This window comes from Pisolithus orientalis (assembly GCF_024613125.1).
Source record: "Pisolithus orientalis strain OTSU chromosome Unknown F5J12scaffold_15, whole genome shotgun sequence".
In the NCBI taxonomy this organism is placed as follows: domain Eukaryota; kingdom Fungi; phylum Basidiomycota; class Agaricomycetes; order Boletales; family Pisolithaceae; genus Pisolithus; species Pisolithus orientalis.
In genome coordinates, this window is record NW_026260796.1 from 674,227 (window position 1) to 731,869 (window position 57,643).

Genomic DNA, 57,643 nt, shown 5'->3' on the forward strand with positions numbered 1-57,643 from the left:
ACTCCTTCTGGTGAGTTCTTCTGAGATCACACAGAGGAGGGAATGAGGATGAAAGCAGATGGATAAAGCTGAGTTGCAAGAAATCAAAAAACTGAGGATACAGGATGAAGTACTCAAGATTATATACCAGTAAATGATGAGTACCATACCAGTCATGACAGACACATCACAATGCATATCCACAGTAATCAACAAAGCAATCAGACAAATAAATAAGTCAAAGGGAGTCATACAGTGTCATATGATGGGGATAGGCAAGGGAATGAAGGCTATACTGGCTGCACAATCAATGTGCAGTGAGGAGCCTGACACTGGAGCATGGGAGTAACATATAAGTAACATATATGAGTCAGAAAGAGGGAACATAACATGTTGTCCATCAGAGAGGGTGGTGGAACACTGGATCTTCCCAGGCATAACACTTGATGGGGACCAGTAAGTCTTCGACAGCCAGAGATCCGAGTTCACCATGTAGCATATGAACCCCTAGGACAGTGACAATTATGAGGGATGTGATGAGGCACATGATGCATGTGACCACAAGAAGTCAAAAAAGGAAAGACCCCTGATGCAGGCATAACAGGAGGAGTTATCTCCTCCTTCTTTGCTGCTGCCCTGGTATCTGGGCTACTAGCCCTGCTAGTTTGGTCCTTGAGATTCTTGACTGATACACTCTATCATATTGTCATGATGTTTGCCTTGGTCTATCCTGTGGTTATGGAAGCTTTTGGGTCCATACCTGTAGTCCCTCCATTGTTGCTGGATATTCTCCAGAAATTTGTTCATATCTGCGAGGGCTACCCAAGGATCAAGGGGAATATCCTCATCAAGTTCTCTCATTGAATGGATTTCACCTTCAACATATACTCAATTCAGGGGACTCTCATTCTCTCAAGGGGTATTTGGGTTATTAAGGACCCATGAGTTTTCTAGCTCAGAAGGTTGAGGGGCCAAAGAACTCATCACTTTGATGAACACCTCTGCCAAGCTCACTTCCCTCATACCTCTCTTGGTACTTTCTTCCATCATCACTGATGCTTGGAATTCTCTGGGCATGGGTGCTTTTTTCTCAGGCCACTTAGCACCTGATTCTTGGTTAGCACCTTGTGCTGTGATCTGTGAGGTTGAATCCCCTTTCTGTTTCTGTTTCTTATCCTTTTGACCTCAGGTCCTTTTTCCATTTGATGATTATTTTTGTCTGGCAGGGGATTTCCCCCTCCATTGGGTGGTTTAGCCACCATTGCTTGTGCATACAAGCAGGTTGTGTGTGTCATTGTGAATACTCAATAGTGCACTTCAAAAAATTGTAAGATTGTGGTTGGACTTTTCTCAAGCTCACCCATGTGAAGTGAACCATATGGTATTTGCACAGTAAGATGTAGAAAAAAGAATTAATTTTCATGAGGTCAAGACATGTTTTATATATGAGCAGGGCATGTGATACCAAGTATCAAATGCCAGTAATAACAATCACTGTTTTAGGGCAGACCCCTAACAAACATGTTGTGAATCTTCCATTGTGCAGGAATGGCAAGGTGATACATTATTGGTGACAGGACATTGGAGATGGTAAAGGCTCCTTCTCATTTTGGTGCAAGTTTCCTGTTTTCATAGGAACATTTTAAGTTCCAGGCCACCAGCCAACCCTTATCTCCTTTTTGGAATGGAGTGAAGGGTTAGGAGGATGTGCTTTTCATGTTTTTTTGGGCTAGATCATGGGCCACAAGGGCATTCTTTCTAGCTTTTTGGAGTTCCTTGGGTCTAGACTTGGCAGCAGGAAGGTGGGTTTTGGCAATCTGGGAGGGCAGGGTTTCAGATCATATCCATACCTGAGGTAGAATGGCAATTGGTGAGTCACAGAGTGGGGTTGGTTGTGCATGAATTCAGCCATTAGAAGGTTATCCACCCATGAGAAGGTGGGATTGTTTTGGCAGAAGATGTGAAGATAGGTCTCCACTTCCTGGTTGACACATTCTGTTTCTCCATCTGTTTGATGGTGATAGGCAGTGGAGAGGGCAAGGGAGTATTCCAAAAGGGAAGCAAGTTCTTTCACAAAGGCAGAGGCAAACTGAGGGCCTTGGTCTGAGATGACTTTGTCATATAACCCAAAGTAGGAGTAGACCTTTTTGAAAGAGAGCTGTGATGTCAGCAGCAGAGGTGGTTTTCTTCATGGGTGATAAAATTACCCCCTTTGTAAGCCCATGGTCTACCATGACCAAAAGGGAATTATAGCCTTGTGAATGGGGAAGGTCAGTGACCAGATTACAGGAGATCTGTTGGAAGGGGCAGGTTGAGGTTGAGGGGATGGTTGTGAGGGGAGAGGTCATCAAGTGAGTGTTCACTTTATATTGCTGGAAAGTAGTACAGCCCTCAACATATTTTCAGATGAAGGACACAAGTCTGGGCCACCAAAACTCAGAGGAGATGAGTTGTTGGGTTTTTAGGACACTAGGGTGTCCAGCTGAGGGATGGTCATGGTGGTTGGACATGACAGTCCTTCAGAGGGAGGGGTCATCTGGGATGTACATCTAGTCCTTGTAAAGAAGTATCCCATTATCAAAGCTCCAATCAGAGGGATGAGATTCAAATGGAAGGGGCATATCAACATTTTTGATGGCTCAGAGAGCCATTGGGACCACAGGGTCAGTCATGGAGGAGGAAGCCACCTTTTGAGAAAGGTTGGTGTCAATGAGGTTGACAAACATGGTTTGTGGTAGGAGAGTGACTCCTTTGTTGTCTTCATTGTCATCAGGTACATGATCAGGGCAGTGGGAGAGTGTGTCAGGGGAAGTCAGGTCTTTCCTGGTACATGTTTGAGTTGCAGATCAAAATCTGTGAGGTCAAGAAGTGAGTGAACTTGGCAGCAGTTTATGTTCTGCAGTGCTTTGAAGTAGGTCATGGTTGGTGAAGACCTTGACTGGAAATGGGGAACCATGGAGGTAATGCCTCCAGGTTTTCAACCCTCTGATGATCCCAAACAACTCCCTGTCATAGATGTCATAGGTTCATTCTGCAGGGTTGCCATTGACCATTTGAATCTTCCTGGAGGAGCACTCCTCCAGTGGCATATTTGGATGCATCTGTGGTAATGGCAAATGGCTGAGAGGTTTCAGGCTTTTAAAGTGTTGGTTGGGCCATGAAGATCCTTTTCAGGAGCTCAAAGGCATTCTGGCATCTAGTTGACCATTCCCAAGAGATGGTTTTCTTGGTCAAGTCAATTAGCAGTCTGGCAATGTCCAAGTAGTAAGGGATGAATCTTCAATAGAAGTTTGTGAATCCTAAGAAGGATCATATGTCTTTGACCTCTTTAGGGACTGGCCATTCAGCAATGCCTTGGACTTTGACTGGGTCTATGATGACAGTGTTTTCCTTGATGATCTTACTGAGGTAGAATACCTCAGTAAGATCAAAGTGACATGTTTCTAGCTTGAGGGGGAGGGAGAGTTCCCTGATTCATTCTAAGATGGGATGAGTTCTTTGTTTGTGTTCTTCAGGGTTGGTGGAGAAGATGGGGAGGTCATCCATATAGACAACCAGTCATCCCTCAGCAATCATGTCTCAGAAAGAGTCATTCATGAATCACTGGAATGTGGTAGGGAAGTTACACAACCTGAAGAACATTACCATGGGGTTCAAAGAAGCCTTTGTATGTGATGAATGCTGCCTTCCATTGGTCTCCATCTTTAATGTAGACATTATTGTATCCTGAACAGATGTTCATCTTGGTGAAAATGGATGCTCCTTTCAGCTTGTTGACCAAATTGGAGATTAGGGGAAGGGGATAAGCATCTTTTACTATATTCTTGTTCAGGTACCTATAGTCCTGGCATGGTCAGAGAGAGCCATCTTTCTTTCCTACAAAGAAGAAGGGTGCTGCTTGAGGAGACTTTGAAGGGCAAATCTTTCCCTCTTGTAGGTTTTCTTTGATAAATTTTTCTGCAGACTCTCTTTCAGAGGGAGAGAGTGGGTAATCTTTTGCCACTTTGGGGATGAAGTCCTCTAAAAGGTTGATGGCATGGTCATAAGGTCATGATGGGGGAAGTGTTCCACCAGAGGGTTTCTTGAAAACTGATGCAAACTCTTGGTAGTCTGAGGGAAGGGTTGGTTTTGGCTTCTTCCTTTCTTCTGCCCAAGCTAGTTCCATGGTGGTAGTGATTTTTTTGACATAGTGGTTGTTAGGGTTTAGTTTCTTGGCCACTTTGATCAATCAGGTGACTGCCATGGTGAAATAGGCATGTTTGGTCTCCTCTTCTGGTTCTTTGTGGTCCAAGAAGCAGTTTACTCCTTTTTTCATCAATGGAGAGGAGGTTTACTGTTGATGGTTCATCAATGGTGGCCAGGGAGGTCATTCAGGAGAACTCTTTGGATTGATCAGTTTTTTTGTCAATGGAGAGAGTTCCCATTCTCCAGTTGATGGAAAGGTTATTTTCCTGTAGCCATGGAAGGTCTAGGACCACATTTTCTGCTCCACAGTCTATCACATGGAAGAAAGACTTGTTGGTGATTTTTTTTATCTTGAAGACAAGTTTAACAGAGAATATGATCTTTCCTTTTGAGTTCAAGGATCCTTCCACATTTCTGGCAACAAGGGGTTGGGCAAGTCACTGAATGGGGATTTTATTCTTTCAAACAAAGCCCCAGTCCATACAGGATATCTCAGCTCCAGAGTCAACCAGTGCAGTGGTGTTGATGACTTTCCTAGTTTTTTCTGATGCACAGATGGAAATGGGAATCTGCATGGTACATTTCAGAGTGGAGGATACTAATGCAGGTGCAACAGAAAAGGTACTATCCTTGTTATCAGGAACTTCTGGCACCAACTCAGAGTTCTGTTTTAAAAATCTTTCCCAAGGAGTCTGGCAATGTTTACCAGAGCAACCAATGGTCCAAAAGTTTCTTCTTCATCACTTTCTTCAACTTCTACTATCTTCCTGACCCTCTTTTCTTTCTTTTGTGGAGTCTTTCCCTTATTTGGACATTCTCAAGAGAGATGTCCTTTTTCTCCAATCTGAAACATCTTCCTTCTTTATTGTGTCAGTCTCTTTCTTCTTTGGAGAGTCTCACTCAATCCACATCCATAGCATTTGGGTCTTTTTCTTCTGAGAGGTTATTTTGGGGGTAGATGGTCCTCTTATCCTTCTTTCCAAACAGTTCATTCACTTTTCTCCATTTGGCATTGAACTTCTGCACATGTTTGTACCACTCATCAATCTTAGTAGGAGTGGTATCCATCATGCAGATGTGGTTTGTAATAAATGGTTTGAGGCCCTGAGAGAAGAACTCAATCAGGGTAATATCATCTGTGATGGTCAAGTCAGCAGTGGCAGTGTGGGATTCAGTGATGTATTGCTCAACAGAGTCTTTTTGTTTCAAGGTCCAGAGCTTGGAGATAGCTGCTCCAGCAGAGTCAGCAGGGGTGAATGAGGCTTTGAATGCAGTTTTGAAGTCCATAAATGACCCAAAGCTAGGCAGGTTTTTCTCAAGGAATGTCTTCTGGAAGGTAGCTGCCCAGGAGTGGGCAACTCCCATCTTCATATATGACAGGGCATAGACAACCTGCTTGGTGTCTGTGTTGTAGATTTCATTGTTGACCATTAAGTCTGGACTGCAAACAGCCAGCTCATCATTATCTTCTGATCTCCATCAAAATCAGGTGGAGCACTGATCTTCAATTCAGCTGCCTTAGTGGCAATGTTGGCCAAGGCCTTTGACAATGATCTGGACATCATATTCTGGGGTGAGAGCAGATGTACAGGAGTAGGGGCAGGTACTGGTGGGATGGGAGTACTGAGTGAAGCAAGAGATTGGGAAAGGAGGTTCAAGAGGATACCAGAGGTAAAGCCTCTATCCAGATGTTCAGGTTCATTCAAGGAGGTGTCAGTGACAGTGCTCTCTTGTTTGTCCTCAGAAGAGGTTTCTTCTCATGTGGGTCATGTCAGCACCCAATGACAGTTATTTTAGGGGGTTTTGGTGGTTCACTAAACAGTGACCTTTGCCCAAAGGCTGTGGAGACTTGTTACACTAAAACTGAAGTTGAAGCATAGGTTGAGCTCAGTCACAGACTAAGGTTTCTACTGAGCAAATGGCATCAGTAACCCCTGTAAACAACAGAGGATTTTTCAATGCTAGTAAGAGTGGTCCTTGCAAGGGACACTGAGGGTGAAGTTCTGAGGAATGCTGCATATGATTGAGCAGCTCAAGTGTGGGGTTCTAAGACTTGAGCTGACAGTCTAAAGCCTGCCTTCATGTTGTGGCAGGGTGAATCATGCCATGGACAGGCCTGTCCATATGTTGTTTCATCATCCAAGATAGGAGGGATGGGCCTGTTTTTATGTCATGGCAGGGTAGATTATGCCAGGGACAGGCCCACCTTTATGTTGTGGAAGGGCAGATCATGCTATGGACAGGCCAATCCATTCATTGCATCATTATCCATGATAGGTAGGACAGGCCTGTCTATGTGTTGTGATATCCTTAACTCACAAGCCCCACCCATATATTGTTATCACCCACTCACAGGCCTGTTCATATGTTACTGTCACTCTGGGCCCACAGGCCCATTTATGTGCTGTGGCTAAATTATTTTGATGGTCCTGCACCAGGCTCTACATGAGTAATGGTGTTTTGGTGTGCAGGCTACCCATATGTTGTGACTAAGTTTGACTACACTATATGCTTTGTGATGCATTGTGCCAAAGTCAGCTACAGGCTTGTCATCCTTGTTCACCTTATAATATGTCTTGAAGGTGTTTGGGATGTTGTCAATATCTGATTTCTCCATATCCTTGGGGTTAACACCCACATTTTCCTCATATACTTGTACCAATTCTTCCTTGTCAGGCTCACCCAATTTTTCTTCTTCTAGCTTATCCTCCTTGCAAGTATGCTCATACTGTGTGTCCTCTTGGACAATGACTGTGAACAGTTACAACTTTGCTGCACTTTTGCCTTTATCCTTTGAGGAAGGAGGAAATCAGGAGCCAAAACACCCTCCTTGTTGCAATTGAAGCAGGTGATCCCTGCTAGGAACTTCTGGGGTTGTTTCCCCTTACCATACAGGTGATCCTGTTCTCATTGACAAGATTGATGGTCTGCACCATCCTTCCTCAGGTATCTGTTGCTCTTCATTGGAAGATCTATCTTTCTTCAATAAATTGTATCCCCTTTCTTTATGTATATGAAGTTTTCATTAGATGAAGAGTGTTGATCACTCCTCTTTCTGTGTGGGTGTGAACCACTTCATCCCTTGGAGGTTTCCTTCCAAAGCCAGCATGGCTCATTCTCATATGCATGCTTATGGCCTTCTGCACCATTTTCATGCAGCATACCTCTTCAAGGATTTCCTTGATTGTTGAGTGCTCAGCTGATATTCAGCAAGCTTGAAAGATACTCATAATTATTGAGTGGTAGTCCCTGCTATAATTTCCTCCTGAACAAGTAGTCATCTTGGGGTTGTGGCATTCAGTGCAAACAATGTTTCATGTATACAAAGCTTGGAAAATATTGTAAATAAGTTTTATCCATGTGTCTTACAACAGTGGGAATACCATATAGTATGCTTCACACATGGAAGCTTGAGATAAACCCTCACAACCTCACACTAGGCATGTTGTGGTGTAGATTGGATATTGAACATGCCATACAAATTGACAATAAGCAATGATCCCATACCCCAGCATACTACTCTTCTTTGTAACCATACATAGACTTTGTTGGCCTTCTGGCTTTATCAACAGTTGGTTTGCTGAGAACATCTCAAAAAAATCACTCCATAAATGGTGAGCATATCCACTAACAACATTATGCACATGGATGTTTTGGGATTCAAAGGATAATACCACTGGACACATTTGTGAGAAATGTAAAATTGTGGTGGCAGTTTGGATGTATATGGGACTTTGGAGATTGTTGTATAGATTACCAGATTCCAGCAATCTATATGGGGTTATATAAAGGCAGCACAAATTCCCAACTTCTGATGGCAAGAAATCAGGTCTCAAATTTGAAGGTTGCACAGGACTATACGAGAGGACATGAATGTATACAAATAACAAGCAGATTCCATATTTCACAGGATTTTCCCAAGCAATAGGAGATTGAGATTTCAAAAAAGACTCTGGTAGGAATCAAGATGCTGTAAATCTGATCTTCATACTGGTTGGCAGATGGGAACCAAGGGACTTACCAAGAATAGTGAAGTGCATAAGAGTTGAAATTATCTTTTTTTTCATTTTAGGAATTTCTTTGCTGTGGACAGTTTAAATAGGACTTCCATCATTGGGGTAAAAATATGTCTTACACATCTGGTTTGCCTGTGCTATACCCACAAGCATGGCACATAAATCATCCACACTTTCACCATGCTGCTGGAAGGCTTCTGCAATGCATGCAATAACAGTATTTTGGACACCTGATTTTTGATATGTTCTGACAATCACTGTCAGATCCTGCTGCACATCCTGCCTTGTAGTACCTCCATCCGTGACCTGCAACTGGAAAAATAAGTATTCAAAAACAATTACACAACCTGTAATCATGAGCTTCAGAATGAAGCAGGATCAAGAGCAATAATTTACCAATGCCATGTTCTGCAAGTGCCATCAGGGAAGGCTGCCTTGACATGGACAATGTAGGGATGGAAATGAAACTGCTTCCATGTTCGATGGGTTGCTATAACCAACCAATTCAACACATCATAGACTGTTAGGAAAAGAAAAAGGAATTGGAACATACCACCTGACCAGATATCAAGGGTAAAACAGGAACCAATGTTAAAGTAGGAAAAAGAGTGACAAACCAACTGAAAACACATGGGTAATGAATGATTGTGGGATGTGGAACAAAACCATACATTCTGGTAATAGGCTAAACTTTGTCAGGATTTTAGAGGAATTATGAGAACTGACATGCTGAGAAATATTCAAGAGGAGAAATAAGAAAAAGGCAAAAAAGGCATACTCCATGGGAAGATTGCACCTGCATCCTAACACAATGTCTCAGCAATATTTTAGAGATATATGCAGTGATCAAGCTCACCATCTATTGGATGAGAAGAGCTTGTGAAAAGAATGCTAAATGGGCAATGTCCACAACACTCACTCTCTAAGACCCAAAGGCCAAAATTGAAGGGATGATGATTGTGAGTATATATATTTTCCTCCACCAAATGCTGCCACAACATCACTCACATCCTATGAATGTAAATGCAATGGGGTGGGAGAAAAAACCACATTCAGCAACCATCCATGGCCACCATTTTTCATCCATTAACTCACATTCTATGCATGCAAGTCAGGCAAAGCAGTGGTGAATATAATCAGGTTGCATGCACCACCATCTGCCATGACTCCACTCACAAGCTATGAACCCCCAGGCCAACAGGGTAGGAGTGAATATGTCAGCATGCATCCACCACCATGTGCCATGACTCCACTCACCTCCTGTGAACCCCAGTCCAACAGGGTGGGAGTGAACATGTCAGTATGCATGCACCACCATCTGCCATGACTCCACTCACCTCCTATGAACCCCAGTTCACCAGGGTGGGAGTGGACATGTCAGCATGCATCCACCACCATCTACCAGGACTCCACTCACAAACTATGAACCCCAGTCCAACAGGGTGGGAGTGAACATGTTAGCATGCATCCACCATGATCTTCAAGGTGTAAACTTACATTCTGTGAATCACAGTCAAACCCAACAGCAACAATCACCTTCAGCATCAGTTATACTTGCACTCACAGATTCTCACACACCTCCTATAACCTAATTAGCCTCTCATTCCTCCAAACCACTGATTGCTTACAAATGGGAACCATGCTGCAAGCCTCCATGCTAACTCCTTCTGATCAACCCCCCTGTTCATATACCCTTTCAATGTCCTTTCTGTACTCAGCACCCTGTAGAACTCAATTTTTGCCACTCACTTCATTATGGCAAATTCCATGCATAGTCCTAAGTTTGACTGCTGAGATGATATAAGCAGTCCTTGCAGCCCTTCCTCTGTTAAAGCATTTGCTATGCATTTCAATAGCTCTTCACAATTTGCACTCTCTTGTTCCATGCCTGAAGAGACATATGTTAATATGCTATTTTTGTATTCATAACTTACTCACCAGTGAGCATAAGGTAGTTTTGAGGTGGAAACTTCATCTCATTCAGCCACCCTTTGATCTTTTCCAGACAGCCCTTTTGCAACTGTTTTTCTACCTCTGGCACCTCTTTCATTGCAGTTAATCCCCTTTCCATAAGCTCCTGCACTGCATCAAGATCTAAGGTGTCTGCATTTGTTAGTAGCACAATCACAGGAACTGTGCACATCCTAAATCCTTGCACCAAGTATGATGTGACATTTGTGTACACATACCATGTCCTGAATTACACTCATTAAAGAACTTCCTTTCAGCAGCCATGACCATCCTATGGCTTTCATTCAAAGGAATGCAATACCTAAATCAATCACAAAGGCCAGGTCAGTGGACTCCTGGTGCCATTAGTCAGACATCATCCTACCAAATTGCATGTATTTTGTTCTCCAGTTTGGTCGACTTTGCTTGATCTGTAACAAATTTCTTCATCTTATCAAACCTCTACCTCGCTCCCCGCCTCAAATCCACATGAGTCATGGAACACATAGCGCAGGTTACTTTTAAACACTAGTTCATCCTCAATGTTATGGTAGCCACGCTGCATAAGTTTGACGTGAGCACCATGTAATTTCACGTGGTGGCCTCACCGCCAGTGAACCCTGCACGTCCCCAGTATCAACCTGGCAGAATGACATGTTGACAAATACGAAGCACATAACACACCCACATACCTTCTCTCCTTTTCCATTGAAGATCTCTGGCTGATCCGTAGTGTTACAGACCCGCTATAAAACAGTTGTTTTACCCGCATTTGCTCTGCCCATGACAAGAATGCGAAAACGAGGAATGCGATCAATCTGCTTTTTGGCCTCGGCAGGATCTAAGTGATATTCTGAAACCCGCGTAAAGACGATTGTGTGCAGGGCAATATGAAGAAATGGCTTCAGTGGGAATGGAAACTAGTAACACACCAGCATCGTCACTCGAACGTTGAGAACGCCGCAGCGAATGCCACGAGGAACGAAGAGAGCTCGGTGCCATGGCGATGTGAAAACGAGAAAACAACTCTTAGGATGTCTTGAACAGTAAGTGTGCTACGACTATAGGGGAGGATGGTGGTGAAGTGCGAAGGGCAAACGACTGCGGATTCGGGTGGTATTGAATCAACGTGCCTATCTGTGGTGCACAGCCTGGCCCATGTGTGAACTACGACCATCAAGTTCCTGTTAGACCGTCCCATTCTTCTCGTCGTCTGACCGAGTCCCGGTGATGCATCGGCGAGGGAAAGACTCGACCAACGGTCCTTCCTTGCTATCTTCGATTGCTCATAGCAATGCCAGGGGACCTCTTCCCATACTCTCCGCGGTACCAAGCCAGCTCGATAGGTTCACTAGTTATGTCTGGTGAAACGTACTACCGATCTTCTCGGCGGCTTTGTATTTCCGTACTCGCCCCGTCCTTCACACCGGACACCGCAGCACAGTGGGGCTTCCCCAGCTCCTCCCTCGAGGATCTGGTTTCCAAAAACATTCTTCCACAATACTCTGCCGTGCAGTTAGGAAATCCGCAAGTAACAAGTCTAACCCATCCTAGTATTGGCATGAGGGGCACAAGTTACCTAACCAAGCCGCCCACACAATCACAGGGTCAAGATCTGAACCACGTACCGACGTGCTATGATTACATCCGCTGGTGGTGTCGACAACGATCATCATTGAGCCTACCAACTTTATTGTCACCCCTCCACAGTACATGACCCAAGCTTTGTCTCCTAAATGCATCCCCATAGAGTTCTGCGTTCTGGCTACCGTCTTATCCCCCCCTTACCTCCACCCAGATGAGATCTTCTCCTTCACGCTGTGGGCGACTCCAACCGATAGCCGTAGAAGTGGCAGGCCCTCTGGTATAAAATTTGCATGACCATCTAACGGGACACCTATCAATCTCCATGCTATAGTCATTCACATGCCACTACGTAGTTTTCCGGCTAAACATCAATAGAATAACCATTCCTTCCTGCATTTCTCTATGGTTTAGGTACTTCGGCAAGGTTATTACATTGATAGAGTTTGTACGTAGATTAATGTCACCCAGTAAGAGAGGCTGGTGGCATTATGTCAGCAATACAACTTTGTGCGGTGATCCACCTCCAGCATTTACTATTACTGACACTGTCAGGCAGTCGGTCATGCAGCGTGTCTATGGCCGGAAAGGACGAAGAACAACACGAGAACCCCGACTACCTGAAACTGAAACCCCAACCGACACCGATGACAACGACTCACCGTCACCGGGTCGACGGAAGCGACGCAAGATTACTGTGGAAGCCAGTCCGCTCACGGCCACACCAGATGGTAGTCCCAGTAAACGCCCGCAGAGTGAGTATTTCAGGGTTTTCCGTGTGAGGCCGATTCTTACAGATCGATTGGCTTGTGTCAGCACCTATCCCGGATTCGTCTCAAGTGAAAGGCCGACTCCAGTCCTCCACTCCAACACGTAAGAGACAGGCCACTCCAGACGATCTCGCGCAGTCACCCTCGAAACAGCAGCCACTTAGACCTATGAAGACATATGCGGGGCCATCCCGATCTTTCCTGGTGAACCTCCCAATATCCAGCTTGGACTTGGACAACCTCCACGATCAAACTCAGGAGGATATGTCACAGGAATCATATACAGACCTCCGCAACCGTTGGGGAGTAGATAAATCTGAGGATGATCCCCTTCCGTTTGAACCGGCTTCTTCCCCGTCCCGAAGGCTGAAGCGCACTTCGAGCGCCTCGTTTCAAACATCCCTCGGTCACAACTCTAATGGAGCGCCGAACGATCTCAAAAGCATAACGGAGTTAAGAAATAAGGGTGAAAGTAGACGGTTTATGGATGAGGTGGGATATCTTTTCGAGGGTCTTGAGATGTCTAGCGCGATGGCATTGCGGCGGACGAGGTAAGCTCGCTCGTTCCCCTCAACTCGATTTTCGTTCATATACATTGAATGAAGCGCTCTCGAGATAGTCAACAAGCTTTGTGACCCCGACTTTAACAGACGGGCCAAGGCGTTCGATTTTTACGTACTAACATGGGACAAGTTGTCGATATCACGGGGTGGAGTGAGTGACAAAGTAGGTGGCGAATCCTCTCGCTTATAGTTGCTTCCTGAAGTCGTACTTAGATATTCGATGCCATTTTATCATTCTTTGCGGCTTTGTCTTCTAGGGACCCGCATACCCTCGGAGATTTATCACGACGTCCCGATTTTGCCGATACGCTTGTTGACATTCTTGTTTCGCTTCGTGACAAGACGGACGTACTTTCTCTTGCTGCCGCGAACGCGCATGTAACGGACTTCAAAGCATGTGGGATTTCAAGGTCAGAGATTCTTGTTGTGGGTATTCACTTTCCCGGCATGTCCACGTCGTGGATGAATAACTGTCGCGTGTAGTTGAAAAATCTATCAGGCATGGTATCGGAGGAATTGCATGAGGGATCAGAGTCCCAGGTGTGCATATAACTGGACTGTATGCTGGAATGTCTTTCATTGGACCTTTCTCAGCCTTCCGTTCGTACCTTGGTCTCCCACACACTAGCTATGCTCCCTGCTACTCTTGCTGCTCGACACTTGGATCCCATACTCGCTAGCCTGGAGGCTGAGCTCAGCCTGGTAGGACCCCGCATTACAGCCTATCTATCTGGATTGCCCCTACTACCTGTTCCAAGTGAACTATGCTCTGCAGCTCTATCCCTCGAACACCTGGAATCGTGTTTGCGCCTCGTGGACTCTTTCCTACTAGGACAGTGGTCAACAGCAAACTTGGAGGATGATCGAGCCGCAGTCTTTCGCGTGGCATGCGCTGATGAGCTGGCTTCAAAGTTTCTGTCTCTTTGCGTTCTATCTCAGGTACAGCTACGCGAAAGCGAGAATGAAGACCAACGTATTCTAGGTGAGTGCTTTTGATTCCCTTCGTGTCGCTAGGTTGACGTGGAGCGGGAGCGTGGAAATGTTTGTGCGGAGCGTTACGCGTGCTCACTCTGCTCTCGCATGGGGACCTATCGTGGTGTGAGGCGACACTCGTGGAAGAGTATTCTCTTCCCTTTGTAGCTTTGGTGGCTATCCAGTCTCAATCAAAATGGCTAGAGAACGGAGATCAACACCCTGGTGGTGAAACCTTTGACCTTCTATGCCTTGCACTGGGCCTATTGATGAACTGGGCCACCATGAGTGAAAAGGTGTCCGGTCTTTGCAGAGAGCAGTGTAAGCCTATCTTGCTTGAATCACCCATTTGCCTACTCGCCATTCTGACAGCGATCGATCCTTCTTGCCCTGGAAACCGGCCTTGTATCCGGGCGTGTCAGTGTTCAGAGAGGCAGTCCATCCTGCGCTGTCTCACGGCACTCTACGTCCAACACACGTCAACACATGAGGACAGTCCACCAGAGAATGTCTTCCTTCGTGGTTATACAGCAGTCCTTCTGGGCATACTAATCAAAGGTAACAAAGCGAGCCTCGACGTCGTCTTGGCTGCGCTATCTGCCGAATCATCGTCTGCCAAGCTCAGATCATTGATATGCCACTGCCACGCGTTCCTCGATTCATATAAGCAGACAATGACTTCTCTAAATGAAGGAACAACTTCCTTGGCCTCTCGGGATTCCAGAGACCGGCGGAAAGGTTCCTGGGATAAGAGCGGCGAGGAAATAGCGCGCGGTGTGATTGCATCTCTAGAATCATTATGCAGTAGCTCCTAGGTTTTACTATAATATTGAATGATAATCGTCATGGTTCATGTGATGTCGACTTCCGCCACCTGCGCAGTAGCGTCGTCATCGTCCAGTTCGGTAAAGTTTTGTTCTATAGCGGGCATGTAAGCGTGCATCTTCCGCATATCGCCGATGCGGACGTTCGCATGATCAAAGGCGAGCGCGACGATCGGCTCTCCAGGCTCATAGTTCATGAGCATGGACTGTGGCATCGTTGGATATCTTGCTGAGAAGTGGGTCAGGAGAGTGCTGTGAGCATTCATCCTATTCTCAACATGTCAGCTTGAACATAGAAAGCATATTTCGGGATGAACCATACTTTTTCCCGATGTCGATAGCCTGACCGACAGTGCTATGCATCTTAGCTCGAGCCTTTTCTGCTTCATCATCTGCCATCGTCGCTTCATGAATGAGAAGTGTCGCATTCTGACCCGCTTGTACTAGTCGGTCTACGGGAACAGTATCTCCGGAATACCTACCTTGCCAAATGAGAGGCTTGCGAGGTGATGACGTGGTAACAGCGAGACTTACACGATGCTCCAGTCATCAGCATGTTTGATGATCAACCCATGGCACAACGTACGGTGCTCTACGTCAACTGTCTGCAGGCTTCGCAGTCCAAGGGACGCGCACAGATCTGCATGGGTAGCCGCGTACCTGTTCATACTGTTAAATGTGCATTGACGGTAGTGGTGGAGCAAAACGATTCACCATGAACGGGAAGCGTTGCGGCTCGATCCCTCTGAATGAGACGACTTTAACCAGTGGAGAGCATCCACTGGTATCAATACGACGGGATTGTTAGAGCCACTTTGAAGCCCGAGCGTCTCGAGGCCGTCATAATCACGCAGATACTGGAAGACGGTGTGGTTGGCAACCAGATACAAGGGCTCCTTTGCGGGTGGATCCAACTACGTGGAGAGAGTCAGCTGCGAAAAACCTTCGCTCGCCAATATCAATCTACTTACGCGTTGTCGCATCGCCAATAGTTTAGGAAGTCCGATGTGATGATCTCCATGAATATGACTTATAAATATGCACTTGAGCTCGCGCAACATCTGCCATACATTGGAAGATGACGATGGGTCTCTTCCGTACTTGCGCACAAGCTGACCCCAAGTTCCCTCACCCGCGTCAAGAAGAAGGTAGCCATGTTTTGGGATATGAATAAGTGTAGCGGAGACTACCCGTTGTTAGATATACATACATCGAGTATAAGTTGGCAACGGCCGACTCACCATTTCTAAATTTACTTGGTATGGCACTGCCAGTGCCCAGCGTGCAGACCAACACGTCTTTACCTAGTATTTTACCCGCCTCGGGATCGCTAGCGAAAGACCGTACAACAGCCCGAGCCCAGGAAAACGAAGAAAGAATTGAATCCGGGAGTTTTACCAAGGAGTCAGAGCGAACAGCCGGATGGAAGAGGTCGAGTTTTCGAGCGTTCTCATCCTGCGCCGGCGGTCGCAGGGGGTGAATGGATGCAGATAAACCCGCTTGCATAGCAAGTGTCCCAGCAGGTAGCCCTGCTACACCTTCACAGGTTCGTCAGCGAGGTTTCACAAATGGGTAAAGCAAAAGTGCTTATGGGCTTACCCTCTAAGGGCCTCTCCGCGCTCAAAGTGAATTTTGGTATAGGAAATACATCCGAATCAAGTTGGTTCAGCCGCAATTGACTGTAAGCTGCACTGGTGAAGGTGACCGGATCTGGTAAGTATCTGCGCGAAGCAACCAGATGCTAAGCAGAGTAAGGAAAGGATCACGACGACTCGTTATCCACTCACGTGTACGTCAGGTCCAAACTCGTTCATGAAAGACCTATATCGTTCATCTTCAAGAACCCCATCCCCGCAGAGGTGATGAATCACCCGTACAACATGGTCCTTTGAGTTAAGCTGTCGGTACTTGGAAAACGGACCACCATCAGCAAATCCAGCTAGGAGACTTGGAATATGCGCTAGCGTTGGCGTATCAAGCAGCAACACAACCTACGACCCTTAAATTAAGGTGAAATAAAGGGTAAAATGCACACCTACTCCGGGAAGCGTGCCTTCTGCTATACAATCCGAAGGTTTTATTTCGCGATGGACGAGATTACCATGACCGTCATCGACTTGGACGGTGACGGTCTGTCCTCGAGCCAACACTGCGCGCAATGGCCCATGTTTGAGGCCCAGAGCCTCAGCCTTTTGTGCATCGAACTTGCCCCGCATGCGAGGTCCTTGTATAGCGTATGCAAGAGTGGGTCTCAAGCATTGATCAGGGGAACCAACTGAAGAATGATCTGGTATGGGAAGGGGACGTTTGAGACCGGGAGGTTGCTGGACGTATGCAGTATTTGGAGGCTCGTCTGGACTAGGCTTGATTGCGTTACTGTCCTTGTCCTTTCCTCTCCGTTTACCTTTTTGGTTTTTGTCACCGTTGTCGATGGACTGGGGAACTTGAGTCGCGGGGAACATAAGCTTCACGACATGTCGCCGCCACGCCTGAGCCCTCTCTCCTTTCAACGAAGTTGGATCAAAATCCGATCTTTCCATCAACTGCTCTATCGAAAGAGGTGGTTCGGGTTCGGGAGTTGTTCTGCCTTGATTATTAGAACCTCGCTTTGCTGGTCGCTCCGGAGAGGTGTCTCGTTTTCTCTTCAATAGCACCTTAGAATGCCCGTCATTCTGAGATTGTTCTGGTGTTGGGTTGATAGGCAGAGCAAACACGGTTATGTTTTCGTCCTTGTACACGGGTTGATCATCTGAGACAAGGCGAACTTCGGAGGGCGTGACATCCAAGTTCTCACTTTGGGAAAAACTCAGCAGATGTAGTTCCAATCATCGGAGAGTAACATACCGGTACGTATACCTTCGCATGCTCGCGATGAGATGTAAAAGCCCAGATGGACCCGTCACGCGAACCTGAGACCGCCCAGCATCCGCAAACGTCATGAGGAGACCTATAAACATTATTGAGCGTCGCGTCGTATACCACCACCATGCAACTAAGTTCGATGATCCCCCGCACCTGGAAGCCCGCTCGACCTCTGGGTACTAATCGAGGTTAGAAAGATTCCCCTGGTCTTCCTCCATGTTTGCCGGCTCTGTAAATAGGATCTGGTGGTATTCTCCCCAACGTTGAAGAGGTATTTGGCCGAATCGAAGGCGATGACGACGGAAGGCTCCGTGTCGGACGAAAGTGTGCTCAAAACAGATGTGCTCCAGAGCATCGAGTGTGCGTGCCTGCGAGGTGTTGGATGGAAAGACCGGAATGGGAGTTTGAATAATATTGTACACGGGTTAGGACGACATAACAAGCTGGCCAGCCTGACCAACGCTTTGAACGACGACGAGCGATGGCAAGTAGTGGTAACAAGTGTTTGGCTGTAGCGGTTTGCGAATGTGTAAGAACTTCTGCACTAGTGACCAACACCAAACACTCATACAGAACCCGTAGCGCCGGACAATCTACAGCTCAACACTTCTCGAATCCGCTCAAACCGTCGCTCCACTTCCAACAGGTAACCCTCTGAATTTTCATCCCGCATATTACCAGCCGGGACGTCCAGCGTAAAGGATGGCTGATATAGCGGAAGCGCACGATGCTCCGGTATATCTGTGTCTACTGGGAGTGGGTTGCCCATCTGACACGTAAATAAAGTCGTCCCCACCATCATCCATTTGATTATGTTTAGGACAGAGAGACCCATACTTACGGCTATAGAAGTCAAATACGCCCATGCGCGTGCAGCATTCGCAGAATTGTACCCGCCTTGATCACGGTTTATCCAGCATTAAAAAAATAAACGGAAAGAAGATCCACGTACCACCGCCCAGGAGTAACTTTTTGCCTCGCCACTCACGTAGCATCTTCTCTAGCCAACCACCCAAGGATCCTTCGCCATCACCAAGACACCAATTCCAGGTAGCCACAGGATCACCAGCTAAACTGTCCACTCCACATTGGATCACTACGAAATCAGGACCGAAGGTCTTCTCGATTCCATTGACGGTCGGCCATACTCGAGCGAATGTTCGGTTGGACGCACCAGCTTTTAGAGGCAGCGATAACGTGAATGGGTCGAAAGCGGGGTCATCAGGATTCGACAGGTCGGATAGCAATGAGGGGGGAAAGAATCCTGGGGAAGTGTGGTGAATTGACAACGTCTAAATAGCTTAAGACGTCTTGGTAACAGGCAAAAGAAATCACACCAGTTACCAGTATCTGAGACGACGCCGTCGAACTCGCGTTATAAAAAGCCTCTGAAACAGCATCCGAAAAATGCACATCCAAGTCGACGTACATCACGCGCGGTTTTCGCGTCGTTATCGTTGGCAGCGTATTACTAGTAGCGGAGATCGTCGCCGCCAGTCGGTTCTTCTTCAAAGCCAAAATAGCGAGGACACAATCAGCCACGTAACAAAACCCAGACGCCTTGGATTTCTGGGCGTGATGCCTTGAAGATCACAGAATTTCGACCTCTTTCTTCAACGTCGACAGTAAAAAACAGCAAAGAGACGGGCCCCGACCTTCCGCCGTCCCAACAGATAGCGACGTCGCATACGTCGTCCTTTAACGTGTCTACCGCTGTCAGCGTTGCACCCGCCACCAGTTGAATGTATTCATGCATATTATGAAAAGGAGGACAATCCTGCAAACAGACATACATATCAGTGGAGTCAATCACAGCATCAGCGGGTGGAACGTAAGTATAAACGCACGTCTTCGAGTCCAAACTCGGCGATTTGGGACTGGTCTTGACAGTCTCTTGTGGCTGGATTGAGTGCATACTCGAGGTAATCGCGAGTATGGTATACTAGTAGTTCGCGCGGGGACGCTCGGCGGGGACGTATCACTTGCATGTATTTCTGGCCATCGAGATCTGGGTTGACGGCTTTGAACAGGCCCAGGGCGGCCACTAACGAATGAACCAAGAACGACCTGTTTCTGTTTGAGGGTAGGAGCGAAGATGCCTAGCCAGGGGAGGGTTATCGGCGTACGAGCCAATCGTGGCGAACGTCGAACTTGCCTTCACTAGCTCCTCTGAAACGACATAGACAACTCGTGAAGCAGGTCGTGCAGGGACCTCTGAATCGTCGATGCTCTGCACCATTCCCACATAGATCTGGAGTCGATACTCAGTGCGTTGGTTGTAACTGTAATGCAGTCTATGGTGGATGACTTGCAAATTACCACGTCGGTTACTGGGTTCTAGCGAACAGTTTGAATCACATCGATTCTTACACTTGCACACCCGAACTCCACAAATGCAATTATAATTTTTCTTCTAAAAGATACACCTCATCAAATGCATAAATCACAAGCCATAAAAGAGGCAGAGAAGAAGAGGAGGAACCCCGCCAAGGCGATCCGGAATAGTTATATATGAATGAAGAAGGGACGCGAAAAGGTAATGGCGATGGCTACCCTGAAGGGTCCGATGATGACGACGAAAGTGGAACCCAACGTACGGACGCGTGTCACTTGCTCGTGTGGTATGCGGGTAAAATGATGAATGAGGGGAATCATAATGAGGAGCATGGTTGGATCAGGCGGGTAAGGTATCGCGGGTGAGGGAGACGGGTCCTCGGGCGTGCATGTCGAGGGACCAAATGACACCGGGATCGGGAGCGGCACAGCGACATCGGTGAGGAGAACGTGACGGCGCCTGAATCGATCGCAGGAAGACGGGCTTATATATCAGGGAGACAAGGCGACACATGCATGTAGACCAGCATACCCAGGGGAGGTTACCATAAGGCGAACGGATAATATTTTTCAAAAAATAAAACAGACTAGAAATGTAGATGAGAGTGTGGAGGTTGCACAATGGATCGTGAGTGAAAAAACTGGATGGTGGTAGAATGCGTGTGATGTTTGCAGGTATCCTTTATTGCATGATTGATTTCGTCATGAGGAGCCATTAAAACGGAGGTAATCGAGACCCTAGTTGATGCGACCTGCGCGTCGCTACGAGTCCTCCAGGCCTCCATGTAGCACATCAGCAGCTTCCTGCCGTGCCCTCTCGGTGCGGTTCAACGCCTTAAGCTTCGGTAAATCTTGGGCCAGTGAAGCCTGCGCTCCTTCCTCCCACCGTTCAAGCGCCCACTCACGAACCCATACACTGACCTATGCCGGATGAGCTCCCCAGGGAAAACGCACTGTCTGATCTCATACCTTGAGATAGCGTTTTCCGGCATACTTCTTAAAGAAAGACTCATGACGTATTGGCTTCAGGATGTAATTCAACATCATGTTGGCAGTCGGTATGAGCAAGCTCTCGGTATACGACGAGTAATGAGCCAAGTTAGGTGTCTGTACGAATATGAGGACGGTCGAGGGACGACGACGCCAAGACTTACCCATTTGTCATTACCTAATATCAATCTGGCTAGCCAGATGGCGGCAGCGGCAACCAACGAGGGCGGTGTTGCAAGTAATCTCCACTCGAGCGCTGCGACCTCGAGGAGGTATTTTCCGACTGTTCGTGCTTTGACGTCGTAGTCATCGGCCTTGCTGATCCGTCTCAGGAAGTGCATCGGATTGGGGTGGTTGAGGTTCCAGTCGAGTGTCTTAAGGACATAACGCTCTGCTTGGAGGATCTCTGCTTCTGAGTATGACGAATCGGCGCAATGAAGAAAATGTGAGACGGAGGGGGCAACGATTTCCTCGACTTTCGCGGCGACTAGCAAACATGTTATACCGACAAGTTGAAGCTTTGCGAGCGACGCGACACGGGCAGAAAGGAAACGGTCAATGATGTTGACACAAAGGAAGAGGGTTTCTGGAAGTAAACGGAAGCGAGCATGAACCTGCACTAGCCAATCGATCAGAATGCCACGCATGGACCAAGCGAGTTCCTTTTGACACGACATGTAGTCAGGGTTTGGAAGCGTAGTTAACTGAAAAGAAGTTAGCGGTCAGAGTGACACGTGGATGGAAGACACCGATCGTACCTCGATCTGCTTCATGTATTGAAAAATTTCAACAACATATTCACTGACCATGAGTGGGTCGTCGGCGTCGTCTGCGTCGAGGTCGTCCCAGTCATCACCGTTCGGGTCTGCTTCCGGTTCACTTTCGACGCCAAGTTCCAGAGCTTGGGCGACCTCGTGTTGGTCCTCCTCATCGAAAGACTTGACGTCGTCAGGTACATCAGAGGACGTTCTCCGTTTCTTAAACACTCGGTCGTCTTCGACGGCCATCTTTGCTTCACGTGGTTGTACATATACTGGAGCGTTTTTTACCGGCTCCCTGACGTCTTCCTTTACCTCTTCCAAAGGATGTATTTGTGATGGCACTGGCACGCCCCCTCTGGCAGAACGCCGGGTTGTAGGACCGGCCACAGTACGTAGTGGTTGGCGGACGTTAGTGGCGGTCTTGATGACGACACCGTCAAACTTTTCAGCCTTAGAGTCCTTGGAAGCCACTGCGATATTCTTGGTGGTATTTTTCGTAACTTCACCGAGCGCCTCACGTTTACGCTTCCCCTGTGCAGTGTGGTCTACCTTGTTCTCGTCCTTGCCAACCACTTTGGCCCTCGAGGCAAGAGTGGGGGCGGTCACTCTGCTGGTTGCGGTGGAGGCCGGGGCCAGCGCACCAGAATTTGATGGTGGCTTTGACCGTGTCATCGGGCGAGCAACACGGGCGGTGGCATTTTCGTTATCCTTCTGGGCTGTTGTGCGGAATTGCCGAGTGATACGACGAGTCTGGGTTATGACGGTTAGTGCACTGGAGTGTCGCCCCAGAGTCTGGTTAAACTTACGGGTATGTTAGAGGCCATTGAAGGGGGGAGGCGGGGACTGGTATCCAGCAAAGCAAAGTACTAAGGTCGATGAAATCCAAGACAGATGCTGGTCGATGGCGGCAAGCAAAGCAAATCCGGCATTACCCATTTTCAACCATCTACACCAAATATATACAAATAAACGCGGTCGCGTCGGGTCACGTGTACACTATCACCGCCCCGCCCCTCCGCTCTGCCCGAGAACAATGGCAGCAGAGGGTGGACATGCTTGTGATATACAAAGCTTAAAGGACTATCGACAAGTATAGTATGCATTCAATATGGAGACATTGGACTGGTTGTAAACCCGCGTGAAAACGTGGCGCGGAGCGCCCCGACAACGTGGTGCACCTCTATTACATACGATCTATACTTGGGTAATTGTACTCAGACAAGAAAACTACTAACGCCGGTTGATACATAATGATACGATGATGCAGTGCCAGCGTGGTACCAGACCAGATCATCGAAGGAAATTACGCACACCGAATTCCGAAACCATGGGCATGCGTGTTTCAGGGGGGTTGAACTGCCCGATGCCCACTGGGACATATAACCTAACTGCGGACTTGTTGGTCTTGGTTTGGTCAAGTCACTCAGGAGTACATACACACATACTGATAAGAGTTCACTGATATCCATGTAGAGCAAGGTGATCTCGTTTGTGCAGACATGCACGCCTGTCTTCGAGTCCCCGATATTCTTCATTGCATCATCGGATTCTCGAAAGATGACAGAAATAGTGATCACCCCGATACCAGTTACAAGGACGTTGCAAGACTTGCTAGGACTTGCAAGGCATTCAAGGACCCAGCGCTTGATGCTCTCTGGAGAAAGCAATCTTCGCTTAGTCCACTTGTCATGTGCTTACCCAATCGTTTCTGGACGAGGGGGAATCGCAGCCAGAATCCCGTGCTACGTTGGCTTCGCTGGGGGTCGTCGAGGAGGGATGCCGACCGTGACAAGGTCAAGGTCGTAGTACGTCGTCCTCACCTGTGATGGTGGGTAGGGTCGCTGATGCCCCCCTCAGTCTCTCACCATGAAGCCTCCACCTTCGCTTCAGGACTGGCTCTCCCTGAAAAGATATTCACGCCGAATCCAAGCGTTTGATTCCACCCCGCTAGATTTACCCGGAATCTGTAGCAATGCCTTGCACGTCTTCCAGCCGGGTCTGTTCCCTGAGCTGTTTCCGTCACTCCGTACTCTGAACTTCGATGTCTTCAACCGAGAACCATCATATGTACGGCCCATCTGGTTGCTCACTCCCATGCGTTTACCCCACCTTGTTCACCTGGCCTTCACCATTTGTGAACACCACCAATACCAGGACCCCAATGAAATTCTACAATTGCCGCTAGCTTGTGCGCCATCCCTTCAAACATTGCGCATCGATGCTGTCTTCGATGTGAACCGACGTATCACACCTGTCCACTTGGCAGCCAGCTTCAGAGAAACTCCTTACTTGCGTATCCTCTCCCTCTCTCGCAATCTGGATGTCTCGTCTAATCTGCGCGAGATGATCTATTTGCAAAATTTGCAAGAGTTGACTGTAACCTTACCCGATGACTTCGATATTGACGTCCATCCATCCATGCAACCGATACTCCCCTCACTTCGGTATTTGGACGTAACCGTTGGTTCTTTGAATCAGGGAACCAACTTTCTTTCCTTTATCTCGTCCGAACTCGGTCATGTCAAGATTTCCCATCGCTTGCCTGCTATTTGGAGCGATATCTATCAGCTGTTTCAGGCGATCTACCGCATTTATCGACGTTTTCCGGACTTTCACACGCTCATTGTCGAATATTCCGACACAATCGCTCTCTCCACCGATCCCTCCTTCGACCTCCCGCGATGGATACTGAAACCCCTCCTTGCATGTCGCCGCTTGCGTGTTTTTGATCTCACTTCTCGAGGCATGCTGGGTATCAATGATGCCTTCATCGCGCAGATTGCACTTGCGTGGCCTGATCTCGAGACTTTCCATCTGCGTGGATCCCAACGTAAATTGTCGCGTGTAACGCTGAGAGGTCTACGTGAGCTCTTGCGAAGCTGCCCACGACTTTTATCGCTCGGCATGGAGGTTGATACGAGGGTTCTGCCTGAGGAAGAGCCGGAAATGGAAACATTGTCTCTCCAGTCGCTCCATATTACGACTATTGGCCGGGAAGGTGTCCACATCAGGGTAGCCCAATACCTTAGAGTTCTCGCACCTAGGTTGCAGGTCCTCTGTATAGAGTCTGTTCGCCCTGACCTGGGCTGGGCCTGGGCAGGTAATGTTCTATGTGACCAACCCTCGCCACGTCCTACACAACCCATGGTAGCTTTCCATCTCCTGCTGTTGTCCAAAGAATCGTATCGCCCGCTACTTCCTCTTCCAGATGGTCCGCGGTGCGCAGGGTGTTTGTGGATGGAGCCTTGCTTTAGCAGTCTTCCTTGGTGATCACCAGCGCTATGTCCTGTTTGTACGGCTATCTCCGGTTCCAATAGGGTCGCTCAAATTTGGAGTCTACGCCCACGGCTAATTTGTAGTGGTCGTTCTATCGGCGTAGGCCCCAACTTTGAGCGACCCTAATCACACTTGTACAGTATGTCACTGTTTTCAGAAATTGATTTACCATGTATTCTTGCAGCACTCTACGATAAGAGTATGTGTGCTTCGATCATTAAAACCGCCCTTCCAGGGCTAGGAGAAGGGTTACAGTTCGCATTCGTGCTGCCTATCGTTTTACCAAGCTGAAGCCATCTTGGCCATTCGCCAAGGCAACCGTAAAGTGTCCTGCATTGTATCTTGGCTCCTTTCTCGAGCCTCACTTTTGAATTGGTTGAGTCACCCAATCCGATGAGATTCAACAAATGACTTGTCTACGAACGAACCACACCTGCAGTATGCACCTCACCACATTCCTACCTAACCGTTTGAATGTCGGCAGTAACGACTTGTGTTTCTCGGATCGACGGCCATCTTTTACTATCGCAACTGCGGGGCGGCCGGTCCTGCCGCCTTTAATCAAAACCTTCAAGTCCTCTGCGAGACGGGGCAAGTAGTCTTCCTTCTTCCTCCCGCTTTCGGTTGCAGGTGTTTATTTTATTTCCCCCCGTACAATTTTGGTGACTCCTTTCCTCGCGTGTAGCCGGGCACCTATTACCATCTCGGCTGATGTGGAGGATTTCCGGGTATCGAGAAGATACCCGTCAGACCTCATGACACTCGTCGACTACTTCCACATGCTGTGCACAGTCAGGGGCCATAGTTGTAGGGGTGTGCATACCTCATAAAGCAAACTGTTTTCGCAACTCAACACCTTCTCGCGCTGAATAATTAAACTTCATGCAGAATTACTACAACTATTGTTTGCCCTGGATGCCCTCTGACATGATGGTGATGTGGTAGTAGTGTGGTATCAGACCAGACCATCAAAGGAAGTTGCGCCCACCGATACCACGGGGTCGGACTGTTTGGTCCGTGTTTGGTCAAGTCACTCAGAGCAGTGACTTTTATGACTTCGTAAAACGAGTCAGAGTCAGAGTTGACGCTAGACTTGGAGGTGATCCCGTTTTGCGCAGACATATACGCCTACCTTGGGGTCCTTGATTTTCTTCAGTCCCATCATCGGGAAGGTGACAGATGCAGATAATCTCATATTGGTCGCAAAGACAAGACTCGCTAGGACTTGCCGGGAGTTCATGGACCCAGCCCTTGACGCTCTCTGGAGAAAGCAATCTTTGCCCAGTCCACTCGTCATGTGTTTTCCCAGTAGTTTCTGGACGAGGGGGAATCGCAGCCATAGTGCAGTGGTATGTTGGCTTCGCCGGGGGTCTTCGAGAGGGATGCCGGCCGTGACAAGGTCAAGATTTCTCATTGCTTGCCTGCTACCCAGAGCGACGTCTATGAGCTCTTCCAGACGATTCAACGCATCCGTGAACGCTTTCTAGACTTTCACACGCTCGTTGTCGAATGCGAACAACCAACCACGCCCATTACTGACCCTTCGACCTTCCTCAATCGACCCTGAAACTCCTTGCATGTCACCACTTGCGCGTTTTTGACCTTATTTCTTGCGGAATGCTGGATATCGACAACGTCTTCATCGCGCCGATCACACCTATCGCATGTAATGCTGGGAGGTCTACGTGAGCGCTTGCCAGGCTACCCACGACTTATGTTGCTCGGCATGGAGCTGATGCAAGGCTTCTACCGAGCAAGAGCCGACAATGGAGACGTTATCTCTCCAGACTCTTTGTATTACGGCCTTTGGCCTACAAGAAGACTTGAGGGCACAACAATAACTTGAAGTTTTCGCACCTAGGTTGCACACGATGATGGTGTGGTCATGGTAGCTTTTCATCTCCTAACATCGTCTACAGAATCGTGTCGTCTGCTGCTCCCATTTCCAGATGGTTCGCGGCGCATAAGATTTTGCGAGCTTGGTACTTGTACTGTGACGCTAGTAGTGTCCTGCCTACGCAACTATCTCCGGCTGTGCAGTATCTCACCGTTCGCAGAAATTGATTTCACACGGTTTCCTGCAGTACTGTGATGGTGGCATTCCGCAATAAAAGGTGCTTATTCTGATCGTTGAAATAAAATAACGCTTCTGGGACCAGGAGAAGGGTTACAATTCGCATTAATGTGTTCTCTGTCGTTTTACCAAGTTGAGGTCAACCCCTGCCAAGGTGACGGTGAAATTGTCACGTATCTTACCTGGGTTCCTTACTCACCTACTCACTTTTGGATTGACTAACTCATCAGATTCAACAGATGACTTGTCCACGCACTTTGTCACGGTGCTAGCCAAATTCTGGTTAATCCTACCTAATCGACTGTTTTTGCATGTCCTGGGCAACAAGGCCGTGTTTCTTGGATTCCCGGCCTTCGGTTATTGCAAGCCCAGAGCTGCCGTCCTGACGCCCTTACAGCAGCGTCCCCTAGGAGATGGAGAGAGTAGTTTTCCATCATCCCGCCCTAGGCTGCAGGTGCTTATTTTATTTTATTCTCGCACAATATTGACGACTCCTTTCCTTGCGTGTAGCCTGGGCACCTACCTTCTCGGATGAGGTGGGAGCAGTTCGAAGCGTCGAGAAGATACCAATCAGGCCTTGGCTTGGTCGACTACTTCCACCTGCGCTTCGGATTACTGAAACAGCTGGCGGATCACTATCTGGGGTCATTGTCGCCCACTCGTTGCCATCCATTCAAACCTGCAACGTAGTAATGAGACGAGACGGTTAGTTGTAGCTCCTTGCCGTGTACATTCACCCCCCTGCGATCATTCTGTTACTAACGAAGCCTCCAGCGGAGTAGCCGCCATCACCCGTTATTTCTATTTCTATATCAGAGCCCTACGGATGCCGAGTCCTTCTAATCAACGTGTTCACGTTCGATCAGCAAGGCTACGCCTTGGATGGGTACCCCTATTCGCCAAACTTTGGGATCTTATCCGTGCTGAGACCACTCTTCATCGGATTGCGAATTACAACCGGTCTCCGACTTCTGTGTCGCTTTTCCCCGGTACTTTCGGTTTCCACGCACGGCGGTGATATCATTTCCCACCTTGCATAATTACATTTAGCGGTTGCATGGATGTATGTCGAAGGAACTCACTGCCTGATGTACGTAGTGAGGCACTCAGTTACGATTTTTGGCAGATGAACACAAAGATGTAGACCTGTATCATGGTATCCCTGCCCCGATCTGAATCCCCGGAATGCCCTTAGAGGTGTGTAGTTGTTGCCTCCCTATGTCAGCCTAATGGGACATTTCGAGAGATAGTTATTGGGTATCAATAAACTAGTGCGGGTCACCGTGGCATGTAGTTGTTGAACGGGTTACCACCAAGCAGTTGAAGGAAAGCATCCGCGCTGTGCACCCTAATCAGGCATCAGAAGAACTGGAGGGTCCTGTAGGCGACCCTGGATTCCGGCTCGGTGGAGTCGAGTCCTAGTATGAAGGTACGCCCCTGGAGAACAGGGCCCCAAGGGCGGACAGATGAATGTCCAGGAAAGATATGAATCGCCAAGTATTCACTCAATGGACCTGCAAAGATACGGTCAGTTGTGAAAACGTGCCGCGGCGCCTCGATAACACAGGGTCTACATTTGGATAATGATATATGGCAAGGAATACCCACTGCAACGGCGTTGCACAAGACCATCGGAGGAACGAAATCACAAACACGTGTCTTTCGGGGGTTTGGGCTGGTGGAGTCCACTGTGACCCTATCGGACTATTTGCTCCGTGTTTGGTCAAGTCGCGCAGTATCTAGTGATAACGAGTTCATTGACATCCACGATAGAGCAATTCTTGCTTGCGCAGACATGCACGCCTGCCTTCTAGTCCCCGACATTCTTTATCTCATTATCGGATTCTTGGAAGGTGACGGATACAGATCCTCCTTTATCAGCTACAAGGACGTCGCAAGGCTTGCTAGGACTTGCAAGGCGTTCAAGGACCCAGCGCTTGACGCTCTCTGGCGAACGCAGTCTTCGCTCAGTCCACTTGTCATGTGCTTGCCAAGTCGTTTTTGGACGAGGGGGAATCGCAGCCGCAATGCCGTGGTACGTTGGTTTCGTCGGGGGTCTTTGAGGAGGGATGCCAACCGTGACAGGGTTACAATCGTGGTACGCCGTCTTCGCCTGTAGCGGTGAGTTGAGTCGCTGATGCCTCCAACAGTCTCTAACCTATGCAGCCTCAACCTTCGCATGAGGACTGGCTCGCGTTGAAAAGATACTCACGCCGAATCCAGGCGTTTGATTGCACCACGTTATATCTACCCGGAGTCTGCAGTAATACCTTGAGCGCCATCTTCCAGCCGGGTCTATTCCATGAGCTCTTTCCGTCGCTCCGTGCTCTGGACTTCAATCTCTTCAACAACCGAGAACATTTATATGCACAGCCAATCATGTTACTTGCTCCCATGCGCTTACCTCACCTTCTTCACCTGGCTTTCACTATTTCTGAGCACCACCGACGCCAGGATCCCAATGAAATTTTACACTTCCCACCAAATTGTGTACCATCCCTTCAAACGTTACGAATCGATGCTGCCCGCGATGATGCGAATCAACACATCACACCTGTCCGCTTGGCGGTCAACTTCGGGGGATTTCCTTACCTGCGTATTCTCTCCCTCTCTGACAATGTGGATGTCTCGCCCAGTGATCTGCGTGCCCTGATCCACTTGCAAGATTTGTATGAGTTGACTGTGACCTTACCCGATGACTTCGATATTGACATCCATCCATCCATGCAATCGATACTCCCGTCACTTGGGGATTTGGATGTCACCGTTGGTTCTTTGAATCGGGGTACCAGCTTTCTTTCCATTATCTCCTCGTCCACTCTCGGTCATGTCCGGATATCCCATCGCTTGCCTGCTACTCAGAGCGACATCTATGCACTGTTCCAGGAGATCCAGCGCATTCATAAACGCTTTCCATACTTTCAAGCACTCGTCGTCGAATACTCCAGGCCAACCACACTTGCCACAGATCCTTCCTTCGATCTCCCACAATCGACTCTCCGACCCCTCCTTACATGTCGTTACTTGCGTGTTTTTGACCTCACTTCGTGGGGTATGCTGGATATCGACGATGCCTTCAGTCGTACAGATCGCACTTGCGTGGCCTTATCTTGAGACCTTCCACCTGCGTGGGATCCCAACTGGAAAATGTCACGTGCAACGCTGAGAGGCCTACGTGAGTTCTTACGACGCTGCCCACGACTTTCATCGCTCGGCATGGAGGTTGATGCGAGGGTTCTACCTGAGGAAGAGCCGGAAATGGAGACATTGACTCTCCGGTCGCTCCGCATTGCGTCCTTTGGCCTTCATTCAAACCACCCGGTGGGACAATACCTTAGAATTCTCGCACCCAGGTTGCAGATGCTGCACATAGAGATGCCTAATCCTCCTCCTCCGTGACTAGTAGTGTCCTGTTTATACAGCTATCTCCAGTTCCCGTACAGTATGTCAGAAAATGATTCTTGGCACAGTACCGCGATGGTGACGTTCTATGATGAAGGGATGTTTATTCTGATTGTTGAAATGATTTTTCTGGTAGATCAGAAGAGGGGCGGTGAAACCAACGTGTTTCAGGGGTTTTCACCCACGTGACCCCGCCGTGTTTGGTTCGTGTTTGGTCAAGTCACTCAGTAGTATCATCCGACTAGAAGTTGCTTGTAGTGACCGTGCCAGTGCCAGGAGATGTCGCTGGTCAATGATCCAGGGTGAGTCTGTGTCGCTCTATGCCAGACCGTCCGCTGACTCGGGTAATAGATATCTAGTACACAGTCTGCGGCTGTCTTATCTCCGCAACGTTGACGATCAGTACGGTGGTCGTATCATTTCGTTCAGTCCATCCTATACTTCCAATCCATACATCCTTGCGGCGTCTCTTGCTGACGCACAGCGATGGCCAGAGCTAGAGTACCCTTCGAGTCCACCCATATCAGACGATGAAACAGACACCGAGGAGCCTTCCAGGACGACCGGACCCACTGGTACACCTCGTCTCAAACACCACGACACAATCATGGGGAATAAATCCGGTGCACTTGGTATGAGAGTGAATGGGCGACGTTTGTCTAATTCAAAGCGTGCATCTCGGTTGGCTGGCAACCCTCCACCGCCGCCTCTGCCGGTAGCCAAAGAAGAGCCCGCCCCACTAGAACAACCAGCGAGGGAAGCTCAGTTTATACCGAAATTCAAGGGAGCAGCCGAAATGGAAGCTAGGCGACGGTTACGCATGATGGCGCGCCGTGGGCAACCACCGGGCGCTCAGAAACCACCTTCTGTCGCTTCGAGGAGTTTAAACCCAGAATTATCATCCTCAGAGGATGAAAATGAAACGGTCGAAGAAGAGAACGAAGAAGACTTTGACACTGATCAGATCGCGGATGACATGGACGAGGGAGACGAATTCGACCCGTAAGTTTGCTGGCGGTCCAGGCTTACATATATCTCATCGTCAAACAGTGACTTCGCAGCACGCACCCCCGGGTTAGATACTCCTTCGGACATAGCTTCCATACTCTCCCCTGCACCATCTGTCTCACAACCGTCAGTTGTCGTGCTGACGTCTGCTGCAATCTCACGCTCTCGACTCAGTCCTGTTTCCGAGGGACTTGGCACCGACGACGATCACTCAAATACTGACACCGCGGAAGACGTGGATTCTCATTTCGAGATTATCAAGCCGCCGCCGCCGCCGAACCAAACTGTGATCCCTAACCCTCCCAGAATAGAGACGCGTAGGAGGGGAGCTTCGATATCTCAACCTGTCGTCGACGCTGACCCTTCAGAGATGATATTCACCCGACGTACAGTGAGCCCCCCACAACCCCGGGTCTCTGCCTTGACCATGATGCTCGCCTCCTCTGGGGGATCATCCAACCCTTTCAGTGAGTTGTACGCCGCTGTTTCCGGCCGTGGAGAGACTGCAGCCGTGGACGTCAAAGTATTCTTCCCACACGCACGCCAGCCAAGAGGCGAGGTTATGACTTTGAACGTCAGAAAAGATGCTACTGTTGAGGAAGTCATTGGGTTTGCGTTGTGGAGTTATTGGGAAGAGGGTTGGCTACCGAAGCTGAACGAAGGTGTTGGTGACACCGATCCAAAGCTGTCTGCCGTGGGTTGGGTAATGCGTATTGCCGAGGATGATGGAGAAGTCGATGAAGATTTTCCCCGTGCGTGCGGCCTCATGCTTGTGTTGGAGCGTTCGTGATGACTTTCCGCTTGCAGCGCCCGACAGAACTGGGAAGATCTCCAAGTTCAATTTTGAGGTATTCGCAATCATACTTGCAACTGCAACTCAGAGTGCGTCATTTCCCACTCCCCCTTAACGTTAACACTGACTTGTCTCTCAGTCCAACAAAATGAGCAGCTCGAGAGCAAGATCCAGCGTCATCCATCACGAATCGTTGCTGCTCCCGCCAAGGGTGCTCCGCCCGCCCCAGGGCTTGCACCACGTTCTGCTCCTGGAGCGGAAGCGAGTACGCTGTTCAGCACGACCCCTCTCTTATCCTCGTCACTTGGTCCATCCTCTGGCCAGGGCCCACCTATATTCTTACGTATCAGAGTTGCAGATACCGCTGACGCCGGTCACGTTTCGACGACCATACCCGTGTAGGTTTTTTCGTAGACCATATCATCCTGATATAGTGCTGACATCGCCCTTTGCGTCCCTCATCACAGTTCTGCGGGTATGTATATGCAAGAAGCGCTTGAACTCGTTTGCCGGAAACGCAAGTTGGTGAATCCAAAGGACTATGCATTGATTCTCAACGATTTAAATATTCTTATCTACCTCGACCGTACCGTCGCATCGTTGGAAGGGAAGCGTGAATTGACCTTAGTGAAGAGATCGATGCTTCCAGCAGTTGGGCATTGAACCTGAGAGTCGTGGGACACGGACGACCGACCCGAACGGTGTGTTCACAATCTCTTCCCTTGTGTTCAAGCTAAATTATTGATGTACGGTTGCCCAGCGTCAATCTTCAAACGTATCTCTGACGTGCCCGAGCTGCAGCTGGGTGCAGGCAGCAGACTATACGACGGCGTACAAGGTGGGTTCTACCCTACGTCGTGAGCCCATGGACTAAACAGGTCCTTTGGGCCACCCTTTACAGCGATTCACAGTCTACCGCAAAACCCCTATGCTCGCCCGCCAAGAACGCACCTTCGCTATCGACGGTGTCTACATTCACGTACGTTGCCGTTCCTCCTCATCTCTATAACCAGCCAACCCATCACGAACTTGTTTGATTTTAGATCATGCCAGCTGCTAATAAGGCCAAAAATGTCTTTGATAGCGGCAAAACTGTGTCCTTCCACGTAAAGAGCGTGGTCGTGTGCCAACAGTCCCAGAAGTCGGCGTCGTTGTTCAAGATCGTTGTCCAGCGCGACAGTAGGAACAAGCGGTACGACTTTGAGGCAGGACACGCCCAAACTTGCAGGTACGCTTTTCTGACTTCATAATATCGAAGGTCAAGGACCTTGATTTCAGGGCTCTGTCCTGTACCTGGCATGGCGCTGAATGTGAGTTTTGTTTCAGGTGAAATCGTGCATGCGGTGCGGTCGCTCAAGTCCAATTTGGAACGGTCCAACACCGTCAATAAATCCCGGCGTAGCAGACAAGTCAGCTAAGCCTATCCCCCCCGCCATCCTTTCTTTCATGTAGCACGTCCATATATTTCAATTCGTCTACCACGTTCATCTACGATTGCAAAAGTTTGGTTTGTACTTGCATCTTCCTAGTTGTGTACATTAATGGCACATTGTATTCTTGGCGTATCGAAAGGAAGGATGCCGTTGTCCTCCCCCGAGCTACAATGCCCCAGAACGGCCGGAAGGCGATCCATGGCAACTTCGAGCCCAGTGAGTATTTGGTATGCAATGGTCATACACTACACGGACCATCGTAGCCCCAGCAACCCCATTGGTTCTTGCCAGCACAGCTGAGCTACGCAGAAAAGGAGCGGGATATGCATGTACAAGGCAACAGTGAGGCAAAGGCCTGGGCCCAGCTAGGCCCACAACGCATATGTAACAATTATAGCTATTGGTGGATCTAGGCGCAAACCATCACATGTAGGTCCATGCTGCGGCGGTAGGGGAGAAGTACGGTCACTTCCTGTGAGAACTTGCGATAACCACACTATCGATGCGTTCCAGCGTTCTTAGTCCCCGTTTCCTGACCCCACTCCTCTTCGAAACCACGAGCCAATCCGCTTTCCAAGTGACATCTTCGTATTTTTGCGTGGACAAGGGTTGGGGAAATCTGTAACACTGATCTTGTTCAGCTGTTTTTGTGCACGTTCCAGCTCTTCCGAGGTCAGGAGGGCATCTTTCCCCACCAATCTATTTACGACATCCAAAGCCGACTTCTGCGTATTGGAAAACCGTTCGTGTCGGGCGTTTGCTGCAGTGGAAGGTTTCCACAAGTTTCCCTCCAACCGCGAGACCCAATTCGACGCTGTTTCTGCATTTTCTGCATTGTCCCACCAGGTAGTCACCAGTCGCACTTGCTGTGGGGCCATCTCCCCACATAACCGACAGAACTCGGTGAGGTTCTCCCGCACCGTGTCAGACATGTGGCGGTCGGTTATGCGATGTGTGTAGATAACACCTGTAATCCTTACGTGTGGCAGATACCTATCTTATGTATGCGCAAGTGGCGTAGTGTGGAAGGACGAAGGCTTACTTATTTCGTAGCCATTCACCGATGGCCTGAAGAACATCTTGATCTGGTTGGGAAACATTGTCGAACCCTGGTGTGTCCACAAATACATAGCGTTTGTCACGAGAGACGTCCAATACAAACTCGCGAATGCCTTGAGTGGGAGAAATGGTATTGTCTGCGCCAAGCTCCCCTTCACAGCCCGTGAGTTTGTTGACAAACTACAAAGCACGTTGTCAAGGAACCAAGTACATGGTACCAACAATTCTTACATTGCTTTTCCCTGATCTCGTAGGTCCTATTACTCTGGGGACGAATCAAGTCAGTAGGGAAAAGCTTGCAAGCAAAGCACGTACACGATAACAATGTCATTTCCTGGTTAAACGAAGCCATAGTTGCTGTTCAGCTTCGAACTCATTATGAATACTACACACGCACTGGGTGGAAGCTGTGGGGTGATATCATCTCGACTTCCATTACGTGGGGTTTAAAGAACGTGTGCTAACCTCCCTAGTTTCTTTCACAATATCCACCGCTCCAATGCGCGAAGACGGGGCCATCTTCAAGCAACGCGAGCATACGCCCCACCATTCGTCTGTCATACGCGAACTAGTGTCCTCGCTGGACGGCTTTTCTGGTGGACCTTTGAGTATCCGGGATTGAATGGCATTGAGACTGGTCAGGTTAAAGTAGGGATGTTTCCGGGTAAAGAGTTCCTGTAAAAATATGCTTGGCGAATCTGATCAACAAGAGAAAGGTCCGGACGTACCAACGTCGTCATCCCAAAAGCCCAGATGTCACCCTCGACGGTGAAACCGGGGTCTTGGGAGGACAAGGCATCTACCATCTCCGGTGCCATCCAACGTAATGAGCCCCCGACCTCACGGCTTACGGTCATGCTGAATGACGAATTCTCCAGGACAGAAAGTCCGAAGTCTGTAAGAACAGCCCGACCATCAGAGGTGATCAGCACATTGTCCTGTCTCCCGAGTATTACGTGAGTTTCCAAGTTCGACACAACAAGACCTACACCTTTCAGGTCACCGTGGATTATTGGACCATCCGGATGACTATGTAGGTAGCAAAGTCCGAGAGCAATGTCTTTGACCTGAACCACACTCCATCAGACATACAGTCAAAATTACACCTTCCAACTTACAAGAGGACGAGGGTCCCTGTCTGGCTTTTGCACATAGCGATAGGCGCTACCTCCATCCATCCACGGAGATACTAGTGACACTGTGTGGTCAAAGGTTGTGGTTATTCCAAGGATGTTGAGGATATTAGAGTGCTCGAGCTTCGACCACGTATGTGCCTCCTTGAGCATTCGCTGGATGGCGATCAATACGGGAGATGTAGCCATCCAACAGCATTACCTTGGCAGTCTCTATGTCTGGAATACCACGGGCGGTCTTTACTGCCACGGCCCTCCCCCCTGCAAGTAGCGTGCCACGATATATCATACCATAACCTCCCCTAGTACTTGCGGAAGGATCTCGTTCTATCTGGCCATCAAGGTTGATAGTATACCTGCGGGCCCGCTCGGCAATTGCGGAAAGAATATCGCTTGTTTGACGATTGGTTTCCATCGAATGCTTGCAGTGGGTTCAGTTGGTACCACTTATATCCGAGTGACTCTTGGACGCGTTAGATCCACATGTGTGCAGAAAAATGGCAGCTCGCAGCATCGTGGATGTGTCATGTCTGGTGGAAGCCTGCTATAATAACAATTCTCGAGCGGAGGGCAGATCATGTCCTCATGTTAGAAGCACAGCTTGGCAATCACACCGGTGCCGCTGGAAGCGGAGGTACGTGCGGGAATTTTATGAATTTCAAAATACAGGGACCCCTTCTCCACATCACTCACCATGTTTCCTTGTTCTACGTGCCGCGCTCTGCAATGTGGCAGTCGTAGCTCCTGATAGGGTTGCTGCCCAGCTGAACTTAGTTCAGGTGGGTCGGGTGTTTCGATTCAAAATTTGCGACAGTTCAGTGGAGTTCGATCGCGTGAAGCGCGACGAAGTTTTCAAAGTAGCAACACGATTGAATGAAATGTTTGCCGACCTCGTTCACTTGTGAGGTCCATTACGCTTCAATATGTCGGCGCGTCATCGAACTATGCGTACCTTCCGAGTCCCAAAGCACTTGCGAGGTTGATTACCTGTAAGCTTCCTGTATACACTTTATACACTTGCGAGTATTGTAAGGTCATCCCAAGCGTCCTGAAGTCAGTTTATCTACTTGGTTGCGATACCTCGTGGTGCAGAGCGGGAACCCCACCTTGTTATAAGCGGGTCCTATTAGACCACGGGTCCACCGTTCTTTGAAGGCTGCGCTGTACTTGTGCCCACAGTCTGATACCAATTTGACAAATGAAAATGGTGCGTGTGGGCAGCGCGGCCTCGAGGCAGCAGCCTGCGCCCACGAAAATTCACTGACAGCTGGTCATGCATCAAGGTTGGCTGTCCCAGGAGGTTCGTGCCTCATGAAGTTACATTCCGGAAGTTAATACCAGGTCATCCGCGACTGCCGGCGTTCAACGTACCTAAAAGTCTTTCCATGAGCCTAATAAGGTGCGTAGGCGCCAAAGTCATCCACGATGCGCACTAATTGCGCGTTGAATCTTGGTGTCTTTTGCAGCACGTTCAACGTGCATGTAAGCTCATTAATCATCACTTACCGCTCAATAGGGGTGGATGCCGTATCATCATGGAGAGAAGGTAGGTTCTCCGCCAACTTCCTGAATGGTCTAGAAGGTCTGCCGTAGACCTCGGCGGGCGGATGGAACGAGGCCCAGACTCGTGGGGTAATCCTGCGGGGTTCCAAAGATTCAGATGGAACGACTACGACAATAGCGCCACGTAGGCCGAAATGTGGTTATCAAGGTAATGTTTTCAAACAGACTGCTATTTGCACCGTGGTTGGTTGCCATCCAGCGAGTGCTTCGGGAAGCACAAAACTCATTATCGGAGTAGTTATGTTGCATCAAGGAGACTGGTGGACACCCAGAACACGACCGAACTGGTGACGTCTTCGCAAACTAAGCGGTCCTGGATGGACTAGAAATCGGTGTCGTTATTCAAAGTCGTCGTCCGGCCTGACAGCAGGAGCAAGCAGTACGACTTGCACCCAAACTTGCAGGCACGTTCTTCTGGCTTCGTAATGTCGAGGTCTGGCGCTGAGGGCGACTTTTAGTTCAGGTGAAGTCGTGCATGCAATGCGGTCGCCCAAGTTCAATTTGGAGCGGTCCAACACTGTCAATAAGTCGCACCGTAGCAGACAAGTCAGAAGTTACAATTCTGCTCCATGTCCAAGTATTTTAACTCGTCTACCACATCTATCTATGATTGCAAGGCTTCTAGCTGTGTACATTAATGGCATATTATATTCTAATTGGCGTATCGAAATGAAGGATGGCGTTGCCGGACCGTCCCGTGTGGAACCTCTCCCCCGACAGAAAGAGGTTTTTCACTCAATCTGCGCAACATCGTGACAGCCAGTTATGTCCTATGTCCCCCCACTGTGATATCCTAAAAGAATGACCGGAAAGTGATCCAGCTCAGGTCGTAATATCACTGACTGTTCCTGTTATGCTGAACAAGAAATAAGTACAGAGCAAGTTTGAGCCTGGTGAGCGAGTGTTTGGTATGTGCGTATGCTGCCCGGAAGGCGAGTGTATTAATGACTCCAGTTGGTTGTCACTCGACTTCGCCACCGTTCCCCGTCGTCCCCCCCTGCCCGTCGCGACGTTCTATCGCTTGGGTGTCGTCGACGCGGTTTGGACTCTCGGTGGGCAAGTCTATTGTTCTACTTCTTTACGCGCGCCCCACTGTGGGAAGTAAACACACTGAATATCAGTGCCAGTGGTACTGATTTGAGCAAAATCAGTACCACTGGCACTGATCTAGTGAGCACTTCTTTTCAGTGTCGTCTTCGCGGGACTGATTTTCAGTGTGCATTTTTTGGAGCACTAAATTTCAGTTGCTGGCACTGATTCCTGGTACCACATATTTTGCAACACTGAAAACCAGTGCCCCGAGTTTGTTGGCACTGATTTTCAGTACCACATTTTTTTAGGCACTGACTTTCAGTACTTGAAGTTTACCGGCACTGATATTTAGTACATGACATTGTCACCTTGTTTACTCACACCAAGTTGTCAAACCAATAAAGTGAGATTGCATGCAGGCGTGGTATTACATTACTTTGGAAGTATCAAGTGTATAAATGACAGACAAACGCACGAAATCACAGTGGCACTGCAGTGCAAATGGTGTATTTGAGCCACCCAGATGTAGGGTTGCCATGGAGCACATTGTATTCAACCGGTAGAGGCTGAGTATGCACTTCAAAGGTGCACTTGTGGCATGTGGACACTCGAGTCTTTGGGTGATAACCACTCAGTGGATGAGGGTCCAGCTTTGATCGTGCCCATGGATGGATGGCACCACATTTCAGGCACCCCATGGATAGAGATGTGTTATGCCCGAGCGTGGTGACTTCTTCAAATGGAATAGGCACGAAGCATGCGAGGTGGGAGTCTACAGGCCGAACTTGTCATAACCCCTATGGCTGAGTTATCGCAATTATCCGACAGAGGTTCTGTCTGCTGGTGAGTCCCTAAGGTTGTTCGCGTGGAGAGAGAACAAGGATGAGAGCGAAGTAATTAGCTCAGTTGCAAGCTATCGAAAAACTGAGGATACATGGTAAAGTACGTGGGCTTAAATACCCCTAAGTACGAGTACCCTACCAGTCGCGACAGACGCATCGCGACGCGTATCCACAGTAATCAACAAACTAATCACTGAAATAAATAAGAGTCATACAGTGTCAGTGATGGGGTAGAAGGGGAAACGATGGCTATACTGGCTGCGCAATCAATGCGCAGCGAGGAGCCAGACACCGGAGCTATAGTACAACATGTAGGCAATATAAACGAGTCAGAACAAGTCAGGGGAAACAGATGGAACACGGGAGGAACAGGTACGAGAGCGGTGAACGTTACGGATCACAAGTGATGAGTCTTGACAGGTATTGGAAATACCTGGACAGCGGGTGATCCGAGTTCTCCCCTCAGCATACGTACCCCTAGGACAGCCACGACTACCAGCGATGCGACAAGGCACGTGATGCACGTGACCGTAACAACCCGAAAAGAGAAAGACCGGGAAAGAAAGCGTATCATTACCCCCCCCCCTAAGGTCCTCAGACCCTTGAGGACAGGCCGGCAGATGGGGCGTTGCTAAGACGAGCGGATAAGGGTCGGCGAGTAGTGTAAACGCGGGAACGCGTTTGAGCAGCGATGGGCAACAATGGTGATGGAGATGGCGGCTCCTTGAGGGCCGGAGTAAAGCGGGATCCCTTTCCGTTATGGCACGACCAATGTCCCAGGTAACGACACTGGAAACAGGTGTGCTGGTACAGGGGGTGGTCGGGAGGAACAGGGGATTGGCCTCCGAGGTAGAAGCAAAGTTGATCAAGAGGGATGGGGACGAAGGGAGTCGGAGGGAGAGGGTCGGACGCGTGGACTGCATTGAAGTAGTTTTTATTAAGCCCAGCCCACGAAGCATCCTGTAACAAAACCTCCCAGGAGGAGTTATGAGTTCCTGTCCCGAGACGAGAACCAACCTCTTTAAACAGTTCGCCGGAGTCCACGTAGCTGAGTTCGATCGTGTGCCACTGCTTCTCTTTCTCTTGATCCGCTAAGTCTGTCTTCTTCACCACTTCTTTGGGTTGGGCTTCTTTAGGGATAATTCGATCAAGAACCCGCGAAGCCGGCGGGGCGAGGAAGTCATTAATTTGTTGATGACGAAGATGGTGATAGGCTCCTCCCATGATAGCCTCCGTGATTTCGGCCGAAGCCTTCTCCAACATCCCGATCATAATTACCTCCGACAGGGGCGCCACTCCTGTTAACTTCCGGGTGTGGACCTTCGAGATCAGTCCATTTATCACGTCTGATGCTCTGTAGATTTCAGACAACAGCCCGAAATACTTATCTTGTTCCTGTGAGCACCCGTTAATGTGGTCCCCATCGTGGAAGAGGTCAAGCGCCCGAACAATGTCCACGTATTCACTTGCTGGGACTGGTAATCTTTGCTGGTCAGACCCGGCAAGGGCGGCGACGGAGGCGAGGACATCGAGCGCTGCACTGTCGCTACGACCGGTGTAGGTGGCGAAGGCACTGCGTACGTTGGTAGATTCGGAAGCATCGGGGCAGCGGGTTTGGGCTGTTCCACTATCGGAGTCATCGTCAACCTGCGCTTTACCCTTTCCCTTCTGGTTACTGTCTCTACTGAGGGAGACTCTGGCCTTTGGGGCGGGCACGCGCTTGATTGTGACCCCCTGGAGTGGGAGTGGGCCGCAAGTTCGGGAGGGAGCGGGCAATAATGAACAGGGCTGGGACATGGGCGAGGAGAAGCCGGAGACATAAAAGCCGGCGGGGGAATGCAGGGGAGAGGTTGGGGCATATGAGGCGACGGGGGGAATGAGCCCGTCATCGTCGGCGTCATAAAGGGATTCTGCGGGAAGGAGGTCAGTGTAGTCATTTTCGGTGTTTACAGAGCGTGGGGAGTCCATTTAACTTTTGAGATGTCGGGCAAGTTTGTACTGGTCAAGTACTTCTTCTGCGTGTTCTTTTATATTCTCTTCGGGTTCCCACATATTTGACGAATGGGGGAACCCTTTCCACTTGACCAGGTACTTGCGCTTCCCACGACGCCCATCAATCTTGTGATTTAGAATTGATTCGACCTCCCATTCAATTTCATCATCTACTAACTCGGGCAAGGGGGCTGCGGGCGCAGTCCCATATGTCTCGTTTTCGACGAAGGGAGAGATCCGAGACCCGTGGAACACTGGGTGTACCTTCCAAGACTTGGGGAGGTCCAATCGGAACGCGACAGGTGACACGACTTGAGTCACTTCAAACGGTCCGAGACGTCGGGGCGCAATCTTGTCGCACTGGTTTTTGATGCGTAGGTGAGACGTATCCAGGAGGACGCGATCTCTGACTTTGGGCGCAACATAAGTCCCTTTTGAACGGGACTTCATTAGTTCCTGTGCTTCCTGATGCGCGAGGATGGCGACATCTCGGCTCGCTGCGAGCCGTTCCAATCTTTCCTCTACAGAGGGAACCGGAGTTGTCCGGGTTTTGGGGTATGGCGAAGGGTCGTATCCGAGGAGCAGTGAAAAGGGAGTCATCTGATGGACCGAGTGAATCTGGGAGTTGTGAGCGAACTTGGCGGAAGGGAGTTTCGAGCTCCAGGAGTTAGGGAACTCCGAGCAGTACAGGCGTAGATATCCTTCCACCTCTTGATTTACTCGCTCGCTTTCTCCGTTAGTCTGTGGGTGGTACCCGGTGGACAACTTTGACTTTATCCCGATTGCCTTGTACAATTCCTTGGTGAAGGCCGACGCGAACTGCGGGCCGCGATCTGAGATTACCGATTCTGGAATTCCAAATCGGGCATAGATGAATTGATGGAACAGTTTGGCGAGACCTACGGAATCAATTGATTTGTGGCATGGGATAAACAGTGCTGCCTTGGACAGCCCCTGATCGACAACCGTGAGAATCGAGTCGTATTTTTCATTTCCGGAGATCGGAAGATCCGTGATGAAATCCATTGATATTTGCTGGAACGGGAGTATCGTCTTTGCGGTTTCATGCGGGGTAACCGGGGGTCGAGGAGGATGCGTAAGGACCTTGCTTCCTTGACACGCCAGACATCCGGCAATGTAAGCTTTGATATCTTTTCCCATTCCTTCCCACCACACTTCTTTCCTCATTTTCGCGAACATAGCCTTCTGTCCTGGATGACCGGAGGACTCGTGATCGTGATACGTTCGCATGCAGTGTTGGCGATGGTCGGGAGGGATGTAAAGACGGGTAGTTCCATAGCGATAGGTACCATCATCGGTGACTGTAAGGTTGTCCAGCGCCTTGGGTCCTTCCTTTCTTTTTGTTTGGTCGTCCTTGATTTGTTTGTACAACTCCGCTGACATGGCTAGCACTCCCGGAGCTCCTTTTACGGGTTCCTCAAGTGGGCGAGCTATCGGCTTCCTACCTGCCTTTGACACATCCTCATTTGGGCGCAGGTAGGGTTTAGTGCGCATGGCGGACCATGTGACTCTGGTGGGGAGTCGTCATAGGGCGATCTGGTTGATTTTTTGTACTTTTTGTATTTTTGTTAGGGAAAAAGTTGGCGAAACAAGGCGAATTTTGGGTTGAGAACCATCCACCCCCTCCGAAAGCCAAAGGTCCGGTGGAAGGACCGTGGCAACAGGGGCCGGTTCCGAAGACTCGTTCTTCCGGGACAGGGTGTCGGCGGGAACCTGAAGGCGGCCGGCCTGCCAAGAAAAATGAATAGGGTAGGATTGAACCGTAGCAGCCCACCATGCTTGACGAGGGGTAAGCTGCTGGGGTTCGCGGTAGTATTCCAGGTTCTTGTGATCAGTGAAGATCACAGTTGGCTCAACGGGGGAAAGGAGGTAAGGGCGGAAAGCCTTTAGCGCATGGATTACGGCCAGCATTTCCAAGTCATAGACCTGGTAACGCTGTTTGGCGCCGACGAGGGATTGGGACAAGTAGGAGCAGGGGTGCCATTCCCCATCCGATCCCTTTTGGGCAAGAACCCCGCCGGTTCTGAGCTTGGAGGCATTGGTAAAGAGCGCAAAAGGCTTGGAGAAGTCCGGGATAGTGAGGACCGGAGCAGAGCATAACAAAGTTTTCAACCGCTCGAAAGCGGCATTCCTCTCCGGTGTCCAGACATAGGGGACCCCTTTCTTGGTTAAGTCGTGTAACAGGCGAGCGACGCTTGAGAAGGATGGGATGAATTTCTGATAGAAGTTGCAGAAGCCGAGGAACCTTCGAAGCCCGGTTAAGTTATCAGGGGCTTCCCAGGTACTGACGGCATCGGTTTTGGTCGGTGACGTCTCCATCCTTCCTTTTCCTATGATCATCCCCAGGAACTCGATTTCTTCAGCTTCGAACACGCATTTGCTGATCTTCAGCCGAAGTCCTTCTTTGCGGCAAATCTCCAAAAACTCGTGGACGCAACTTTGGAGTTCTTCTCGAGTTTTCCCGTGGATTGCCACGTCGTCCATATATCCGACTTGCTTTCCTCGTTGAGATTCGAAAGTGCGATCCATATACCTTTGGAACGAAGGCGGTGAGTTGCACTGTCTGAAGAACATTACCGTAGGTTCAAAGAGCCCTCTTGGAGTAATAAAGGCTCCTTTCCATTCATCACCTTCTTTCACCCGTAGGTTTGTAAATCCCCAACGGATGGCGAACTTTGCGTAATATCTTGATTCAACCAGCTCATCGAACAGCGCTTGTGCATTCGGCAGCGGGTGAGCATCCGGAATGGTGAATGAATTGAGATACCGGTAATCTTGTATCAATCTCTTCTTCCCATCCTTCTTTGCTACGAAAAACACCGGGGCGGCTTGCAGCGATGTTGAGGGTTGAATCTTCTTACATTTTAAGTTTTCCTCCAGGAACTCATCGAGGACCTTGAGTTTGTCCGGAGCCATCGGGTATACGGCGGCTTTCTTGGGCTTGAAGTCTTCCCTGAGTCGAATTTCGTGGTCCAACCCGGGACAGTGGACCGGCAGAGGGATGTCTTCTTCAGAGAAAACTTGCACGTATTCCTTGTATATTTCAGGAAGTTTAACTTCTTCTTTCGTAGCAGCTAGCGCTGCTTCCAATTCTGTAGATAAGGTAGTTTTGTTAATACTCCTTACCTCTGGTTCCTCTTTGATGGAACCGTCTTTGTTGAATTTTACTGCATATCCTTCGTAGTAAGGGACCCTGCTGTGGATGTATATGTCAGTTTCCCTAGTCAGTACAAACCCATCATCCCAACACATAATCAAGTTCTTCTCCCAGTCCATTCTTGGCTTGAAGGTTCGGAGGAAGGGCATCCCTAAAAGGATATGCTCCTTCCCGACCAACGGACCGACGTAGCACTTGACACGTATTACGCGATTCTTGATGATGATCTTCAGGGAAACTTTCCGAGTCACCCACTCGACGTCCTTTCCGGTAAACGAAGTGGTCTTGAACCGAGTCTTGACGTGGTAAGTCGGAATTTTTAGTCTTTGAACGATTTGCTCCGAAATGAGCGAGACCTCTGCACCCGAATCGATGCAGACCATTACTCCTACTCCGTAATCCGGCAACCATACTCTTCCCAGAGGAGAACCAACACGCATTTTTGATTCATCGTCTATAGTAGTAGTACAGATTGCGGACAACACAGAAACGGGACCCACGTGAGGAGCTGCCGCGGTCCCATTTAAAAATTCACCCCATATTTGTTGCATTCCTCGTCTGTTGCCAGACGATCTCCCATATAAGCGGTTCTTGTTCCGTCTGGGGAGAGGACGACTTTGATTCCGGATTTTTGCGCAGGGGGAACTTTTCCTTTACAGTCACGCTTGTAGTGACCCTTTGCTCTGCATTCGAAGCACGTTACGTCATTGTTGGATCGGCGTACGTTTCGCCTTCTTTTGTCGACATCCATCGCATTGGGATCTCGGGAACCCCCGTGGTAATGAATGAACTTTCTTTCATACCAGGATTCCTTTCCTTCTAAGATGTGCCTCGTGGCGATTGCGGTTCTTGCTTCTCCCATGCACTGTATCCATTCGATGACGGTGGTAGGGGCGCGTCCTGAATTAAGAATCCAATCGCGATATTCTTTGTTGAGGCCTTTTCCGAAGAAAATCCCTGCTTCACGCGACTCCTCCTTTAACTGGGCCTTGTTGACAAGCCCGGTGAACTCTGCGATGTACGCTTCCAGTTCTCGTTTGCCTTGCACAATGTCGGAGAGACGTAGGATAGCAAGGGCAGTTTGATCGCCCGATTCGAACGTTGCCTTAAGTCGCTCGACGAATCTCTGGAAGGTGTCGGTGTACCAGATAGTCCTGTCGAGTAGCTTGTTTTCGTTTTGATAGTTTTCGGCGAACGTGACCGCTGCTCCTTTCGTCATATACGTGAGCGCAAACGAAATCTTGAGCGACTCCGTGTTGTACACATGCTTGTTCAAGTTGAGGTACCCTTCGACTTGAGTGATCCAAGTTTGAAGCCCGTTGTGGCTTCCGTTGTATTCTCCGGGACGCCCGACATTAAACTCCCTTCCTCCATTGGGTGGGCGGACATCATACAAGTGGTCTGGGTCTTCTGGGGCCTTACCCTTACTGGACCCACCAACGGGGACCTCTGGGGGAATTACCTTTCCGAAGTTCCTAGCGTACCACGCTCGCAGAGCCGAGTCCATAGGCGTTCCTGTTGGGAAGGGATCACTCGACTGTATGGGATTCCCGGCGATCTTACGCCAATCCTTTGCCAAAGAGTGCATCTGTCTTTCCAACCTTTCCTTCAGCTCCTCCTCAGTATATACCTTAGGCGGCATCTCGGGAGCTGATTCTCCGTGTCCGATCGTCATGGACATCTCCGGTGATTTGCGTGCTTCTTGTTCTTCCTTGAGGACTGATCCGAAAGAAGTATCGGACTTCTGATCGTCTTCTTCTTCTGAACTAAGCGCGACTTCCGATTCCCTAAAACGGGATAGATAAGACAACCTAGGATTACTTGCTGTGGCTGACGGCCCAAGTCTTCCTAGCGGAATAGGGGGTAAAGGCGGGTTCCTTCCAAGTCCTAGTGGATTAGGGCGGGGCGGGACTGGAGGTCTCGACTTTCCTGAGTTAGACACTTTAACGGGAAGTGATAACGAGAGCTGAGGGAGGATTTATTTCTCGAAAGAAACCTGTCAGCGAGGGGGATGTGGTGCGCGAGTAGATTTATGCATAGGGATCGACGAGCGTGGACTCTAGGGAGGCGATCTATTAAAGCCTAGTGGCTGCCTGTAGAGCGGTGGATTTGATTGAGGGTAGAGGGGTGTTTTTCGGCGGTGTTATCGATCTTGTTAGTCGAACCGAAAGGTAGGGGACAAGGCAAGTTAGTCTTTACACGTAGGGAGACCTACGAGCCTTGAGTAAAGTTAAGGTTTGGTTTGTTGAAGTTCAGTAACCGAGGGACGAGTTGACTTTCGCAAAGAGGTTGACGAGTCCCGAAAGCTGCGTCGAGTTTTTTGATTTTGTTATGCCCGAGCGCAGTGACTTCTTCAAATGGAATAGGCACGAAGCACATGAGGTGGGAGTCTACGGGCCGAACTTGTCGTAACCCCTATGGCTGAGTTATCACAATTATCCGACAGAGGTTCTGTCTGCTGGTGAGTCCCTAAGGTTGTTCGCGCGGAGAGAGAACAAGGATGAGAGCGAAGTAATTAGCTCAGTTGCAAGCTATCGAAAAACTGAGGATACATGGTAAAGTACGTGGGCTTAAATACCCCTAAGTACGAGTACCCTACCAGTCGTGACAGACGCATCGCGACGCGTATCCACAGTAATCAACAAACTAATCACTGAAATAAATAAGAGTCATACAGTGTCAGTGATGGGGTAGAAGGGGAAACGATGGCTATACCGGCTGCGCAATCAATGCGCAGCGAGGAGCCAGACACCAGAGCTATAGTACAACATGTAGGCAATATAAACGAGTCAGAACAAGTCAGGGGAAACAGATGGAACACGGGAGGAACAGGTACGAGAGTGGTGAACGTTACGGATCACAAGTGATGAGTCTCGACAGGTATTGGAAATACCTGGACAGCGGGTGATCCGAGTTCTCCCCTCAGCATATGTACCCCTAGGACAGCCACAACTACCAGCAACGCGACAAGGCACGTGACGCACGTGACCGTAACAACCTGAAAAGAGAAAGACTGGGAAAGAAAGCGTATCAAGATGTGCCCCATGGGTGCCGATGGCTGTGGTACCATGAGTACCTGTATATGGCGAGGAGAGGGGTGGCAGTGAGTGGGGCAGGGCTAAGTAACCATGGTGCCCTTGGCAATCCTAGGCCTGAAAGATGAAAGAGCATCACATCAGTGTGCATCCAAAGTTCAAGTGAGACGTCGAGTAGGTCATGGATAATGTTCTCCAGAGCATGTCCTTCAATCAAGACTTTGACGCCGTATGACATGATGAAAATTTTGATGACCATGTTGAGGAAATCCTTGGCAGTGAATGCAACCATATACTCTGGCTGGAGTCTTGGCAACAGTTAGTAAGGTTTTTTATAGATCAATCATTAATAACTGACTGCACAATAGATTGCTTCAACACTGCTAATGATTGTTCAAAGGAAACCACAGGGCCACAAGTCAACATAAACAGTGTAGAACCGTAGACCATGTTTTGCAGGGGAGAAGCGAACAGGCATTTCATGAACTGAAACAGATGAGAGAGAGTAACCTCCTCATGTCAGTCACATACCTCACCAACCTCCATTGCAACATCCTCACCACTCTTGCCCTTCCCTGCAAACAGGTCACCATGGGTGACTTTGCTATGAACAGTAATGAATATGATCTTGTGCTTGAAGGTGTACACACCAAACTTTTCACCCAGTTTTTTGATCCTCATACTCCACCGACAAAACTTTCAATCTGTACCAAAATCGAAGATTATTTTTTGATACAGAAGGGAGTTGCTTGTGTGATATTCCTCAATGGTCATGTTGAGGAGCGATGGCAACGAACCTTGAATTTCCACTCCTGTGCAGATGAGCTCAAGAATAAGGGTGGACTCGGCACACACTTGAGACTTAGATGCCCTTTCACAAATCCCTGAGATGATGACTGGCTTATCCAACATGGGAATTCTCTTCCTGAGCACTGTGCACATGAATGGCTTGGACTCATGTCAGCTCTATTCAGATTGTGAATGATGAATAGCTCACAAAGTATGGATGTAGCTCTTTGCACTTTGCACCACCCTCTTCGAGTTCATGGCAACTGGGACACTGGAAGTCTATGTCCTTGGCACGGGCCTTGTCCATGAGCCACTGTGCTAATCCTAAGCAGGGGTCGCACACGATGCGAGGGCAGGAATAGCACTTGAATAAGTATTTAGCTCCATTGTGGCAAAGGTAGCAATACTACTTATTGTGTTAGCAGTGATAGGAGGATGGACCTATAGTACATACCCGGTTATGCCACTCCTCAGCCAGAGGGGACTGTCCCCAAGAGGATGGAATGGATGTCAATGAACTCAGTGTTGAGGCCTTTGAGGTGGACTGCATGGATGTGCATCAGATGGGGGTGGCATGAGCAGTGCAAGTGATTTGCACTCGTGGCACAATACCAGATGTGGTTTTCTTTGCATTCTGCCTTGTTCTGGCCATGGATAGTTCCTTAATGAAATGTTGACATGTGACATGCTAACTTGCAACAAGAAAATTGTTGTTGATGTGAAATCAGGTCCACACAACATAACCAACCACAGTACATCATGCATGTTCAAATCTCAGCAGCTTCTAATACTAACTCTGCAGGATCGTTGAAACTGCTGGCTAACATCTGTCACCTGTTTCACTGAACCTTACTTGTGATACTGTTGGCTGACATCTGTTGCCCATATCATGGAGTAAGTGTTCATGAATTCTCAGCTCATTGAAACAGTTGGCCTACATCTGTTGCCCATTTCTGTGAGCTGGTGCTCATGCACCCAAACCTCCTTGACCTGCTCATGAAACTGTTGGCTGACATCTGTTGCCCATTTCACTGAGCCTTTGTTGGCCAACATCTGTTGCCCATATCATGGGGTAAGTGTTCATGATTTCTCAGCTTGTTGAAACAGTTGGCCTACATCTGTTGCCTGTTTGTGTGAGCTGGTGCTCATGCACCCAAACCTCCTCAACCTACTTGTGAAACCGTTGGCTGACATCTGTCACCCATATCATGTAGTAGGTCTTCGTGGTTTTCACACTCAAGGCAACAGACATGGAGACAGTTGGTATATGGTCACAAAATCAACTTGTGATTGTTTTTTTTTTTTTGACAGGCAGGCCTGCACACTGACCTTCGGTTGTACAGTCGAGACATATGGTGAGGAAAACCTCATTGAACCTCTTCTGGTGTCTCCTGATCAGGTCGCTTCTTTGTGCTACACCTTGGTATGTTCCTAATTGCACTCTTGATTGGCTGCTTCATTCATTCTGGACGATAGGGAACAACAAACTTGCCAAAAGGTGGAATACTGTTCATGATGCCAGTGGTTCTTAACTTATCTTTTCACAGGAGCAATCATCACCCACATGAATCTCATGAGTGCGGCATATGCTAACACCTTTGGTACCAGCTTTCCCCTGGGCTGCTGTCTCATGTCATACTTGCCACTGGTGCACATTTGTGAGGTTTGTGGGATTCTATTGAAGTCTAATAACATGTTTTTGGACAAATCCCCAATCAATGCATGAAATTTTGGCACTGGAGTCGACCAGTGCAGTGGTGTTGATGACTTTTCCTGTTCTTTCTGATGCATAACGAGCAATAGGGATTTGCATAGTATGATCTGGGGTAGAAGATACTATTACAGGTGCAACAGAAGGAGAACTGTCCTTAGCATTGGGAACATCTGGCATCAACACAGAGTTCCCTTCTAAAAATCCTTTCCTAGTGCACTAGCAATATTGACTAAGGTGATGGAAGGACCAGTGACTTTTTCTTCATTGTCACTTTCTTCAACTTCCACAATCTTTCAGATTTTCTTGACCTTCTTCTGGGGGGTCTTCTCTTTGTCAGGGCATTCTTGAGAGAGATGCCCTTTATTTCCACAACCAAAACATCTTCCTTCTTTGATGTGATGGTCTCTTTCTTCTTTGGAGAGTCTCACTCCATCCACATCCATAGTGTTGGATCTTTTTCTTCCAAGAGGTTGTTCTTTGGGTAGAATGCCCTCTTTTCTTTCTTTCTGGAGAGTTCACTCACTTTCCTCCACTTGGTGTCAAACTTTTGTGCTTGAGTGTGCCACTCCATGATTTTGGTGGGAGTGGTTTCCATCATGTGGATGCAGTTCACAATGAATGGTTTGAGTCCTTGAGAGAAGAACTTGATCAGAGTAACATCCTCCATGATGGTAGAGTCAGCAGTGGCAGTCTGGAAGTTGGTGATATATTGCTCCACTGAGTCTTTTTGTTTCATGGTATGCAGTTTGGCAATAGCAGTACCAGCAGTGTCAGGGGAGGTGAATGAGTCTTTAAACTCCTTCTTGAAATCAGAAAATGAGCCAAAACTCAGGGGATTCTTTTCCAGAGACATTTTCTGGAAGGTTGCTGCCCAAGAGCAAGCAACTCCTTTCTTCATGTATGACAGTGCATAGATGATCTTTTTGGTGTCAGTGTCATAGACTCCTTCATTTACCATGATGTATGTTTGGACTGAATACAGCCAGCTCATGGCATTCTTTTGGTCACCATTGAAGTCAGATGGGACACCAATCTTCAATTCAGTGGATTTGATGGCAGTAGCACCAGTCATTGCCTTTGAAGATGAACCAGACATCATGAGCAGGGTTGGGGGTCTAGGGAACATGGCAGGGGAAGGTACTGGAGGAATAGGAGTACCGAGCATAGTGAGAGACTGATTAAAGAGATTCAAGAGGATACCAGAATATTCTACTTCTAGAATATAAACTAACATTTAAAAATCTAGCAATCTTATTCCCTCTATCCAGTTGTTCTGATTCATTGGAGGTGTCTGTGACAGTGCTCTCTTGTTCTTCATCTGATGATGATTCTTCTTGTGTGGGTCACAATGGCACCCAACATTGGTTGTTTTGGGGGTTCATGGTGGTACACTAAACAATGACTGATTCAGCCAAAGGCTGTCAGACTTGAGCTTTTGTTACACTAAGACCAAAGTCAAGGCATAAGGGGAGCTCAGCTGCAGCAACCTTCATAAACAATGAAGGATTTGGTCAATGCCAGTAGGAGTGGTCCAGGTAAGGGACACTGAGGGCAAGGTTCTGAGAAATGCTGCATATGATTGAGCAGCTCAAGTCTGGGGCTCCAGGACTTGAGCCAACAGGCTAAATACTACAAAGGAAATGGACCACAAGGCATCCACATGTAATGAGGTAACTACACTATTGGTTGAACCATAGTGACACATGTCCTAAGCATGTAATGAGAGAGAAACACCAGTGGTGGAGATAACAAGCCATCAGATCAGAGAGAAGACAGCTCTAAAAGGAAAAGTGGTCCAACAGATCAAAACACATGGTAAACATACAGTGAACAAAGAAAAGCAGGGTGAAACATAACACATGAAGTGTTGGAAAATGGCTGGGGCATTGGTGAGGCCAAAGGGCATCACTAACCACTTGTAGGAACCATACTGAGTCTGGAATGCAGTCTTCCATTCATTTCCTGGGGCAATCTGGACAAGATGGTAGGCATGCCAGAGATCAATCTTGGTATAGATCTTGGCTTGGCTTGGTGAGTCTAAGAGGTCAGAGATGAGTGGTAGCAGATATCAGTCTTTCTTAGTGATTTTGTTCAGGCTGCAGAAGTCTATGCAGAGCCAGAGGGAGCTGTCCTTCTTTTTAATGAAGAGGACCAGTGTAGCATAGGGGGAAGAGGTCAGACAAATGAAACCAGTGGTGAGGTTCTCATCAATGGAAGTCTGGAGAGCTTGCAGATTGACCAGGGACAGTGAATAGATGGTGCCTAATGGCAGGGTTGTTCCTTCTTCAAGCTCTATTTTCAGGTCATACTCCCAGTGAGGCAGGAGTGCTGAGGCCTTGGCTTTACTGAAGACATCAGCAAAATCATGGTACTGCTCTGGGACATTGGGTAAGGCCAGGGAAGATAAGGCCTCAGCCAATTGGGCTTGGGCTGAGTCCAAGGGGTGGAGCTGAAGTTGGAACTGGACAGACCCTTCAAGTTTGCAGGCACATATGAAGGTGGCTGCATTGATTAGGGAGACAAGAGGGGCCTTCAGGGGGGTGCAAGCTGGGGGGTCAGAGACCAGTACAGATGGTGCAAGGCTGGGTTGGTCACTAGGACCAGGGTCAGGAAGGCCAGTGGAGACCAGTCTTACAGGGGGTATCAATGGGGTTAGCATTCCTTGTGTATGAGTCTGGAAAGTAATACTGCTCAGTACCCAGTCAATCAATGGATTGTATTGGGTGAGCAAGTTATGCCTGAGAACTACTTTACACTCAGAATCTAACAGGGTAAGGTACAGGGTTACTGGTGTGACATCTCCAGATGTGAAGCAGATTGAGACATCTATTGCTTGGGTTATGGTGAATGTGGATGTTCCATTGAAAAGCAGGAGTTGGATTGGTGAGACCAAGTAAGGGGTAAACAAATGTTGATTAGCAAATTGATTATCTATAAAACAATGAGTGGAGCCAGAATCCACTAGGGTACAAAGCTGAGGTAAATCATGATTTTCTACAGTGATGTACAGAGTTAATGAATTTGGACTGGAAAGAGCAGACATGTTGAGTCTAGCCTCCAAGTTTGCACAACCAGAGTCAACACAGCTCCCAGTTTGTGCAGAGTCCTGGGAGCTGCTACCTATTTTTTTGTCTTGGGGGTAGAACCCAAGCCTGAGGCTGGTGCAGCCTCAGTAATAGCTGCAGCATGAACCTTGGCCTTACTGGCTTTCTTGGGGCATTTATCAGTGAAATGACTGGACCCTCTGCAGAACATGCAGAGGTTTCCATCTATGCAACACTTGCATTCTTCCAGGGTGAGCTTTCCATCCTTGCTGAGTTTGCTATACTTGGGCTTGGACAAATTGCTGTTATTGTTGTTACCCAGCTTCGATGAAGCTGGCTTGGACTGGGTAGTACCAGTATTGTTGTTACTGCCAGTCTTGGCTTTCTCTTGACTGGTCTTGGGTTGATTGTTGTTACCAGAGCCTCCAGACTTATTGTTGTTGGAGGTGGATGAGCCTTGATGCTTACTTGCCCATTGGATTTCTTCCTTGCACTCCCAATAGCATGCATCTATTTCTTGGGTGAGGTGGTGGAACTTATGAAGAGTCCAGGGCTTGCCAACCTGACAGACTTCATCTTTGATCTGGCCTGGGAGCCTGGAGTAGAAGTGATGGCGCAGTGCACCATCACCATAGCCTCGGACTTGTGAAGCAAGCTGATTAAAATCAACTACATACTTGTTGATGTGCTGGTTATCTTTCATGTGTAAATGGTCAAGCTGACTCTTTGTGTCAGCAACAAGATCATGGGGGCCAAAGGTGGTTTGTAGTTCTAGGATGAACTCCCTCCAGGAGTCCATCCAGAGGGGCCAGTCATTGGGGTCCTCAACCCCAAGCAAGTCTGGCTTGAACCACTCTAAGGCCATGCCTTTCAGGTAAGATTGTGTGAAGATAACTTTGGCATGGTTGGTCCTGAAAGCCCAAGGATGGTCTTGGAAATTCAGCTCACACTGAATGAAGAAGGCACAAAGTGTCTTGGGGTTGGTACCATCAAAGGTATTGGGCTCACACAACTTGGTCCTGCTTGAGGACTCAGGACTAGTGTGGGTGTTGCAGGCCAGTGTCAAGGTCACACAAAACCCCTGACTTCCTCTTAGGGCAGAGTAGGAGCAGGTTGGGCTGCAGAGTACAGTGGTCAAAGTCCAAAGCAAATCTGACCACTGGGTGGTGAGATATTCAATGAACAGTGAGTGGAGGGGTATGGAGGAAAGTTTCAGAGGCAGAGGTCAGAGTTGGAGTCAGAGGTCAGAGGTTGGAGGTCAGATGAGAGGGCATTGGGTTCAGCTAGTGTGCTGCCCCCTTGCATGAGCTCAGCCCTTGTATTTCAGAGGTGGAGCAGACTCAGAGAGAGTGAAGATGAAACTCCAGAGGGAACTGAGAGGGAGTTGAAGGTGGGGACTTTATTCAATATTTGTACTGATTACATTGGAGTACTATGTGGCCTTATATATGACATAGGTCAAGGGCAGTGCAGTGCAGAATGCAAACCAATAAGTGTATAACAGGTTAGCAGTCCCTCTGACATAAGGGATAGAGGGTAAGGATGATGGGGACCTGAACTGAGACAAGGAAACTACTACAATGAGGAAGAGAGGGTAAACACTGAAGGAGTGGAAGAATGGAGAAAAACTGACATGAGGGCAGAACACTATCTAGAATGCAAGGCCACAAGTCTGACAAGGCCTTGGAGGAGGCACAGACGAAGGTCTGGCCTCCACATGACCAGCCTAAGGGTGGAGTTGAGTGGAGTTGGTTGGAACATGGACAGGGGACCTTGGAGAGGTGTCAGGAGGGTCAGAGGAGCACAGGAATGTGTTGGAAGAGGGTAGAGAAGTGCAGGAACATGTCAGAAGAGGGTGGAGTAGGTGTTATGGGCTTATGTTGGTGTCATGGTCATGACAGCCAGTAGCTTGATGGCCTTTGTGAGACTGTCAAAGACTGCAACTGCAGGTTCAGTGTCTGGGTCTGGGAAGTCTGGTTTGTCCTCTGGATTATCATCACCAGGCCCATCATCACCAGGACCATTGCCAGGGTCATCATCATTGTTGTCATTGTCATCTGGCCCTTCATCCCCAGGATCACCACCAGGGATGGGAGCAATGGGGCAACATGGGGTAGGAGTATTGGATGTTTGGGCTGAAAAGCCCCTGAAAGGACCAACAGGGTCTGGGGATCATCTAGTGGTGCCCAAGGCAGCTAGTGCTGTCTTGTGGTGAGTTCCATTGGCTGAGGAAGAGTTGGGGTTGGTGGCAGAATGGCCATGGGGAGGCTGGAAACAAGTCTTGGTTGCCATGGTATGTTAGACCCACACAAGTGGCAAGTCTGAAATACTGTCAAGTTCGTGGTGTCCAGGTTGAGACCAGACCAGAGACTGAAGTGGGCATGAGGCTGAGGGGTTGGGATCAGGGAGAAGGGCAGAGGTGTGGGAGTGGACTGGTTGGACTTAGCAACTGGGAAGGCAGCACTATTCCCTTGTGTGGGTTTCAGTCTGAGTCTGAGGCTGAGGCAGGATTAACAGGATGAACTTAGTTGATTTCAGACTGAGGGGCCACAGGCCAAGTATCTACAGGTTTATATATGGAAGTAACTATAGTATGGAGACTGGTAATGTTGGTCTCACAAGGATTGCTAAGGTGATTGGTACAACTAGTATTAGTAATGTATGACTAATGTAATGGAGACCAGGACAGGGTGGACTGGGGACATGACTGGCCAGGGTTTAACTGAAGTGACATGCACTGCAAAGCAGTGTGTACCATGCTAGACTATCTTGGGATAAGGGATTGACAAGGCCAAGGCCAGACTGAATGAGTGTGAGACCAAGTCCAGCCAGGGTCAAGACACAACTATGACAATCCATCAGGGTCAATATGAACTGTTGGAAGTTAAGATTGAAACCATCAAGACCTGGCCTGCTCTGACAACCCTGAAAGAACTTTGTTCCTTCCTTGGCTTCTGTAACTTCTACCAGCAGTTCATTTCCAGCTTCTCACAAACTGCACACTGTGAATCAAAGTGTGGAAAGCTGGTGAAAACCAAACAAACCCAACACCAAAGACAAATAATGTGCAAGTGGTGGTTTGCCTCTGCAGAACCTAGAGTGCAGAAGAAAATCTAATGTGGGGGGGGGAACTTCAAGTGGGGGTGCTCCTGGCACAAGTCATTGATGAGTTATGCAGGAGTAGACAAGCAAGCAATGACTGGACAGGGGATGCTGAACAGAGTGAAGGTGTTCAGCCAAAAGGACCCCTGGAATGATGGACTTTGATAAAATGTGCTCCTGGTGCAAGTCAATGTCAAGTTATGCAGGAGCAGAGGGATGGCTAAGCAAGACTGCTGACTAAGAGTGGAGAAAGCTTCAGATAAGGAATGGAGGTAGATAGACCCTTGATGGAGCCTCAACTACCAAGGATGATGGATGGTGACAGATAGACTCTTCTGAATGAGCCTCAACTGTTGATGATGAGTTATGCACTGAGAGAGCTGAACTGACTTCTGGATTGCTTGTGGATTGCTTTTTCTCTCTCTCTGGGGTTGTAGCTAAGTACATGGGGGTTTATATACTGTGGGGGGAGCACAGTTTGTGACAAACAAGGCACAAACACTTAGTAAGTAATGAGCAAGGACTGAGTAATCATGATGAGTAAGCAAGAAATGAAAAGTAAGCAAGCAAAGAAGATTGGTAAGTATTGGCAATAAATGAGTCAAGGACAGTCAAAATATCACAGAATGAGTCAAATGGAGTCAAAAACTGAGTAAGTGCACTGATATCACATTAGGGGGTGGTGATGCAAGTCAGATCTCAGTGGAGACTTCTCTAGATCCAAAGATGGCATGACAGATGGATGGTGTTTCCAGATAAGGAAGTATTAATTCCAGAATTGAAGGGCATGAGTCAGGTGTCAAAGGGGCTAGGGCATTGGGGGTCTGTGGGGCAATGGGAGCATAAGTGATTGCATCTCCCACCCTTTCATCCTCTCAGCAAAGTTAACATTAGCTTCATGAATGGGGCTCTGACAGAGGAGGAGGAGAAGGGGGGACATCTTCTGCTGGATCTTGCAGTAAGAAGGCAAGATGCACATCATACTCATTATGAATGTGATCAGGGAGGCTGGAGAACAGCAGACTATGCTGCAGCTGTCGCAATGCAGGAAGAATGATGGACAAGATTGGAATAAAGATGGTGCAGGGAGCAGGGAGGAACAATCCATATGCTTCATCAAGAGGGGAGACCAAAACAACCACATAAGACCTTTCTAACTGAGTGACAGACCTGAGGCAACCAAAGAACATCCTTCTGGAAGTCATACTGACAAGGAGAACATGCTAACCAAGCTGCACGGGATGAGATGGGGCTGACAACAATGGGATGAACCAGGGGGCTTCAGGATGGAAGCTGGTGGGAATGCCTGGCAGATATACATAGCCACTGTCTCTGGCAAATGAGACAAGTGAGATGATCAATGAGGAGGTGGCCATGATTGATG

General features: G+C 48.6%; 12 protein-coding genes across 12 annotated transcripts; 4 read left to right on the plus strand and 8 right to left on the minus strand.

The window, feature by feature from the left end:
• Positions 1 to 8,185: 8,185 nt before the first annotated feature.
• F5J12DRAFT_114517 (uncharacterized protein) lies at positions 8,186 to 9,139 on the minus strand. Its single transcript, XM_051738008.1, has 5 exons — positions 9,096 to 9,139; positions 8,847 to 8,983; positions 8,577 to 8,670; positions 8,300 to 8,527; positions 8,186 to 8,247 (listed from the first exon to the last, which is right to left on the minus strand). The coding sequence occupies exons 2-5, from the start codon at positions 8,961 to 8,963 to the stop codon at positions 8,228 to 8,230; spliced, it is 459 nt and encodes a 152-aa protein (XP_051599776.1). The 5' UTR covers positions 8,964 to 8,983; positions 9,096 to 9,139; the 3' UTR covers positions 8,186 to 8,227.
• Positions 9,140 to 10,110: 971 nt separating this feature from the next.
• Positions 10,111 to 10,876, minus strand: F5J12DRAFT_833517 (uncharacterized protein; the record flags this gene model as incomplete). The annotated part of the gene is made up of 6 exons (XM_051745813.1): positions 10,111 to 10,283; positions 10,370 to 10,452; positions 10,516 to 10,592; positions 10,636 to 10,689; positions 10,739 to 10,771; positions 10,823 to 10,876. Coding segments are annotated over 6 exons (474 nt in total), but the record flags the coding sequence as incomplete, so codon positions are not given.
• Positions 10,877 to 12,279: 1,403 nt separating this feature from the next.
• Positions 12,280 to 15,110, plus strand: F5J12DRAFT_940073 (uncharacterized protein; the record flags this gene model as incomplete). The annotated part of the gene is made up of 7 exons (XM_051749676.1): positions 12,280 to 12,469; positions 12,531 to 13,035; positions 13,090 to 13,210; positions 13,261 to 13,473; positions 13,531 to 13,587; positions 13,642 to 14,029; positions 14,080 to 15,110. The coding sequence occupies 7 exons, from the start codon at positions 12,280 to 12,282 to the stop codon at positions 14,832 to 14,834; spliced, it is 2,229 nt and encodes a 742-aa protein (XP_051599778.1). The 3' UTR covers positions 14,835 to 15,110.
• F5J12DRAFT_905751 (uncharacterized protein) lies at positions 14,870 to 18,060 on the minus strand (the record flags this gene model as incomplete). Its single annotated transcript, XM_051748707.1, has 11 exons — positions 14,870 to 15,110; positions 15,166 to 15,321; positions 15,378 to 15,503; positions 15,558 to 15,757; positions 15,815 to 16,029; positions 16,085 to 16,381; positions 16,443 to 16,584; positions 16,631 to 16,834; positions 16,883 to 17,636; positions 17,688 to 17,790; positions 17,859 to 18,060. The coding sequence occupies 11 exons, from the start codon at positions 18,058 to 18,060 to the stop codon at positions 14,870 to 14,872; spliced, it is 2,640 nt and encodes an 879-aa protein (XP_051599779.1).
• Positions 17,900 to 19,944, minus strand: F5J12DRAFT_940159 (uncharacterized protein; the record flags this gene model as incomplete). The annotated part of the gene is made up of 7 exons (XM_051749677.1): positions 17,900 to 18,474; positions 18,547 to 18,602; positions 18,658 to 18,997; positions 19,050 to 19,287; positions 19,361 to 19,482; positions 19,553 to 19,804; positions 19,861 to 19,944. 7 exons carry the CDS (start codon positions 19,942 to 19,944, stop codon positions 18,271 to 18,273), a joined length of 1,296 nt encoding a protein of 431 aa, XP_051599780.1. The 3' UTR covers positions 17,900 to 18,270.
• A 659-nt stretch (positions 19,945 to 20,603) lies between these two features.
• On the minus strand, positions 20,604 to 22,701 carry F5J12DRAFT_114347 (cyclin-like protein). The gene is made up of 5 exons (XM_051738006.1): positions 22,597 to 22,701; positions 21,788 to 22,540; positions 21,194 to 21,733; positions 21,009 to 21,146; positions 20,604 to 20,960 (listed from the first exon to the last, which is right to left on the minus strand). The coding sequence occupies exons 1-5, from the start codon at positions 22,612 to 22,614 to the stop codon at positions 20,802 to 20,804; spliced, it is 1,608 nt and encodes a 535-aa protein (XP_051599781.1). The 5' UTR covers positions 22,615 to 22,701; the 3' UTR covers positions 20,604 to 20,801.
• A 199-nt stretch (positions 22,702 to 22,900) lies between these two features.
• On the plus strand, positions 22,901 to 25,375 carry F5J12DRAFT_114598 (uncharacterized protein). The gene is made up of 2 exons (XM_051738009.1): positions 22,901 to 23,595; positions 23,648 to 25,375. Exons 1-2 carry the CDS (start codon positions 23,290 to 23,292, stop codon positions 25,058 to 25,060), a joined length of 1,719 nt encoding a protein of 572 aa, XP_051599782.1. The 5' UTR covers positions 22,901 to 23,289; the 3' UTR covers positions 25,061 to 25,375.
• Positions 25,376 to 28,935: 3,560 nt separating this feature from the next.
• F5J12DRAFT_913258 (uncharacterized protein) lies at positions 28,936 to 30,644 on the plus strand (the record flags this gene model as incomplete). Its single annotated transcript, XM_051749089.1, has 3 exons — positions 28,936 to 29,175; positions 29,226 to 29,261; positions 29,307 to 30,644. The coding sequence occupies 3 exons, from the start codon at positions 28,936 to 28,938 to the stop codon at positions 30,252 to 30,254; spliced, it is 1,224 nt and encodes a 407-aa protein (XP_051599783.1). The 3' UTR covers positions 30,255 to 30,644.
• A 128-nt stretch (positions 30,645 to 30,772) lies between these two features.
• F5J12DRAFT_833570 (stress-activated map kinase interacting protein 1-domain-containing protein) lies at positions 30,773 to 33,963 on the plus strand. The gene is made up of 12 exons (XM_051745814.1): positions 30,773 to 30,844; positions 30,894 to 31,544; positions 31,593 to 32,302; positions 32,358 to 32,432; positions 32,483 to 32,741; positions 32,811 to 32,970; positions 32,993 to 33,044; positions 33,104 to 33,129; positions 33,155 to 33,181; positions 33,245 to 33,322; positions 33,387 to 33,571; positions 33,659 to 33,963. Exons 1-12 carry the CDS (start codon positions 30,822 to 30,824, stop codon positions 33,759 to 33,761), a joined length of 2,349 nt encoding a protein of 782 aa, XP_051599784.1. The 5' UTR covers positions 30,773 to 30,821; the 3' UTR covers positions 33,762 to 33,963.
• Positions 33,964 to 34,411: 448 nt separating this feature from the next.
• Positions 34,412 to 34,904, minus strand: F5J12DRAFT_702805 (uncharacterized protein; the record flags this gene model as incomplete). Its single annotated transcript, XM_051740526.1, has 2 exons — positions 34,412 to 34,769; positions 34,819 to 34,904. Coding segments are annotated over 2 exons (444 nt in total), but the record flags the coding sequence as incomplete, so codon positions are not given.
• Positions 34,905 to 34,940: 36 nt separating this feature from the next.
• F5J12DRAFT_114778 (kinase-like domain-containing protein) lies at positions 34,941 to 36,718 on the minus strand. Its single transcript, XM_051738011.1, has 8 exons — positions 36,662 to 36,718; positions 36,171 to 36,590; positions 35,954 to 36,124; positions 35,825 to 35,902; positions 35,564 to 35,773; positions 35,301 to 35,510; positions 35,151 to 35,242; positions 34,941 to 35,100 (listed from the first exon to the last, which is right to left on the minus strand). The coding sequence occupies exons 2-7, from the start codon at positions 36,381 to 36,383 to the stop codon at positions 35,174 to 35,176; spliced, it is 951 nt and encodes a 316-aa protein (XP_051599786.1). The 5' UTR covers positions 36,384 to 36,590; positions 36,662 to 36,718; the 3' UTR covers positions 34,941 to 35,100; positions 35,151 to 35,173.
• An 11,231-nt stretch (positions 36,719 to 47,949) lies between these two features.
• Positions 47,950 to 48,949, minus strand: F5J12DRAFT_783070 (uncharacterized protein; the record flags this gene model as incomplete). Its single annotated transcript, XM_051742817.1, has 5 exons — positions 47,950 to 48,096; positions 48,142 to 48,306; positions 48,408 to 48,542; positions 48,608 to 48,712; positions 48,854 to 48,949. 5 exons carry the CDS (start codon positions 48,947 to 48,949, stop codon positions 47,950 to 47,952), a joined length of 648 nt encoding a protein of 215 aa, XP_051599787.1.
• Between the last annotated feature and the right edge of the window lie 8,694 nt (positions 48,950 to 57,643).

Coding starts and splice junctions, on each gene's coding strand:
- F5J12DRAFT_114517 (XM_051738008.1), bottom strand. CDS start 8,963: ATGGAGTATGCCTTTTTTGCCTTTTTCTTATTTCTCCTCTTGAATATT. Junction 8,671..8,846: donor GCCTATTACCAGAATGTATG/GTTTTGTTCCAC, acceptor GGTTGGTTATAG/CAACCCATCGAACATGGAAG. Junction 8,248..8,299: donor AGCACAGGCAAACCAGATGT/GTAAGACATATT, acceptor AACTGTCCACAG/CAAAGAAATTCCTAAAATGA.
- F5J12DRAFT_114347 (XM_051738006.1), bottom strand. Junction 21,147..21,193: donor TATTAGGTAATGACAAATGG/GTAAGTCTTGGC, acceptor ATATTCGTACAG/ACACCTAACTTGGCTCATTA. Junction 20,961..21,008: donor CCGGAAAACGCTATCTCAAG/GTATGAGATCAG, acceptor CATCCGGCATAG/GTCAGTGTATGGGTTCGTGA.
- F5J12DRAFT_114598 (XM_051738009.1), top strand. CDS start 23,290: ATGCACGCCTGTCTTCGAGTCCCCGATATTCTTCATTGCATCATCGGA. Junction 23,596..23,647: donor GTGACAAGGTCAAGGTCGTA/GTACGTCGTCCT, acceptor TGCCCCCCTCAG/TCTCTCACCATGAAGCCTCC.
- F5J12DRAFT_833570 (XM_051745814.1), top strand. CDS start 30,822: ATGTCGCTGGTCAATGATCCAGG. Junction 32,433..32,482: donor ACTTGCAACTGCAACTCAGA/GTGCGTCATTTC, acceptor CTTGTCTCTCAG/TCCAACAAAATGAGCAGCTC. Junction 32,742..32,810: donor GTTTCGACGACCATACCCGT/GTAGGTTTTTTC, acceptor CCCTCATCACAG/TTCTGCGGGTATGTATATGC.
- F5J12DRAFT_114778 (XM_051738011.1), bottom strand. CDS start 36,383: ATGGAAACCAATCGTCAAACAAGCGATATTCTTTCCGCAATTGCCGAG. Junction 35,903..35,953: donor ACAGGGACCCTCGTCCTCTT/GTAAGTTGGAAG, acceptor AGTGTGGTTCAG/GTCAAAGACATTGCTCTCGG. Junction 35,774..35,824: donor TCCACGGTGACCTGAAAGGT/GTAGGTCTTGTT, acceptor CTCGGGAGACAG/GACAATGTGCTGATCACCTC.